The sequence below is a fragment of the Nicotiana tomentosiformis genome, chromosome 9 (assembly GCF_000390325.3).
Source record: "Nicotiana tomentosiformis chromosome 9, ASM39032v3, whole genome shotgun sequence".
NCBI classification, from domain to species: Eukaryota; Viridiplantae; Streptophyta; class Magnoliopsida; order Solanales; family Solanaceae; genus Nicotiana; species Nicotiana tomentosiformis.
Genome location: NC_090820.1, coordinates 90,032,183 through 90,099,352, shown reverse-complemented (window position 1 = coordinate 90,099,352; position 67,170 = coordinate 90,032,183). Strand labels below are relative to the sequence as shown.

Genomic DNA, 67,170 nt, shown 5'->3' with positions numbered 1-67,170 from the left:
CATTAGTGTGGTGGGTGAAATGGATGTGCAGACTTGTTATCTGGTGCGGAAGGTCGTGGGAGCGTATCCTATGGGAAGATTGTATGAGTTACATGTAGTCACTTCATTGATTAAAGATTGAAACCAAGTACGGAGATTGTGGTACTATCGCTAATATGAGAGCTTAGGCCAGGGAGGCGCTCTATTCATCTAGTTATGAACTGTTGAAGTTTGTTCCGGATTGGACAACTGTTCTTATGTGTCATGAATAAGGTTGTTGTGGATCCTTGGAAGGTTATTAGCCCAGTGCAGTACGATCAGGATTGGCTTGAGTTTTGTGGATGGATCTAGATGTGAATGTGCGCTCTATATCAGGTCGGATGTGTTCATTTCTGCTTAGCGTTGTTTACAGAGGAATCTTCTAGCCTTGGATGTTATTTCTGTCGTTAGCTATTTCATGTAATACTCTATTGTGCTGTGTGGGTTGTGAGACAACTTGATTATTTGTACAATGTGTTGAGGCCCCGCATAGAGGTGGTGTTATGTAAGCAGGATGGCTCTCGAGAGGCAGATCATATATCGCACCTTAGCTGTGCTTGAGTTTTATAGCGTATGACACTACCCGTCTCCCCAGGATTTGTATTATGTAGTTGGCTTGCTTATGGTTGATATTTGGGCATTTCGTGAGTATAAGCGTTACGGCTCAATGTGTGTTTTCTTTAGATTGTTATGTGTGGATCGGGTGGCACGCCGCCACGGGTATCATTGTTAGATTGGGTTGCACGCCACAATGGTATTATGTGTGGGTCGGGTTGCACACCGCAACAATGTGATGTTGAGTACAGTTTCCCATAGCTATGCTTGTGTGCTTTGCGTCTCATTTCTATGGTAGGTTTATAACATCTTTTCAGTTATTAGATTAGTTACTTGGGTGAGTGGTTCATTTTAGAGTTCGTTTTCCTTATGTATCACAGTCGAGTTTGTAGCTTGTTAGCACAATATGGCATCATATGAGGCTTTTGCAGTATCTGAGGTGGCTTATTTCCTGAGCAGCTTGTACTGGGTGAAACAAGATTATTGGACCTGGGATCAGTGCAATCACATTTATGTAAGGCATATTAAAGAGAAACTATTGTCATTCAGTCCAGAATGAGGTAATAGTTCTTGTCGGGAAAAAGGACTTCATAAATTGTGATTCAGTAGGTGGCTATGAGTTCTACACATCTTCTCTATCGTGGTTGTATTGAGAAAGTTAAAGCACGGCTTAATTGGTCATGAGGTACACTACGGGCTTCGGGTTAGTGGAAAATTTTAGTTGTGCTTTGGAAAGATTGCCTTGGGCAAATGAGTTACGCGATGCATGGTAAGAATTCAGTAAGGCTATATAATCGTGTTTGGTGCAGTGTGTAGTGATTGATACGGTGTTCGTATGTTGGAAACAGGCCTGGTGGAGAATTTCAGATGTTAGAATTTAACCCTAAGGCTTACTTGACTAAATAAAGGGGAAACATATCAGATTAGCTCGAGCTAATGTGCTCAACTGAGTTGTGGTAGCACGGGTAGGTGCATGATATGTTTAACAATGATTTCGGACAACTCCAGAGCAGTTTTTAGTACGTTCGAGGACGAATGTATGTTTAAGTGGGAGAGAATATAACGGCCCGATCGGTCGTTTTGAGCTATAGCACGTACTTCGATGGTTTGAGGCCATGAGTAGATTCACTTAAGGTATTATGACTTGTACGTGTGGTCGGAATTGAGTTTCGGGAAAGTTCAGAGTTAATTTGGAAAAAATATTCTAATTGCAGAAGCTTTAAGTTGGAGGAATTGACTAAGGTGTGATTTTTGAGTAAACAACCTCGGAATCAGGATTTGAAGGTTCTAACAGGTTCGTATAATGATTTTGGACTCGGGCGTATGTTCGTGTCAGGTTTTGTATGACTCGGGAGCATTTCGGCGCCTATTATGGAAAGCTGCCATTTTTGGAAGAATTTCATAAATTTGGGTTGAAGTGCATTTCAATATTTTCGATGTCCGTTTGGGATTCCGAGTCTAGGAATAGCTCCGTAAGTTTATTCTGGTATTGGGAGCGCGTCCGGATGTGTATTTGGAGGTCCGTAGGTCATTTTGGGGTCAATTGGCGAAAGTTAGAAATTTGAAGCTTTTTGACAAGTTTGACCGGGAGTGGACCTTTTGATGTCGGGGTCAGATTCTGATTTCGGAAGTTGGAGTAGGTCCATAATGTCAATTATGACTTGTATTCAAAATTTGAGGTTGGTTTTATAGGTTTCGGCATCGATTGTTGATGTTGAAGTTTCGGAGTTCATTAAGTTTCAATTGGAGGGTGATTTGTGTTTTTAGCATTGTTTGATGTGATTTAAAGGCTCGACTAAATTCGTATGACATTTTAGGACTTGTTGGTATGTTTGGTTGGTGTCCCGGGTGAGTTTTGGATGCTTAACGGATCGATTTTTGAACTAAGGGAATGTTAGAATTTTCTGGTTGCTGGTAGAAGCGGGCACAAACGCGCAGGTGCGCGAGCGCAGATGCGCATGAGGATCGCAGAAGCGCAGATGCGGGGACTGTAGGGCCTAGATTGAACCTCACCTGCGATGGAATTTTTGCAGGAGCGGCTATTGGACCGTAGAAGCGGAAATCGGGGCTGGGCAGTAAGGGTTCTTTAAGAACAGGGTTTTGGCCCATTTGCTTCCATTCTCTCTTGGTTGGGCGATTTTTGGAGAGCTTCAAGTGTGGGTTTTTCATCAACTATGCCAAGGTAAGTTATTCCCATCCATTACAAGATAAATAAATGGTTTTTATATAGATTCAAGCATGAATATTTGTAGAAATTTGGGCTTTTGAAGGAACTAAGGGAAATTTGGGGTTTTGAAGAAATTTGGGGTTTTGTAAGAGGTAATTAACCCCATATGCGAATTGAATTAAAATGTGCTTCTATTTGTGGGGGCTACGTACGCACGAGGTGACGAGAGTCCGTACGTAGCTACTAATTATGCTATTGTCCGGGCAGTCTAGGACCCATACCATGTTATACTTACAATGTTGTACCCTACTTGTTAATTTAATTGCTTAAATCATATTGGAACTTGATAAAGGAATTGTAAAAGATTAAACTTCATTTTGTTTTTTTGATCGTTAATGAGAATTGGTATTTCCTTGAATAATTTCCCCTTAATAAATCTTGAATTGGTTGTTGTAAATGTATTTTCTCTTTTGTGGAGCGGGCTGAACGCCTTGGTAGCAAATAGATGCATCTATGGTTCGTGTTGTTCGACCCTCGGCATTGCACAATTTAAATATTATGTTGGATCGGGCCGTAAGACCTCCGTATAATTTGAGCATGATAAATCTTTGGAACCAATTATAATTGATATTGCTTCTTTGGCTTGATATATAAATTGTTGAATGACGAGAATAAGTTTGGAAAACTTTCCTATTAATAAAAGAATTGTCCACTCACTTGTTGTTATTAAGTTTACAGATGTTTCATACAATCCATGCTTAAGTATAATATCGGTATTTATTGTTACCACATAGTAAGTGTCGGAGTTGACCCCTCGTCACTACTTCTTCGAGGTTAGAGGGGATACTTACTGGGTACGCGTTGATTTACGTTCTCATACTACACTTAATGCACATTTTTGTGCATGTACATATATGTCTAGTGACTTTGTGGGCGTAGAGGCGCGGTTATTGCGGAGATTTAGGTGAGCTGCATTCTATACAGATATCTGCAACCAGCAGAGTCTCCTTCAGAGTTATTTATATCTTTCCTGCCTAATTTGTATTCCGGATAGATGTTGTATTTTATTTTACTCCCTAGTTAATGCTCATGCACTTGTGACATCGAGTTTTGGGAGTGGTTATGGGTTGTTTAGTATTTTAGTTGTTGAAATATTATCATTTACTCTGTAAGTCCTATCTTTTACTATTTAATTGAAGGAAATTACGATTTGAAAATACGAAAATGAGTAATCAAGTTAATTAATTATCGTTGGATTGCCTGACAGCGGTGTTAGGCTCCATCACGACCTTTAAAGGATTTTGGGTCGTGACACTTGGAGTCTCAAATAGGTGTGGATACTTTCTTCTCATCTCCTACTTAATCTCCCAAGTGGCTTCTCCGTTTGGCTGGCCTCTCCACTATACCTTCACTGATGCTATGTTCTTTGACCTCAGCTTTCGAACCTGTCGGCCTAAAATAGCCACCGGCTCCACATCAAAAGTCAAAGTACCGTCCAACTGCACTGTACTAAAATCCAAAATATGAGACGGATCCCCAACATACTTTCGGAGCATGGATACATCGAACACTGGATGAACACTTGATAGACTAGGGGGCAAAGCAAGTTCATAAGCCACCACTTCAATCTTCTTAAGCACCTCAAAAGGCCCAATATACCGAGGGCTCAACTTGCCCTTCTTCCCGAACCTTAACACATGTTTCATGGGGGAAATCTTGAGCATAACCTTCTCCCCAACCATGTAAGCAACATCACAGACTTTCCTGTCGGCATAACTCTTTTGTCTAGACTACGCCGTGCGAAGCCGCTCCTGAATAAATTTAACCTTCTCCAAAGCATCCTGAACTAAGTTAGTACCCAATAGCCTAGCCTCACCCGGCTCAAACTAACCCACCGGAGACCGACACCGTCTCCTATATAAAGCCTCATACGGAGCCATCTGGATGCTTGATTGGTAGCTGTTATTGTAAGCAAACTCTGCCAGTGGCAGAAACTGATCCCAAGAACCCCCAAAATCAATGACATAAGCGCGTAACATATCCTCCAATATTTGAATAGTGCGCTCGGACTGTCCGTCCGTCTGAGGGTGAAATGATGTACTCAACAGAACCTGTGTGCCCAATTCTCGTTGCACTGCTCTCCAAAACTGTGATGTAAACTGCGTGCCCTGATCTGCAATGATGGACACAGGCACACCGTGTAGGCGAAAAATCTCGCGGATATAAATCTCAGCCAACCGCTCCAAAGAATAAGTAGCACAAATTGGAATAAAATACGCGTACTTGGTCAACCGATCTACAATCACCCAAACAGCATCAAACTTCCTCAAAGTTCGTGGAAGCCCAACTACGAAATCCACGGTAATACGCTCCCATTTCCACTCCAGAATTTCAAATCTCTGAAGCAATTCTCCTGGTCCCTGATGCTCGTATTTCATATGTTGACAATTTAAACACCGAGCTACAAACCCAACTATATCTTTCTTCATTCGCCTCCACCAATCGTGCTACCTCAAATCATGATACATCTTCGCGACACCTGGATGAATGGAGTACCGCAAACCATGAGCTTCCAGGAGAATCAACTCACGGAAACCATTTACATTAGGCACACATAACCTGCCCTGTATCCGTAATACACCGTCATCTCCAATAGTAACTTCTTTTGCACCATTGTGATGAACCATGTACTTAAGGACAAACAGATGGTGATCATAATACTGGCGCTCTCTGATGTGATTATATAAAGAAGGTTGAGAAACCACACAAGCCAAAACTTTACTCGGCTCGGAAATATCCAATCTAACAAACTGGTTGGCCAAGGCCTGAACATCCAAGGCTAAAGGCTTTTCTGCTACCGGTAAGTATGCTAAGCTGCCCAAACTCTCCGCCTTACGACTCAAGGCATCGGCTACCACATTGGCCTTTCCGGGATGATAAAGAATAGTGATATCATAATCCTTAAGCAATTCTAACCACCTCCGTTGCCGCAAATTAAGATCCTTTTGTTTAAACAAATGTTGTAGACTACAGTGATCGGTATAAACCTCCCAATGGACACCGTACAAATAATGTCGCCAAATCTTCAAGGCATGAACAATAGCTGCTAACTCAAGGTCGTGGACCGGTTAACTCTTCTCATGTACCTTTAACTGTCTGGATGCATAGGCAATCATCCTACCGTCTTACATCAGCACTACGCCGAGACCAATACGCTATGCTTCATAATACACAGTATAAGACCCTGAACCTGTAGGCAACACCAATACTGGAGTTGTAGTCAAAGCTGTTTTGAGCTTCTAAAAGCTCTATTCATATTCATCCAACCACCTGAACAGAGCATCTTTCTAGGTCAGTTTAGTCATAGGCAATGCAATAGACAAGAAACCTTCCATGAAGCGACGATAATAACCGGCCAAGCCGAGAAAACTCCGAATCTCAGTAATTGAAAATGGTATGTGCCAACTCTGAACTGCCTCTATTTTCTTCGGATCGACCTTAATCCCTTCACTGGACACTATGTTTCCCAAGAATGCCACCGAACTAAGCCAGAATTCATATTTAGAAAATTTGGCATATAGTTTCTCCTCTCTCAGCCTCTGCAATACAATACCAAGTGTTGTGCATGCTACTCCTGGCTACGTGAGTACACCAGGATATCATCAATAAATACCACGACAAATGAGTCAAGATACGGATGGAATATGCTATTCATCAGGTGCATAAATGTTGTTGGGGCATTGGTTAGCCCATATGACATCATAAGAAATTCATACTGACCATCACGAGTCTTGAATGTCATTTTTAGAATATCTGAATCATGAAATTTCAACTAGTGATACCCCGATCTCAAATCAATTTTGGAGAATACCCTCGCTCCATGAAGTTGGTCAAATAAATCATCGATACACAACAAAGGATATTTGTTCTTGATTGTACTTTATTCAGCTGTCTGTAATCAATGCACATCCGTATAGTACCATCTTTATTTTTCACAAACAAAACTGGTGTACCCCAAGGTGACACACTAGGCCTAATAAACCCCTTATCAAGAAGTTACTGAAGTTGCTATTTCAATTCTTTTAACTCAATTGGTGCCATACGATATGGAGGAATATAAATGGGCTGAGTGCTCGACATCAAGTCAATACCAAAATCAATATCCCTGTCGGGCGGCATACCCGACATATCTGTAGGCAATACATCCGGAAAGTATCTCACTACCGGTGCTATAATGACCCGACCGGTCATTTTACTTTCTAGAATCCCATTCCCATAAATATGACTTCCCATACTTTCTTTTAATGCTTTATGACTTGCAGGGATGTTTAGTTCGGGATTTGGAAGGGTTCGGGTTGAAATCGGAACACTTAGTTCCTTATGTTGGCCTAAAAGATTAAGTTTGACTTCAGTCAACATTTTTTAGTAAACGACCTCAGAATTGAGATTTGATGGTTCCAATAGGTTCATATAATACTTTTGGACTTGGGCTTATGATCGGATCGGGCTTTGGATGACCCGGAAGCATTTTGGCGCCTAATAGTGAAAGTTGGTTCTTGAAGGTTTTAGAAGTTCTTTAAATTTGGTTGGGAGTGGGTTTGATGATATCAAAGCCCAAATGGAATTACGAGATCAGAAATAGTTTCGTAATGTCATTTAAGACATGCACGCAAAATTTTGGGTCATTCCGAGTAGTTTAAGTACGTTTCAGCGCATTCGAAGTAAATTGCAGAACTTGAGGTTCTTAAGTTTGATTCAATTAGTTTTAGGGTGTGATTCTTAGTTTTAATGTTGTTTCGAGCATTCTGAGAGTTTGAGCGAGTCTGTTTTATAATTCTAAACTTGTTGGTATGTTCAGGTGGAGCCCCGGGGGCCCCGAGTATCGATCGGACGAGGCTCGGACCAAGTTGGGAGCATGGAACCATAGTTGAAGCTCCCAGATCTGTCATAATCGCACATGCGCTTGGCCAGCCACAGGTGGGCACTCGCAAGTGCGAGCCACGAGCCGCAGAAGTGAGAGATCAAGGGCAGCCCAAGAATCGCAGATGCAAAAGATTGGGTGCACCTGCGCGAACGCAGGTGCGAGAGCTTTGGTCGCAGGTGCGACTAGGCCCGTAGAAGCGGCCCCTTCTGTCCGCAGATGCGGAGACTAGCCAGGTGAGGAAAAGGCGCACCTGGGAGGCATTTGCCGCAGGTGCGAGACCGCAGAAGCGGCCAAGGCACCACAGGAGAAAGTCGCTGGGCAGTGAGGGTTCATTTAATACGGACTCAGGCCATTTTTATCACATTTTCTCTCACTCTTGGGCGATTTGAGAGCTTTGAAGGAGGGAATTTCTACCTAGATTTGTGAGGTAAGTAATTTCTACTTAATGTGAGATAATACATAGATTATGGGTAGATCTTAACATGAAAATTTGTAGAAATCATAGGTTAGATGAAAAACCTAGGTTAGGATTAAAATGGAATTTTACCACGAAAATGATTATGGAACTTAGTAAAAATCATAGATTATGGGTAACAACTTTCTTCGAAACTTTCCATAATCCGGGCACATGGGCCCGGGGTGAATCTTAGGAATCCTGCATTTAGGGTTGGGAAATTTCTTTAATAGCAAGGGGTATGAACTATTAAGCGTAAATTGATTGATTTATATAATGTTTGACTAGTTTCGATTCATTTGGCATCAAATTTGGAGGTTTGAGCACGTTCTTGAATCGGGAAGTGGGCTTTGAGACGAGGTAAGTCTCATTTCTAACCTTGTAAGAGTGAATAGACTTTACCCTCCGGTCTTTGGGGGTGAGCGGAATGAGGATCCTCGGGATTTTATTGATAGGTGCAGGGACAGACTGCACAACGTGAGGATATTGGAGTCTCACGGGGTGGATTTCACTACCTTCCAGTTGGAGGGTAGAGCACGTAGGTGGTGATAGTCTTATCCTCTTGGTAGACCAGCAGATTCTCCTCCCATGACTTGGGGCCAGTTCATACGCCTATTCCAGGGAGTTCAGAGGTTCCCCAGCTAGGGGCAGAGGACAGTTCAGGAGGAGTCAGCCTAGTAGGCCCCCATATCCAGCACCTCCGCCTCCACGGGGTGATCCAGTGCGACCCTATTTCAGTTCCATGCCAGAGAGTTCATAACGCCCACCAGCTATACAAGGTCCTTCCAGTGGGTACTCCGGTCATCAGGGTTCTTCTAGTGCTTACTTCAGTGCCATGCCAGAGAGTTCATATCGCCCACCAGCTACTTAGGGTTCTTCTGGTGGGTATTCAGGCCATCAGGGTTAGACTTTAGGGCAGCAGATCACCGCGCTAAGAGGTTGTTTTGAGTGCAGGGATCTTAGTCATGTGCGGAGATTTTGCCCCAGGCTTCGGGGCAAGGCAGTGCAGCAGGGCCAGCAGCCCATGATTTCAGCTCCAGTAGTCATACCAGCCATACAGCTGCCCAGAGATGGAGGGCGGGTGGGTAGAGATTGTCTCATAGGTAAAGGTCAGGCAAGCGGAGGCCATGCGGGGGGCGCTCCAGCCAGATTTTATGCTTTTTCGGCCAGACCAGATACAATGGCCTCAGATGTCGTGATCATAGGTATTATCTCTATCTTCGGTAGGGATGCTTCAGTATTATTTGATCCAGGATCTACCTATTCGTATGTTTCATCCCTGTTTGCTCATTTTCTGGAGATTCCTCGCGAGTCCTTGGGTACTCCTGTTTATGTGTCCACTTTTATGGGCAATTCTGTTGTTGTGGATAGGATCTATTAGTCCTATGTGGTCACATTCTGTGGTTATGAGACCAGAGCGGACCTTCTGTTACTTGATATGACCGACTTTGAGGTCATCCTGGGCATGGACTGGTTATCCCCATATCACGCCATCCTTGATTTCCATGCCAAGACTGTTACCTTAGCAATGCTAGAGTTGCCTAAATTTGAGTGGAAGTGTTCGTCTGTCAGTACGTCTAGTCGGGTTATCTCTTTTCTGAAGGCTCGACATATGGTCGAGAAGGGTTGTTTGGCTTATCGAGCCTATGTTTGGGATATCACCGCAGAGTATCCGGCGATTGATTCAGTGCCAGTAGTTTGGGAGTTCGCCGATGTGTTTCCTTATGACCTTCCAGGCATGCCACCAGATCACGATATTGATTTCTGTATTGACATAGCTTTGGGTACTCAACCTATACCCATCCCACCATACCGTATGGCTCTGAAAGAGTTGAAGGAACAGTTTGAGGAGTTACTAGCAAAGGGTTCGTCAGGCCGAGTGTATTACCTTAGGGTGCACCAGTGTTATTTGTGATGTGCATTGATTATCGCCAGTTGAACAAAGTTACCATTAAGAACAAGTACTCGTTGCCGCGTATTGATGATTTGTTTGACCAGTTGCAGGGTGCTAGGGTGTTTTCTAAGATCGACTTAAGATCGGGATACCATCAGTTGAATATTCGGGTTTCAGATATTCCGAAGACTGCCTTCCATAATAGATATGGCCATTATGAGTTTCTAGTGTTGTCCTTCGGCTTGAACAATGCCCCAGAGGCATTTATGGATTTGATGAATAGGGTGTTTAAGCCTCATATTTATTCCTTTGTTATTGTCTTCATTGATGACATCTTGATTTAATCACGTAGCATGGAGGAGCGCAAGCAGCATTTGAGGGTGGTGCTTCAGACCTTGCGGGAGTAGAAGCTATATGCTAAGTTCTCCAAATGTGAGTTTTGGTTAGATTCCATGGCATTCTTGGGGCATGTGGTATCAGGCGAGGGCATTAAGGTGGATCCCAAAAAGATCGAGGCAGTTCAGAGTTGGCCTCGTCCTACTTCGGTGACTGAGATTAGGAGTTTCTTGGGGTTATCAGGGTATTACCGCCGGTTCGTGGAGGGCTTCTCATCTGTTGCAGCACCTTTGACTAGATTGACCCAGAAGGGTGTTCTATTTCGTTGGTCCGATGATTGTGAGGCGAGCTGTCAGAAGCTCAAGACAGGTTTGATTACAGCATCAGTTCTAGTGTTTCCTTCTGGTTCGGGGATGTATACGGTGTATTGCGACACTTCACGCGTTGGCTTGGTTTGTGTATTGATGCAGGAGACATTAAGGTCTCTTTTAATTTCCCCATACTTTTTTCCCATGAGCATGGTATTGCATATGCTTCACGTTAGCTGAAGCCCCATGAGAAGAATTATCCTGTGCACGATTTGGAGTTGGCCGCGATTGTTCATACTCTTAAGATCTGGAGGCATTACCTTTATGGGGTGTCCTGTGAGGTTTACACCGATCATCGCAGCTTGCAGCATTTGTTCAAGAAAAGGCATCTTAATTTGAGGCAGCGCAGATGGCTTAAGTTACTGAAGGATTATGACATCACTATTGTTTATCATCCGGGCAAGGCGAATGTGATCGCGGATGCCTTGAGCAGAAAGGCGGAGAGTATGGGTAGCTTGGCATTTATTTCAGCAGAGGAGAGACCACTAGCCTTGGACATTCAGTCCTTGGCTAACAGGCTTGTGAGGTTGGATATTTTAGAGCCCAGTCGAGTTCTTGCATGTGTTGTTGCCCAGTCTTCACTATTGGAGCAGATCAAGGCTCGACAGTTTGATGATCCACACTTGGAAGTTCTCAGAGGGACGGTACTACAGGGTGGTGCCAAGGAGGTTTCTATTAGCGAAGATGGTGTTCAGCGACTCCAGGGTCGTCTTTATGTTCCTAATGTCGATGATGTGAGGGAGAGGATTCTAGAGGAGGTGCACAGTTCTTGATATTCCATTCACCAATGTGCTACAAAGATGTATCGCGATCTGAAGCAGCATTTTTGGTGGCGGTGGATGAAGAAAGACATAGTTGAGTATGTAGCTAGATGCCTAAATTGCCAGCAGGTTAAGTATGAGCACCAGAGGCCAGGAGGACTACTCTAGTAGATGACTATACCCGAGTAAAAGTGGGAGCGCATCACTATGGACTTTGTAGTTGGGTTGCCGCTGACCTTGCGGAAGTTTGATACAGTTTGGGTCATTGTAGAAAGATTGACCAAGTCAGCACACTTCATTCCTGTGATGACTACATATCCTTCAGAGAGATTGGCCCGGATTTATATCCAGGAGATAGTTCGGCTACACGGTGTGCCTGTTTCTATCATTTCAGACAGAGGTCCTCAGTTTACTTCACATTTCTGGAGAGCTGTACAGAGTGAGTTGGGAACCCGCGTAGAGCTCATCACAGTATTTTACCCACAGACCGAGGTCAGTCAGAGCGGACAGTTCAGATATTGGAGGACATGCTTAGGGCATGTGTGATTGACTTTGGAGAGTAGTGGGATCGATTCTTTCCTTTGGCTGAGTTTGCTTACAACAACAGCTATCAGTCCAGTATCGAGATGGCTCAATTAGAGGCTTTATATGGTCGGCGATGTCGTTCTCCTATCGGGTGGTTTGAGCCCAGCGAGGCTAAGTTATATGGTACTGATTTGTTGAAGGATGCCTTGGACATGGTAAAGTTGATTCAGGAGTGACTCTGCATAGCACAGTCTAGACAGAAGAGTTACATGGATCAGAAGGTGCGGGATGTGTCATTTATGGTAGGCGAGAAGGTTTTCTTGAAAGTCTCGCCGATGAAGGGGATCATGAGATTTGGGAAGAAGAGCAAGTTGAGCCCAAGGTTTATAGGCCCATTTGAGGTGTTGAGGCAGGTTGGGGAGGTTTCTTATGATCTTGCTTTACCTCTTATCCTATCGGGAGTTCATCCGGTCTTCCATGTGTCTATGCTCCGGAGGTATCACGCCGACTTGTCATATGTGTTAGACTTCAGCACGATTCAGTTAGATGAGAGCCTGGGTTTTGAGGAGGAGCCAGTTGCCATTGTTTCTAGGCAGGATCGCCAGTTAATATCCAAGAGGATTTCTACGGTAAAGGTTCAGCGGAGGGGCCAACCAGTCGAGGAGGCGACCTGGAAGTCTGAGGAGGACATGCGGAGCCGATATCCTCACTTATTCAGCACTCCACGTATAATTCTAAACCCGTTCGAGGACGAACGCTTGTTTAAGAGGTGGGGAATGTAGCGACCCAACTAGTCATTTTGCTTTCTAGAACCCCGTTCCCCTAAATAAGACTTCCCATACGTGCTTTTACTACTTTATGACTTGCGGGGATGGTTAGTTCGGGATTGGGAAGGGTTCGGATTGAAATCAGAACACTTGGTTCCTTATGTTGGCCTAAAAGACTAAGTTTGACTTCGGTCAGCATTTTTTAGTAAACAACCTCAGAATCTAGATTTGACGGTTCCAATAGGTTCATATGATGATTTCAGACTTAGGCGTATGTTCGGATTGGGGTTTGGATGGCCCGGGAGCGTTTTGGCGCCTAATAGTGAAAGTTGGTTCTTGAAGGTTTTAGAAGTTCTTTAAATTTGGTTGGGAGAGGGTTTTGATGATATCGAGGGACAAACGGAATTCCTACATCGGGAATAGTTCTGTAATGTCATTTCATACTTGAACGCAAAATTTAGGGTCATTCCGAGTTGTTTAAGTACGTTTCGGCGCAATGGAAGTAAATTGAAGAACTTGAAGTTCTTAAGTTTGATTCAATTAGGCGTTCTGAGAGTTCGAGCGAGTCCGTTTTATGATTCTAAACTTGTTGGTATGTTCGAACGGTGCCACAACTGATTATCGATCGGACGAGGCTCGGACCAAGTTAGGAGCATGGAGCCACAATTGAAGCTCCCAGATCTTTCATAATCACACCTGTGCTTGGCCAACCGCAGGTGCGGGCTGGCAGGTACGAGCTACGATATGCATAAGCGAGAGATCAAGGGTAGCCCAGGAACCGCAGATGCAGAAGATTGGGCGCACCTGCGCGACCGTAGGTGCGAGAGCATTGGTCGCATGTGCGACTAGGCCCGCAGAAGCAGCCCCTTTTGTCCGCAGATGCGGAGACTGGCCAGGTGAGGGAAAAGCGCACCTGTGAGGCATTTTTCATAGGTGCGAGACCGCAGATGCAACCAAGGCACCGCAGAGGCGAAAGTCACTTGCCAGTGAGGGTTCATTTAATACAGACTTAGGTCATTGTTATCACATTTTCTCTCTCTTGAGCGATTTGAGAGCTTTGAAGGAGGGGATTTTGACCTAGAATTGTGAGGTAAGTAATTTCTACTTAATGTTAGTTTAATACATAGATTATGGGTAGATCTTAACATGAAAATTTGTAAAAATCATGGGTTAGATAAAAAACCTAGATTTTGATTAAAATTGAATTTTACCACAAAAATGATTATGGAACTTAGTAAAAATCATATATTTATGTTCCTGAGGTTATGGGTAACAACTTTCTTCGAAAATTTCTGGAATCCGGGCACGTGGGCCCGGAGGTGAATTTTAGGAATCCTGCATTTAGGGTTGGAAAATTGCTTTAATAGCGGGGGGTATGAACTTTTGAGCGTAAATTGATTTATTTATATAATGTTTGACTAGTTTCGAGTCGTTTGGCACCAAATTTGGAGGTTTGAGCACGTTTTTGAATCGGAAAGTGGGCTTTGAGACGAGGTAAGTTTCCTTTCTAACCTTGTAAGAGGAAAATTTCCCCATAGGCTAATTAACTAATATATGTGACTATTTGTGGGGGGCTACGTACGTAGGAAGTGATGAGAGTCTGTGCGTAGCTACTACTTATGCTAAAGTCCGGGTAGTCTAGGACCCCATTATACCATACTTGAAATAATTGCGCCTTTACTTATCAATTGAATTGCTTAAATCATAATTTCCATAATTGCAAGAGGATCCCAAAGGGATAAGTTTCACTTAATTGAGGGTATGGATAGAACATTTGATTGCCATTGAAAAACTTGTGTTTCTTTAAGTGTTTTCTATTAGTGGAGAGGGCCGAGCGCCTCGTCAGATTAAATAGATGCATCTATGGTTCGCGTCATTCGACTCTCGGCAGTACACAGTTTAAAAATCATTATGTTGGTTCGGGTCGTACGTCCTCGGCATTGTTTGCGCATGAATATTTTGGGATTCAATACTCATAACTAATATTGCTCCAATGTTTAAATGGAAGATAAATTTGGGATTTGTAATTGTGAAAAGGGGTATTTGCAATCACTTACTGTTGTGTTTTAGTATATTTATTATAATATATGCTTAGTTGTGATTTTAAATTCATTATCATTAGCCTTAGTAAATGTCAAGTCGACCCCTCGTCACTACTTATTCGAGGTTAGGTGGGACACATACTGGGTACATATTATTTTATGTACTCACGCTACTCTTCTGCACTTAACTGTGCAGGATCTGAGGCAGGTGCATCTGGATATCCATCTGGCACGCATTCTTGATCTAGGTTCGAGATTCCACGGTGAGCTGCCCGCCTGAGCCGTTCAACAGCATGCCAGAGTCCCCTTTTTATCTTGTTCCTGTCTATTCCTTTTCAGGCAGTAGGATAGATACCTTTTGTATATTTTACTAAGTTGCTCATATACTTGTGACACTAGATCTGGCACGTAATAGTAGACTTGTGATTTTGGGTTTTGTTCTTACGGTTATTAATGTTTCTCGTTGTTTTCATTTAATAATTTAAATCGGTTTTCATTGAATCTTTTAAGTAAAATAAAAAGATCACTACGTGGGAAAAATCGTTAAAATGGTAAATCATTAGGTTATTCATTGTTGGCTTGTCTAGCAACGGTGCTGGACGCCATCGCGGCCTGATATGGAATTGGGTCGTGACAGGTACTAAAACAATAGTAGGAGTATTTGCATCAACATGTCTCACAAAATCCAAATATGACAAACACCCCTTCCCAACCATACGTTGGGCTTTCAAATAAGAAATTACCCTACAAGGAACATCATCTAGAGAACCTCTCCATTCGAACTTCGGCAACCCCAGCATTGCCAACGTCATGATTTTTGCGTGACAGTCCAGAATAGCATGACATGGAGACAACCAATCCATACCCAGAATTACATCAATATCAACTATACTGAGCAGTAAGAGATCAACTCTAGTCTCCAGTCCCCCAATGGTTACCACAGAAAAGCGATATACACGGTCCACAATAATAGTATCGCCCACCAGCGTAGATACACGAACATGTGAAACTAAGGACTCACGGGGCATATCCAGATAATGAGTAAAGTACGATGATACATAAGAATATATAGAACTAGGGTCAAATAATATAGAAGCTTCCATGTAGTACACTGAGACAATACTTGTGATCACTGTATATGAGGCAACGACATCTGGCCTAGAAGGAAAAGCATAGAATCGGGCATGACCGCCACCTGCTCGGCCTCCCCCTCTTGGGCTACCCCTAGCTTCCTGACCCCCACCTCGAGCTGGCTGGGCGGGTGGTGAAGTAACTGGTGCTGAAGTCGTAGTCTGACTCCTCTGCTGCACTGGACCTCCCGAGCGACGAGGACACTGCCTCCATATATACCCAAATTCTCAGCACTCAAAGCAGCTCCCCGGTACTAGTGGTGGTGCTGACTAAATCGGGCCCCGAGAACAAAAATAACTACTAGAAGCACCCGGTGCAAATAAACCCCAAACGGAAGAGGCACGGGACGAATTTTGGGCTAGAAGGGTACTGAGAGATGACTGACCCTGATGAGAGCTGTATGAACCATGGCCGGATGACGCACCATGGTGAACTGGACGACCCGTTTGAGCGTGTCTATAAGACCGACCCCTACCGCAGTAAAATTGAGCCCCTGAAGGAACACCGCTGAAATCACCTGGACCACGAGGCCTCTTGGCCTCCCTCTCTCCACGTACCTGACTACGGACCATCTCTATCTGCTGAGCAATGTCAACTACATCATCAAAAGTAGCACCAGATACTCTCTCTCCCGAGTCATAAGTAACCCCAGCTGATATGTGAGGCCATCAATGAACCTCCTAATCCTCTCCCTTTCAGTGGGAACCAACCAAACTGCGTGAAGAGCTAACTTAGAAAATCTCATCTCGTACTGCGTCGAAGACATGCCATCCTGACGTAATTGCTCAAACTGTCTGTGAAGCTCCTCTCTGCGAGACTGCGGCACGAACTTCTCCAAAAGAAGAACAGAGAACCCTTTCCATGTAAGTGGCACTGCACCAACCGGCATGCGCCTCTCATAAGCCTCCCAACATCTGAAGGCAGCTCCAAAAAACTGAAAAGTAGTGAACGAGACCCTACTAGCCTCCAAAATACCCGTTGTCTGAAGCATTCGCTGACACTTATCCAGAAATCCCTGAGCATCCTCTGACTCAGCACCGCTAAATGATGGAGGTCGAAGCCTCCCAAATCTCTCAAGTCTTTTCTGCTTATCATCTGCCATAGCAGGGACTACCTGGGCCTAAGCAGCTGCAACTGGCTGGGTTGGTATTGCCCCCGGTATTTGAAGTCCCTGAACTACCTGATCTGGAGTAAAGGCAATAGGGGTATGAGTACCTCCCGCGGCCTGAGAAGTGGCAGGTGCGGCCTGAGCCAAAACCACCTTATCAAGACCAGTGCAAACTGTCAATATCTAGGCCAAAGTCTCCTGAAGGCCTGGAATCTCAATGGGCATAGCTCGTTCCTGAGTTGGTCCTGTCGGCTCAGCTATATCTGGAATAGGCTCCTGAGCTGGAGCAATTGGTGGTGCTACAGGTGTTGCTCCAAACGATGTACGAGCGACACCTCGACCTTTACCTCAGCCTCGGCCTCTACCACAACCCCGACCTCTCGCGGCCCTAACTGGTGGCACTGGTGGCTGACCGTCGGATCTGGTAGTATGTGTTCACACCATTTGTGAGAGAATAGAATAACAAAATTTTAGTTTTCTGAATCAACAAGTTCGCACGATAGAATACAAGAAAGTGAAATTTTCCTAAGGGTTCGGCAGCCTCTCGAAGATAAGTACATACGTCTCCGTATCGATCCGCAAGACTCTACTAAACCCGCTCATGACTTGTGAGACCTATGTAACCTAGGTTCTGATACCAACTTGTCACGATCCCAAAATCACATATGTCGTGATGACGCCTATCTCGATACTAGGCAAGCCAACAACCTCAATAAACCACAATTTCTTTTAAGATTTAAAACATAATATCTAAATTTAATAGAAAACCCCATACACACTGATATAAATACACTCCCAAAACTTGGTGTCACTGAGTACATGAGCATCTATAGATTACAAGTCTCGAAAATCTGGTCTATAATAATTCGAGGTCAAATACAATAAATAAAAGGATAGGGAATGTGAGACAAGGCCTTCAAAATATAGCAGCTACCTTTGAATCTCCGGAAAATCTATTGTGTGAAAGAATCAACACCCACTATGTCTGGGATCACCTGGATCTGCACACGAAATGCATGGTGTAGTATGAGTACAACCAACTCACTAAGTAACAATAATAAATAAGGAACGAAAAGTAGTGACGAGCTTCTCAGCTAAGTCCAAACAGTACTTTTCAACATAAAAGGGTAGGCATGTTCTCAAGTTCAACATTTAAAATTTCACACAAATTTACTAATCAAATTTGAGTGAAACGGAAAATAATGTTTTTCCAAAATTTTCAAAATAGTGATATATGACAGCTGAAATGCAGCAAATAATGAAATCAATGCATCCTCTCAGACTAACAGGCACTCAGTCCTCCCATTGACTCCAACCTCACAGTCACTCATTTCTCACAGTCACTCATTCCTCACAATCACTCAGCAATCGACACTCGGCACTCGCACTCAGTATGTACATGTGCTCACTTGGGGTGTGTCCTAACTCCGGAGGGGTTCCTTCAGCCCAAGCGCTATATCAAACCAAACATGGCATATAACAATGAAACATATTGCGGCGCGCATCTCGATCACATAAATATCTTCACAATTAGGCCTTCGTCCACACTTAGTCATCAACCTCTCCGGTCTCCAAGCTCAAGATGTCATGAAAATTAGCCCAAAAATGATAATATGATGTATCAATAAATAGCAACAGGGACTGAGATAGGATATGAAATGAATGAACATGGCTAAGTGTGAAATTATAATTTGAGAATATAATTCAACCACGGAAATGACCCCAGTAGGTACCAACAATAAGAACATATGTCCAAGCATGATTTTTAATACGAGTCTCAGCTAAATTTTCTCTAACACGTAAGGAATGTACGGATATCAACACATTATTCAACTATACAACTCCATAAAATTTGACCAAGTCACAAATCCTACGGTGCATGCCCACACGCGCGTCACCTAGGATTTGTGTCACCTCAAAACCAATTACATAACACATAATCTGGGGTTTCACACCCTTAGGACCAAATTTAGAACTGTTACATACCTCAACCCGTGTAATTCTTTACTCTGCTATGCCTTTGCCTCGTGAATTGGCCTCCAAACGCCTCGAATCTACCCAAAAATAATTCAATTCAACCAATAAAATTTATTGGAATTAATTCCATAAGAAAATATTAATTTTCCATCAAAATCCGAAATTTACTCAAAAATCGCTAGCGGAGCCCACGTCTCGGAACCTGACAAAAGTTAGAAAATCCGAAATCCCATTCAACCACGAGTCTAACCATACCAATTTTATCAAAATATGACCTCAACTCGACCCTCAAATTCTTAAATTAAACCAAGAGGGTTTTCTAAATATTTTGACTTAATTCACCCATTAAATATTAAAAACAACCATGGATTCGGGTAATTTGATAAATAATGAGTTAAGAACACTTACCCCGTTGTTTTTCTTGAAAATCTCCTAAAACTCTCCTCTTCCCAAGCTACAATCCGTCAAAAATGGAAATTTCAGAACTTAAACCTTATGTCCAAACCTCTCTTCTTCGCGAACGCGACAGGTCCCTCGCGTTCGCGAAGCACAAAATCGTGCTGCCCAACATTGCTCTTCGCAAACGCGAGACACTACTCGCGAACGTGATTCTTTACCGAGCTCTTCTTCGCAAGGGCAAAAACCCATGCCCACTATTTTTTCCTTCGCGAACGCGATGAACAACCTCGCCTGACCTCAACTCCTCTTCGCGAACGTGATACCCCCTCGCGAACGCGAAGGGAAAATCTTGCCTGCCTCAAATTCCCCTTCGCAAACACGAGGACCCACTTCCGAACGCAAAGAAGGAAACCAGAAAAATACACCAACAGTATTCAGCCACCAAGCCAAGTCCAAAAATGATCTGTCACCCATTCGAAACTCACCCGAGGCCCCCAAGATCTCAACCAAACATACCATCAAGTCCCCTAAGATCATACAAACTTAGTCAAACCCTCAAATCACCTCAAACAATGTTAAAACTATCAATCATACCCCAATTCAAGCCTAATGAACTTTGAAATTTCAAGTTTCCATAAACGACGCCGGAACCTATCAAATCAAATCCGATTGACCTCAAATTCTTTTTGCACACAGGACATAAATGACATAAAGGGACCTATTAAAATTTTTAGAATCGTATTTCAACCCCGATATCAAAAAGTCAACTCCCCGGTCAAACTTCCCAAAAATTCGACTTTCGCCATTTCAAGCCTAATTCTACTACGGACCTCCAAATAATTTACCGGACACGCTCCTAAGTCCAAAATCGCCATACAGAGCTATTGGAATCATCAGAGTTAAATTCTGAGATCGTTTACACATAAGTCAATATCCGATTAACTTTTCCAACTTAAGTTTTCAATTATGAGACTAAGTGTCTCATTTCACTCCGAAATCCTTCTGGACTCGAACCAACTAATCTGGTAAGTCATAAAATAACTGTAAAGCATAAATTGAGCAGTAAATGGAGAAACGGGGTTGTAATACTCAAAACGACTCGCCGGGTCATTACACAAACCCTTCCAGTTGTTTGGAACGGGAATAAAGAAGATTTTATTAGTGAAAGTTTACTATATTCTACCATTTGGGATCAACTTGAAAAATTGCAACTGTCTGAAAATATGAGGGAAAAAACAGATCCTGCCTTTTGTGATTACTTGATGAAAATTGGAAATGGGCAAGAGAGGGTAAACTTTAATAATAAAATTGAACTTCCAGATTCTATGATTACTCCTTTTATAACTGAAGAAGAATCTCTAAACCATTCGCTATGACATTCTCAAATGTACACACATCCTCCTCTAATTCTTTTCTTGCAGATTCTCGCGTTGTTCTAACGACGAAGAATGATTTTGTAAATGAAATCAACGATATTCTTATAGCAAAATTTCCATAAAAAGCTACTCAATTTATTGGTGTTGACGAAACCGTTGAACCTAATGATCAAAGTCAATTTGAAGACCTATTACACACTTTGAATCATGTTGGTTTGCCTCCTTACAAATTAACTTTGAAAGAGAACTACCCATTATATTGATGCACAATTTGAATCCGTATGAAAGTTTACGCAATGGTACATGATTGATATGCTGTGATATTAAGACACATGTTATCAGTGCTAAGATTGCGACAGGCGATTTTAAAAATAAGCACGTATATATCCCAAGAATACCATTATTATCGTCACAAGACTAAAGATTACCAGCTCAATTTAAAAGAACAAAATTCTCAATAAGATTATGCTACGCTATGAATATAAATAAGGTGCAAGGTCAGACTCTGAATTTCGTCGGAATATATTTGCGAGAACCTAATTTACACACGATCAACTTTATGTTGCCTTATCAAGAACAAAGAGTTCAAATTGCGTCAAAGTGCTGATACGGCCGTCCGCACTAGCAAACCGTGATGACCATTCTACATATAATATTGTTTATGACGAAATTATCCAAAGAGCGTCTTTGTAAGTCTTCTGCTACCCCAAAATACAATAATTTTTCTGTTTTATTTTGTCCTTTTACTCACGTACATTTTGTTTCATTTTTTATACGCTTACCAGTACTCACATCTATTTTTTGTTTCTTTTTGGTCAAATAGGCGATGAGGTTAAGACTCGACTTCTACTTATCTCGAGCTCCGAAACAAGGTCAGTAATGAAAGTTCACCATCATAGATTTGTATTACTGCTTATAAGATCTTATTTGATCAGATAAGATTGATCCACTTGTTTTACCACCTGCTAATGCCTCACTATTTCAACGTTTCCCTAAAGTTACTTGGAATCTTGTGTTAGACTATGTCATTTACCTATGCAGTTCATGCTTACTTTTTGAAAATCAAAAGAAATTACTGTCATGTCTGAAATCACCCCAACATATATACTAATCAGCTACTGAGTTATTTAAGGCTGCGTCAATGTTTTCCATTTTGGTTACTTGCGACGAACATAATTACAATAACAGAAAAGAGCCAACTAATTATATGAAGTGTTCCAATAAGAACCTCCCAGCTGATTGAATGATGTGTCAAGACCCAAAATTCAACTAGTTGTGATGACACATAACCTCACTCGTTAGGTAAGTCAAATAACAACAATCTGATTTAATTAATTTAACTAACTCTAATACACTTCCCAAGGACTGGTAGTACAAATCACGAGTTTCTAAGATTTAGAATTTGCAAAGCTGATATGAAATAAAATATTTTATCTGTTTGAAATATACATGAACAGATTAATGATTCTAAAGCTACAAACAACAAGAGGCAGCTATGACCGCATTGCGGAAACATCTTCAATGCTAGCTTCCATTATACACCGTAACATCAGCATCCAAAATCTGCACACAAGGTGCAGAAGTGTAGTATGGGTACAACCGACCCCATGTACTCAGTAAGTATTTTGTCTAAACGCGCCGAAGTAGTGACGAGGATTTCTAGTAAAAATATATTCACTGTTATAACTTGTGCAATATACTAACAATAGAAACTATTATAGAACATAACAGATAAGGGTACAATGAAACAACTATGCGAGGCAGAAAAAGATTACTAGAGAAATCAAATAGCAAATTCATAACTTTCCTGGTGTGAGAAATATATTGAAGATATCACATCAAATGGACGATAACACATTTGTGCACTTGTCTCATTTTTACCCTATATATATATATATATATATATATATATATATATATATATATATATATATATATATATATATATGTAGATCAAATACATGTAACATCCTTCGTGGATTTATCTCTTTCTTATCGCGCATACATGTAACAGCACCAACTAGGTGGGAGAAATACCAATAACAATAAAAGAGATAAGGTGGTAGGCACACAAAAAGCATCAACGAACAAAGCAGTATGTATAGACCACGAAAACAGGTTGGGGAAAAGGGGAATAGAAATTACGACAGCAAATAGAAAGGAAAAATATAATTTCACTAATTAGCATGGTAGAGGGCTTAGATGCAAATATAACAAACAAGAAGAAAATTATACTATTTAAAAGTTAAACAAATAGAAGACATGGATAACACAATAATACTTTGGGTAGAGGACACAGAAGGAACAACGACTACAAGTCACATAGAAAACATAAGTACACAATAACAACTCAAAATAAATCCATGATTGTATACACAACGAAAATATATCTCAATATAATGTATGTCACTTGTCCTCACCTGCACGGAAACACCCTTCGCGCCATGAACATATGATAATATAAAATAATGGTACGGCATCACCCTTCATGTTTTTCACTCCTCCTCACATGATAATGTAAATGAAATGGCACGGTATTATCCTTCGTGCATAATATTGTATATGAATGGTATGGTATCACCCTTCGTGCTTTATACTTTTTGAAATGGCACGGCATCACCCTTCATGCTTTACATTCTCACATGATACAATAATAACAACAATAACAACGACCTAGTAAAATCCAACAAAGTGAGGTTTGGGGAGGGTAGTGTGTATGCAGACCTTACCCCTACCCCGATGGGATAGAGATACTATTTTCGATAGACCCTCGACTCAGGAAGACAGGAATAAAATAAGAAGAGACAATTCATTAGTAACATCAGCATAAACCATAGAAATAGTAACAGAAGCATAAAAATCAAAAAATAGATGACATGCAATAATAATAACTAGTAATTAAGGCCCGAGGCTAAGAAAAACAGAAACTCCCTCACATGATAATGTATATGAAATGGCACGGCATAACCCTTCGTGCTTTACACTCTCCATCACATGATAATGTATATAAAATTATACGGCATCATCCTTTGTGCTTTACACTCTTCCTTACCAAGCACATGTATATCATTAACAAGCATGGTAGGAAGCATAAATAACATCAAGGAGAGTGTTTAAACGAATGTTCCAAATTGAACATTAATCACAACTTTCAAGCGAATAACAATTCAATAAACTTCAAGTACTTTATTATTCCAGTATTTCAACAAGCCTCAAAAACGATCTTCAACTAATGTATAGAATTCAAAATCTCAAGAATAACGATTGTAGAGTCGTATCTCTAATTAAGTATAATAACAGCCGGATTTAGCACATCAGTAATTTTTACAAAAGTCCGTCAGATTTTTAATCAAATTATAATAAGCCAAATAAGGGTTTCTAGCATTTAATGTCATATTCATAGAAATATAGAAGTCAAGAAGATATGAAACAAGAGTGCCACATAATTCTACAAAGCACAATAAATCGTATAATTTACCCCCGTGCATGATTAACCCTGGCACATGCATATATGCTCGTCACATCATATATATATATATATATATATATATATATATATATATATATATATATCACCCCCGCATGTAACAAACATTGGAAATTAGTAGGAAAATTTCCTCAACAAAGTTAGGCAAAACACTTACTTCAAACAAGCCAATTCCAATGACGAGCAAGCTAAATTGCTCCAAAAATTCTATTATGCTCGTATCAACTTCCGAACGGCTTGAATCTAGTCACAATTAATTCAATTCAGTCAACACAAATTATAGAAATTAATTTCATATTAAAATACTAATTTTTTCACAAAATCCAAAATTATACTAAACAATCACCAGTGAGGCCCACGCCCGGAGCCCGACAAAAGTTATAAAATATTAACGCCTATTCAAGCACGAGTCCAACCATACCAAATTTACCAAATTCCGACCACATGTAACGACCCGGCCGGTCGTTTTGAGTATTACAGCCTTGTTTCTCCATTTACTGCTCAATTTATGCCTTATAGTTGATTTATGACTTATCGAGTTAGTTGGTTCGGGTCCGGAAAGATTTTGAATGAATTGAGACACTTAGTCTCATAATGAAAAGTTTAAGTAGGAAAAGTTAACCGGATGTTAAATTATGAGTAAACAACCTCAAAATTTAATTCTGATTATTCATATAGCTCTGTATGGTGATTTTGGACTTAGGAGCGTATCCGAAAAATTATTTGGAGGTCCGTAGTGGAATTACGCTTGAAATGGCGAAAGTTAAATTTTGGGAAGTTTGATCGAGGGGTTGACTTTTGTATATCGGGGTCGGAATCCAATTTTAGAAATTGGAATAAGTCTATAATGTGAAATGTGAAATGTGACTTGTGGAAGTTAAAGTTTCAAAGTTCATTATGCTTGAATCCGTGTGTAATTCGTGTTTTTGATGTTGTTTGAGATGGTTTGAGGATTCGACTAAGTTCGTATTGGGATATAAGACTTGTTGGTATGTTTTGTCGAGGTCCCGGGGGCCTCGGGTTGATTTAGGGGGGTTAACGGACCAAAGTTTGAAGTTGAAGAATTTCTGAAGATTTGCTGGTTCTGGTATGATCGCACTTGCGGAAAAGGGCTCATAGGTGCGATGGTCGTAGAAGCGATTGTACACACGCAGAAGCGAGGGTCTTCACAGGTGCGGTGCTTGTTATGCAAAAGCGCGACCGCAGGTGCAGTCCTAGGCATCGCAGAAGCGATCATGGATGGCCAAGCTGTTCTCGCAGAAGCGAGATTTTTCCACAGAAGCGAGGGTCGCAGGTGCGAACTCTTGACCGCATCTGCAAAAGTGCTGGACAGAACCCTTTAAGTTTGGAGTTTCGCTATATTTCACCATTTTTGGATTTTGGAGCTCGGCTTGGGCTATTATGGAGAGAAAGTTTTCCACACAACTTTGGGGTAAGTGTTCTTGACTCCCTTGGGATTATATTTCATGAATTAATCTTCATATTTAGTGTAAGATTATCGAATCTACAAGAGAAATTGAAGAAAAATTCTATAATCTCATAAACCGAATTCTCAAGTTTTGAACATCGATTTGGAGTCGGAATTGAGTTAAATTAGTATGGTTAAACTTATAATTGGATGGGCTGTCGGATTTTGTGAGTTTCGTCGGATTCTGAGACGTGGTCCCCACATGCGATTTTTGAGCTAAATTTCGGATGTTTATGGAAAACTTGCATTTTCTTATGGAATTAATTACAATAAATTTTATTAACTAAATCAAATTATTTGTGACTAGATTCTAGGCGTTTGGAGGCCAATTCACGAGGCAAAGGCTTAGCGGAATAAGAATTTCACGGTTTGAGGTAAGTAATAGTTACAAATCTGGTTCTGAGGGTATGAAACCCCAGACTTTGTATCATGTGCGTATTTTTGAGGTGACGCACATTCTTGGTGACGTATGGGCGTGCACCGAGGGGATTGTGACTTGGTTCGTCCCGTGAAAACTGTAAAGTTGAATAACTTGTTGTTAGCTATGTGCTCTCTATGTGTTGTGGAAATTTGACAGTAAGTCATGTTAGAAATCATGTTTAGGCTATATGTTGGTACTGTTGGGACCCACGGAGGTCGTGTACATGTTGAACTGTCTGCTTAATTGTTGTTTTGTACTCAATCACAGTTTACTTTACTATTTTATCTCGGTCTCTATTGTTCAATATTGATGCATCATATCATTGATGTTTGGGCTGATTTAATGATTGTGACTTGAGAGCCCGAGACACTGGAGAGATTTATGACTGATCGAGGCCGATGGCCTGATTGTGAGATATTATACTATTGCAAGTGAGTTGTCCGTGCGGATTATAGCGCTTGGGTTGTAGGAGACCCTCCGGAGTCTGTACACCCCCAGTGAGCGCGGGTACCCATTGAGTGTGAGTGCTGAGGGGTGGGAGTCTAGTGAGTGATTGTTGTCCTGAGAGGTTGTACTTGTTTTTTATTTGTTGTTGCATTTAGTTGCTATCTGTCATTGTTGTGAAATTTTCTGAAAGATTTTATATCTGGAATACATGAACTTGAACTGTATAGAATTGATTTGACTTAAAATGCTGGATTTGAAAGCATGTCTATTCTTTGCTGGAATTACTGAAAATGAACTATAACTGTGTAGCTCGTCACTATCTTCATTTTCTTATTTATTATTGTTACTTACTGAGTTGGTTATACTCATACTACACCCAGCACTTCGTGTGCAGATCCAGGTGTCCTCGGCATAGCAGGTGTTGATTCTTTCGCGCAGTTGATTTTCTGGAGATTTTGAGGTAGTTGTCATATTTCGTAGACCTTGTCTCTTATTTCCTATCTCCTTGTTTACTGTATTTGGTCTTAGACTATTATAGACCGTATTTCTAGACTTATATTTATATTAGATACTCATGTACTCAGTGACACCAGGTTTTGGGAGTGTTTGTATCGGAAATTGTGAGGCCTTTTATTAAACTCAAATTATTATGTTTTTCAAACTTTAAAAAATTATCGTTTATTGAAATTGTCGGCTAGCCTAGTATTGAGATAGACACCATCACGACAGGTTAGGATTTTGGGTCGTGACAAGTTGGTATCAGAGCCTTAGGTAACATAGGTCTCGCGAGTCATGAGTAGGTTTAGTAGAGTCTTGCGGATCGGTACGGAGACATCTGTACTTATCTTTGAGAGGCTACCGAACCCTTAGGAAAAATTTACTTTCTTGTATTCTATCATGCGGAATTGATTCAGCTTGAAACATAACTCTTTGAATTCCTTCCACGCATTTCGTATACGCGTGTGAGCGCTCGGTATCAGTTGTGCATCGCCGGCTTGGGATTTTATGAACGAGGTTCAAGATATGTATTCTGTGTTTTGGTGATGGACCAGTCTGGAAGACTTGAGGCCAGGTTTAGGCCGCAGCTTAGGCTCGGTAGCTTCAGTTGTAACCTGTATATTTGGACTCGTATGTCCGGTAATGTTCAAGATATGTTTAGACGTTATCACGACTTTTAATGAGATTTCTGATTATAATATTGGCTTAGTTAGAAGTCACAAGATTAAAAATAACATATATGGGAGTTAATGGATGGTTTTAGAGTTAATTAGAAGAAAAGGACAATTTACAAGCACCTAGCTGTTACCATTTAGAACTTAATAGAGAATGGCAAACAAGGCTCTGCATCTGCGGAGCCGCACCAGCGACGTCCTATCTGTTTCTGCGTAGACTGCTGCCACACGCCTTCATCGCACTTGCGCCACTCTTCCGCATCTGCGATCTCGCGATGGGTAGTTCTAATTTTTGAAGATGTTATTCCTTTTTTGTTGAGCTATAGACAGATATATTGGTTCACTCTAATTACGAAAAAAATTAATTTTAATGTAAGGTACCAAATAAGTCAAACAATAGTTTACTTTTATTTGTAGAGAGTTGGTTATAAAATGGTAAAATTAAGAGAAATTTTTAGAAACCACTATTGTTTAGTGGCTATTAACTTTCTATAGCTACCGTATACATAATTATTTCCTATAGCTACTATTCAGTTATTACGGTAGTGTATTTATTGTATTCGCTGTGTTGTATATTCATGAATACGACAACAAAAAATACCTATAATCAGGGCAGTCCAGTTGTATTCACATGTATTCACGTTGTTGTATTCATGAATACAACAGTAACAAAAAGTGCCTAAAATCAAGGCAGTCCTGCATGCGGAATACAATAGTAAAAAAGTGCCTAAAATCAAGACAGTCCTGCACGCGCATCTATTCACATGTATTCGCGTTATTGTATTCATGAATACATCAGTAAAAAGCACCTAAAATCAGGGTAATCTAGCTGTACGCACATGTATTCACATGTATTCTGAATACAATAACGTCAATCACCTTAAAAATTGGTATTTTCATCTGTCTAAGAGGGGAAAAACATAAATAGCGTATTTCATGCCTTAATGGTAGTATATATTATAAATACTTATTTTGCTGTAAAATATAAAAGATAACTATAAAAAATAATATTTTAAAATAATTTTGATTTATAATAAATTGAATGTATGCAAGTAAAACTTTCTAAAATTAATTCCATGACATGATTCATCCAAAGGCTGCTACTGGAGCCCACTTTTGAGTACATCCATTGACAAATACGTGTGAAATGATGTTCAGGTGGGGCCCATAAAGAAAAAGATACTCACATTACTGCACTTGGCACATCATATTGAAGCATGAAAATATATTGAAATACCAGAAATAACCCTGATGGGCAAGCTAGCATGTTGACGGAGAGCTGATTAAACTCACTCTTAATCTCACTTACTCCCTTAGTTTCAATTTATTTGAACCCACTTGATTGGACACAAAATTTAAGAAAATTAAAAAAAAATTTAAATTTATAGTATAAAATGAAGCACATATAATTTGTGTGGCTATAAATTATTATATAAAATTAAATTATTTTCAAATAAAAAAAAAATTCATTCTTTTTTATACGGACTTAAAAGAAATAAGTTTGCATAAATTGAAACAAGATAATAGAAATCTCTCCCGTCACACCTACAAAGAGGATAATAAACATATTACGATCTGTTTAATTTTGCTAATCATTGTAAAATTCTCGATGTAGCTAGTGTATAGTGTATACTCCCTCTGTTTCATTATGTAATTGTAACTGACCGGCACGCGTTTAAAAAGAAAGAATTATTTTTAGAAATTGTCGTTCTAAACATTATTATCACATTTTTATGTTTATACAGGCTTATAATTAAGGACAAAATAAAAAGTTTAAAATTAAATTATTTTTAAATATAAAAATATGTCATTCTTTTTAGAACATATTAAAAAGAAAAACGTATATATTGCTTGCTTAAACGGACACTGACATGACCGCAAGTGTCCAATCCATGAGAATATTTACTTCTTCTTTAGCATAATTATTAAGTTCGTACATAAACTACAAGCTGTAATTGTGTACGGTTAAAACGGATTCTCGGTTTTAAACAGTGACCAAGACAATGACGTCTCGATCAAAGGGTATCCACATATCGAGCTCGGACGAATTTCGGAGTAAGGGCGTCAAGTTTCGAGCTATAAGATCGATCGACGGCAAAACTCGGTACTATTATCGAGTCCGTATCCGAATCGAATTACGAGGCAACTCCGACCGACACAGGTCCCGAATATCGATGTCCAAGGCAGAACGGGCTCGGACCAAGACCGGGGGTTCGACCTAACACCAAGCTCGAGCCAGTGTCGAGCCCGCCGACAAAAGCCATCATAACTGCACCAAGGGAGAGAATCTTGGCAGGAATCAAGGAAGAGACAAACCATTATGGGTCCTCCACTATATGTATTATTTTATTATGTTGTTATAGATAAAGTAGTGACCCTCTATTATAAAAAGGGGGCATAGACTGCAATAGAGGGATCCTCTCCAAAATACATTAAGAGTTAATGTTGCTCATTGAGCCTTCCTATTGATTATTCCCATTTTATAGCAAAATACTAGTATTGCCATTTTTGTATCATAAGGAATTTACGTATCCTTAGAACCACACCTAAATTCAACGTTTTCCAATTTTTCAGCTAAACAGTTTGGCACCCACCACGGGGCTAAGGATAACAGTGATTGTTTGATATAAATCTACAGTACACTCCAGCTTACAACCTCAAATCAGCAATGGCTCTACCTATCGACCTCGAAGCCGGCCTTCAAGATGAAACCAACAACTTGGCGCCCGGAGCCGGAAGGCTACCTGACAACGGCAACGAGGCTCCGATTGAAGAACCCGAAATTCGAGCCGAAGTACCATTGGATATCAATTCACAAATAGCTCTAGAAGCGAATCAACGTTCTTAACCGAAAAGAAGCGTTCAGGGCGGTGCTCGACCCATTGCCCGAGACACCCACAGCATGGGGAAAATCGGGGTCAGCTTGCGTATGATTTTCGAAATGCTACAAGCCCAACAAGCAGTGATAGCTCAGTTACAGAGCCAAACTCATATGCAAAGCAGGCCGAACTTCAATCCACTTCTTCGAGAAGTCACCCCCATAACGGAGCCCGCCATAGTAAAATCAAACGAGCAAGAATCAGGGACCACTCTTGAAATTACTAAATTACTCGAGGAACTCACAAAATAAGTCGAAGCCAACGACAAAAAAGTGAAAACATATAATGCTAGGGTCGATCAAATCCCGGGGGCTCCGCCAATGATAAAAGGGCTTGATTCAAAAAAATTCATACAAAAACCTTTTCCCTCGAGCGCGGCCCCAAAACCAATCCCCAAAATATTCTGTATGCCCGAAATTCTCAAATATAACGGTACAACTGATCCTAACGAACATGTCACCTCCTACACATATGCCATCAAAGGCAACGATTTGGAGGACGATGAAATCGAATCCGTGTTGTTGAAAATTTTTTCGGAGAAACCCTCGCAAAGGGAGCAATGATCTGGTACCACAATTTGCCGCCAAATTCCATTGATTCTTTTGCCATATTAGCAGATTCATTCGTAAAAGCACATGCTGGTACCACAAAGGTCGCAACAAGGAAATCAGACCTCTTCAAAGTAAAACAAAGGGGTAACGAAATGCTGAGGGAATTCGTATCCCGATTCCAAATGGAACGTATGGATTTGCCGCCGGTCATAGACGATTGGGCCGTACAAGCTTTCATTCAAGGGTTGAACGGGTTAAGTTCGACAACATCACGTCGGCTGAAACAAAATTTGATCGAGTACCCGGCAATAACTTGGGCAGATGTACACAACCGGTACCAATCAAAAATCAGGGTCGAAAATGATCAATTGGGAGCCTCGTACGGACCCGCGCATCAAAATCGCACTGCCACTAAAAATCAGAGGGAAATCAACAGAGAACAAAGATCGAACAGAGACCGATACCAACCATACGTCACAGATCGGATGGATAACGGTTCAGCACGTGATACGGTTCGGAACAACCGAAGGACTGATCGGGGGAAAAATTCTCGGGGACTTATGAGTAAGAGCGGCTTTGATAAATATGCTGATCCTATAGAAGTTCCTCGATTATCGGAATATAACTTCAGAATTGATACATCCGCCATCGTATCGGCCATCAGACGCATCAAAGGCACCAGGTGGCCTCGACCCATACAGACCGATCCTGCCCAAAGGAATCCTAATCAAATGTGCGAATATCATGGCACCCATGGCCACTGAATGGAAGATTGTAGGCAATTAAGAGAGGAAGTACCCCGCTTATTTAACAAATGGGACCTTTGGGAATTTCTGAGTGATAGAGCGAAGAATCAGTTCAAGAACAAGGACGTCGGCAAGCAAAACGAGATAGAAGAACCGCAACATGTCATTCACATGATCGTCGACGGCGTCGATACCCCTTAGGGACCAGTGCTTAAATACACCAAAACATCGATTGTGAGGGAAAAGCGATCTCGAACTCAAGATTACACACCCATAGGGACTTTGTCTTTCAATGATGAAGATGCAGAGGGAATCATCCAACCCTATAATGATGCACTGGTAATATCCGTACTCATGAATAAAACTAAAATTAAGCGTGTGTTAATTGATCCAGGTAGCTCGGTCAATATCATCAGATCGAGGGTCATAGAACAGCTCGGCCTGCAGAACCAGGTCGTACCCGCAACTCTGGTTCTAAACGGATTCAATATGGCATATGAAACCACCAAAGACGAGATAACCCTACCGATAAACGTGGCAGGAACCATCCAGGAAACAAAGTTTCACGTGATCGAAGGCGATATGAGATATAACGCCCTTTTCGGAAGGCCATGGATCCACAACATGAGAGTTGTACCTTCGACCCTACAGCAGGTCCTCAAATTCCCTACATCGGGAGGTGTCAAAATAGTGTATGGAGAACAACCGGCCGCAAAGGAAATGTTCGCCGTCGAGGAAGCAAAATCAATATCTTCATCTTCACCGATAAAAGGAACGGGTTTAGAAGGAGATACAATCAAAGAACAGAACGCCAAATAGCAATCACAGACATCGGCTTCGACCCAGTCAGGTAAGCGGAACATTGAAGAAGATGATGATCGATGGATCCCTCGATCCTTCGTAATCCCCGATGATTCCGATGCCACCAAATCAACGATTGAGGAACTAGAGCATATCATACTGATCGAACGCTGGCCCGAGCGAAAGGTATACCTGGGGACGGGTTTGAGCCCCGAACTCAGGAAGAAACTCATTCGATTTCTTATTGATAATATCGATTGTTTTGCCTGGTCCCATCTAGATATAACAGGGATCCCGCCGGACATAACGACGCACCAGCTAAGCTTAGACCCTAGGTTCAGACCAGTGAAGCAAAAAAGAAGACCCTAGTCTGAGGGAAAACACGCATTCATAAAGGATGAGGTAACCAAACTTCTCAAAATAGGGTCCATTCGGGAAGTAAAATACCCCGAATAGTTAGCCAATGTGGTTGTAGTGCCTAAAAAGGGGGACAAACTTAGAATGTGTGTGGACTATAAAGATTTGAACAAGGCATGCCCCAAAGATTCCTTTCCACTTCCCAACATCGATCGCATGATCGATGCCACGGCTGGCCACGAGATCCTCACTTTTCTCGACGCCTATTCAGGGTATAATCAAATTCAGATGAACCCGGACGACCGGGAAAAGACTCCATTTGTGACCCAATATGGAACATATTGCTACAACGTAATGCCCTTCGGACTAAAAAATACAGGAGCTACTTATCAACGCCTAGTAAATAAAATGTTCGAAGAACAAATAGGTAAATTAATGGAAGTCTATATTGATGACATGCTAGTTAAATCCCCACGCGCAGAGGACCATTTGACCCTTTTGCAGGAAATGTTCGAGATTCTGAGGAAATACAACATAAAGCTCAACCCCGAGAAATGTGCTTTCGCGGTCAGTTCGGGCAAGTTCCTCGGCCTCATGGTGTCAAATCGGGGAATCGAGATTAACCTTGACAAAATCAAGGCCATCGAAGACATTACCATCGTGGACAGCATGAAAGCTGTACAAAGGTTAACGGGAAGAATTGCAGCTTTAGGCTGGTTCATTTCAAAATCATCAGATCGAAGTCACAAATTTTTCTCCCTACTTAAAAAGAAGAACGACTTCGCCTGGACACCAGAATGCCAGCAAGCGTTGCAGGAATTAAAACGATATCTATCGAGCCCACCACTGCTTCACACTCCAAAAATAGGCGAAAAACTATACTTATACTTGGCGGTATCGGAAGTCGCCGTTAGCAGTGTCTTAGTTCGCAAGGAGCAAGGTAAGCAATTTTCTGTTTATTACATAAGTCGGACCTTAGGAGAAGCTGAAACTAGGTATCCGCACTTAGAGAAATTGGCACTTGCGCTAGTAAGCACCTCCAAAAAGTTAAGGTCGTACTTTCAATGTCACCTCATAAGCGTAATAACCACCTACCCACTCCGTAATATTTTACATAGGCCCGAACTGTCAGGCCGATTGGCCAAATGGGCCATCGAACTCAGCGGGTACAATATCGAATATCAACCCCGTACGGCCATCAAGTCTCAAATTTTAGCAGACTTCGTGGCCGACTTCGCGCCAGCCCTCATACCCGAAATCGAAATAGAACTCCTTCTGAAATCAGGTATATCGTCAGGGGTATGGAGACTTTTTACAGACTGGGCTTCGAACGTAAAGGGGTCCGGGCTAGGCATGGTTTTGAAACCCCCCACGGGCAACATTATTAGGCAAGCTATTAAAACTGTCAGGTTAACTAACAACGAGGCCGAGTATGAAGCCATGATTGCAGGTCTCGAACTAGCTAGAAACTTGGGAGCAAAAGTCATCGAGGTGCATTGTGACTCTTTGCTGGTAGTGAGTCAAGTAAACAAAACCTTCGAAGTCCGAGAAGGTAGAATGCAAAGGTATTTGGACAGACTGCTTATTACTTTGCACCATTTCAAACAATGGACTCTACGGCATATTCCGCGAGAATAGAATAATGAGGCCGATGCTCTTGCGAATTTGGGATCGTCGGTCGAGGTAGATGATTTGAGCGCTGGGACTATCGTTCAACTTTAAAAATCGGTAATCGAATATGGGCACGCCGAAGTAAATTTTACTATCTTAACCTGGGATTGGAGAAACAAGTATATTGAATACTTAAAAAATGAAAAGCTCCCGTCAGACCGTAAAGATTCCAGGACCCTACGAACAAAAGCTGCTCGATTTACGTTGGCCACTGACGGAACATTATATCGAAGGACCTACGATGGACCAATGGCAGTATGCTTAGGTCCGGGAGATATCAATTACATCCTCCGGGAAATACACGAGGGCACTTGTGGGAATCACTCTGGCGCCGACACGTTAGTTCAAAAAGTGATCAGAGCAGGATACTATTGGATTAATATGAGCAAAGATGCGAAAGAATTTGTTCATAAATGTGATAAATGTCAAAGGTTTGCGCCAATGATCCATCAACCCGGAGAGCAGCTTCACTCGGTCCTATCCCCATGGCCGTTCATGAAATGGGAAATGGACATCGTCGGCCCTCTGCCATCGACCCTAGGTAAAACCAAATTCATTTTATTTATGACTGACTATTTTTCTAAATGGGTTGAAGCGCATGCGTTCGAGAAAATAAGAGAGAAGGAAGTTATAGACTTTATTTGGGATCATATCATATGCCGATTCGGGATACCCGCCGAAATAGTATGTGATAATGGGAAGCAATTCATTGGCAGCAAAGTCACAAAATTCTTCGAAGATCACAAAATAAAAAGGATACTATCAACGCCATACCACCCCAGTGGGAACGGACAGGTCGAATCAACAAACAAGACTATTCTTCAAAACCTGAAGAAGAGGTTGAACGACGCCAAGGGAAAATGGAGAGAAATCCTGCCCGAAGTCCTTTGGGCATACCGGACAACGTCAACATCCAGCATGGGGGCAACCCCATTCTCCTTAGTGTATGGTTCCGAAGCATTGATACCGGTTGAAGTCGGTGAACCTAGTCCCAAATTTTGATTCATGATGGAAAAATCAAATAACGAGGCCATGAACACCAGCCTTGAATTATCGGACGAAGGACGGGAAGCTGCCCTCATCCGATTGGTCGCCCAAAAGTAACGAATCGAAAGGTATTATAATCGAAGAACTAAGCTTCGCCATTTCAAACCTGGGGACTGAGTGTTAAGGAAAGTCACCATCAATACCTGGAATCCAAACGAAGGAAAATTAAGACCGAATTGGGAGGGACCATATCAGGTGCTCGAGGACGTCGGAAAAGGATCATACAGGCTCGGCATCATAAACGGCAAACAGCTATCAAGCAGTTGGAATGTATCATATCTAAAATGGTACTATTGCTAAAGGTACGAACTTCCCACATTCATTTAACTAACACCTGCAGAAAGTCCGGACAAAAGCTAAATGTTGCTATGTGGAGTCGATCGCTAAACCATCCAGAGCCTTTGAACCCACACCACAAAGCTGAGATGGATCTTTCGCTTAAAAGCACATGTTGCACTCTTTTTCCCTTAGACCGGTTTCATCCCAAATGGGTTTTTCGGCAAGGTTTTTAATGAGGCAACCATCGATCGCGGTGCACTTTTAAACAGTATCCGAGGCCTCTATCAAATCGACCTCGAATATCGGGGGGGAAGGGGCATCAGGGGCCTCAAATACATCAAATTCAGATACAGGAAAAGTCATTTCACAACAATACGGTTCCAAGAGGAAATATTGTAAGAGCCAAATGGTCAAAACGAACCATGCCCATGTAGATTGGCCCGAACATAGGCACAAAACATGAACACATATACAATGACTTGAGATTTATTGTTCAGCCAGAATTAAGATTCACTCAATTATTTAGCCTACGGGCTACATTGTCTCGAGTTCGATACATTCCCTCGACTATTAAGCCTATGGGCTACATTATCTCGAGTTCGATACATTCACTCGACCATTAAGCCTACGGGCTACCTTTATTTCGAGCTCGAAATATTCACTCGACCATTAAGCCTACGGGATACCTTTATTTCGAGTTCGAAACACTCACTCGACTATTAAGCCCACGGGCTACGTTATCTCGAGTTCGATACATTCACTCGACCATTAAGCCTACAGGCTACCTTTATCTCGAGTTCGAAACACTCACTCGACTATTATGCCTACGGGCTACCTTTATCTCGAGTTCGAAGCACTTACTCGACTATAAAGCCCACGAGATACATTATCTCGAGTTCGATACATTCACTCGACCATTAAGCCTACGGGCTACCTTTATCTCGAGTTCGAAAGACTCACTCGACTATTAAAGTCCACGGGCTACATTATCTCGAGTTCGATACATTCACTCGACCATTAAGCCTATGGGCTACCTTTATCGCGAGTTCGAAACACTCACTTGACCATTAAGCCTACGGTCTACCTTTATCTTGAGTTCGAAACACTCACTCGACCATTAAGCCTACGGGCTACCTTTATTTCGAGTTAGAAATACTCACTCGACTATTAAGCCCACGGGCTACGTTATCTAGAGTTTGATACATTCACTCGACCATTAAGCCTACGGGCTACCTTTATCTCGAGTTCGAAACACTCACTTGACCATTAAGCCTAGTGCTACCTTTATCTCGAGTTCGAAACATTCACTCGACCATTAAGCCTACGGGCTACCTTTATTTCGAGTTCAAAACACTCACTCGACTATTAAGCCCACGGGCTACACTATCTCAAGTTTGACACATTCACTCGACCATTAAGCCTACGGGCTACCTTTATTTCGAGTTTGGAAACATTCACTCGACGGCTGATAAGCTACTTTTATTCTGAGTTTACATTAACTCAACCATTACGCTACACCTGTGGAGTTTGAATCATCGACTCAACAAGCAAACCCAGGGGCTGCAAATTTGATCGATCATAGACTACGAGTCAAAATTGCCTTATTATATATATATATATATATATATATATATATATATATATATATATATATATATATGTGTGTGTGTGTGTGTGTGTGTGTGTGTGTGTACAAAATTGCCTACGCAATTAATTTACAAACATGAAGAGCTAGAAACTAAGCTTCATGGTCGAGCTCTTCCCCATCCTCGGATCCGCTTTTGCTACCATCGTCATCATCATCATCAAAAGCTAAGGCTTCAGCTTCCGCTTCGAGTTCTTTTGCCGTTTTTATCTCATCGGTAAGGTCAAAACCTCGAGCGTGTATCTCCTCGAGGGTCTCCCTCCGAGACCTACACTTGGCAAGTTCGGCAACCCAAAGAGCTCGAGCGTCGGCGGTCTTCGCCACTTCCCGGGCCTCCATCTAAGCAGCCTCGGCGTCAGCCCGATATATGGCAATGGACTTATCCGCCAAGGTTCTCGACGACTCAACCTCTGCCTTAGCCTCAACAAGTCGTGTTTCAAGCTCATCGATCTTCTTAGCTTGAACCAACCCATTTTGCTTGACACTTTGAAGTTGAACGTCGGCCGATAATAATTGTGTTGAGATGGTTTCTTTTTTCGCTGCGAGGCGGTCGATGGTCTCCTTCCAGCGATTACATTTAGCACGGATTTGATTGACTTCTTCTCGAAGCAACCCGATCTTTTCGATCTTTTGCTGCAACTGAGAAAATGAAGGATTAACTTCAACAGTTGAAGCAGACCCATACTTTAACAAAAGGAGGCTCACCTGTTTATCGAGCTCGACCCCTTCTTCACGGACCTTAGCCAAATCCGCTTTGAGATCCTTTATAGCCTCGTCCTTTTGGCCGAAAAGAACCTGCAGGGCATCTCTCTCACCTAAGACCTTCCGGAGCTCGGTCTCACACTGGCTAAGATCGACTCGAAACCTATTAATAGCCTGCACAGTAAGAAACAGGAGTCAAGTATGGAAAAGAACAAAGAAATCAAGTGTGGAGGAATCATTACCCGAGTAATGAAATGCTGAGCCTCCTCTAATAAAAGAGAAGCATCACCGATATCGAAACCATCGTCGACCCCAGTAAAACAATCCCTAAAAGGATCCCCTGCACTAGAGCCAGCGCCGATATCAGGAGTCTTCAACTCTCGAGCTTCCTTTAACGCCTCCTCGAAAAAAGATGGAAGAGAAGGCGAATGACCCATTGTCATAGCCCCGAGCAAATCACTCGGAGCACTCCGGTCGAGACTCAGGTCTTCGGAACCAACTCCGACAGGCATAGCCACCATCGGCTCGGGAGCTCTAGCAACCTCGATGGCCTCCGTATATCGAATTACCAAAGCCAAAGAGCTATCTTCTTCTCTCAATCGTTGGACCGAGTCCATCGAAAGGGCGATTGCTTTTCTCCTCACCTTTCGGGTTTTGGGTTTCGGGTCCTCTGACCGAGAGGAAGCTCTTCGCTTCTTATCTTTCCCTTGTTTGAGAACTAGGGACTTGTTTCCTTCTTCACCGCTCGAAGGCCTCAGAGCGGCATCACTGGTTACACCTGTACGAAGAAAACCGGTAACAAAAAGAACGCGCAGAAAACTTCGAAGAAAACAGGAAGCAAACCTCACAATGACTTTTGGCCTCCCATCTGCCTTTTGCCAAATCACGCCAAGCACGTTCGGCATAAGAGGAGCTCGAGGCTAACTTCCGAACCCAGTCCTCGAGGTCAGGTACGACTTGTGGCAACCAAGGGGCAGCTGAACATCAGGGAAGGACATCAGAAAAAATCTAAAAAAAGACATGAAAGGTAAAACAAGAATCACTTACGATCAAAATTTCATTCTTCAGGGAACGACATCTTCTCCTCCGGAATAATATCACGGGTCCTCACTCGAATATATCGACCCATCCAACCTCGATCCTTGTCTTCATCGATGCTCGACATCAAAGCCTTCGATGCCCGACGATGAAGTCTAATTAGTCCTCGGAAAATTTGAGGCCGATACAGTCGTATGAGGTGATTCAGAGAAAAATCCACCCCCGGCTTCGATAGAAAAAAAAGCGCAACAAGATCACTATACGCCATAAAGAGGGATGAATTTGGCCAAGAGTAACCTGGTATCTTTTGCAGAAATCGATAATCACCGGGTCGACGGGCCCCAATGTAAAGGGATACGTATAAACACTTAAAAAAACCTCCACATAAGTAGTGACGCTCTCATCGGAGGATGGAATTTGCAACACAACCTCGGGACCCCAGTTGCAATCTTTTCTGACGGCCTCGAGATGATCCTCCGTTATAAAGCACATATACATCGATACGTGCTCACATCTACCCGGAACGGATGAAGGATTCTCCACCCTAAAATCGGTCTTCAAAATACACGGGCCAGGAACATAGTCATAAACGGACGGCTCCGCCGGCGCCTTATCATCAAATAAAAAGGGGGCATAGACAGCAATAGAGGGATCCTCCCCAAGATACATTAAGAGTTCATGTTGCTCATTGAGCCTTTCTATTGATTATTCCCATTTTATCGCAAAATACTGGTATTGTCATTTTTGTATCATAAGAAATTTACGTATCCTTAGAACCACACCTAAATTCAACGTTTTCGATTTTTCGGTTAAACAGTAATATTAATGTCTCAAAAGATTTCAGGCAAAAACGTATAAGTGAGATGCAAAAGAAAAAAACTATATGGATCATATATATAAACAATGATTAGGAATTTTACAAAATATAACTATAGTCAATAAACACAGAGATAATGACAGTTAATAAAAAGAGCAAAAAACATAAGTAGACAGTATTTAAGAAAATTTAACAGAATCCTGACATTAGTAAGTAATTAACAAAATAACACCTAATTAATGTCACTCCTTAAGAGAAACGTAACGTTTTTTACTTATTTGAAGGAACTAAGTTATTATTAAGCTGTAAATCCTCCAAATCCATTCCTTTTGTTTTTGCTTATTTGTACGGATTCACTTCTAACATTTATATTTCTTTTCTTCTATTTAAACTCTCTTATTTTCCTTCCCTTCGTCACTTAAAAGAAATTATGCATATTCATTCAAGATTCTAGGAGTCAAGTCACTAACACACTAACTCTCCTATTTTCTGACCTTTTGTCTTTCTTTTAATTTTCTTTTAAGGTGAACTAAATTAATAGAATATTTACATAATATTCACAATATAATTTACATTATATTTTTTTATACAAATATATATCAATGGAACCTGAAGAGTAATAGGTGAAATATTTTGATAAAATATTTACATTATATCCATAGTATAATTTCAGTTAATAATGGTTTATTTTAATGAAGGAATATTATAATTATATAAAACTTTTACAATATAATATATTATAAATATACTAAATGTATATTTTCCTGAAAAAATAAAACTGTCCAAATAAAAATAAAATATTGAAGAAAAAAATACCAGAAATCCCCTTTGTATAAATATACTTTTGAGGTATAATTTCATTATAAACATACTCAATTGTGTGTATTTAACATCGTATAAATAAGGTATGTTTTGAATTCAAAGGTTGTTATGCAATATTTTTGGTATATTATATGTATGAAGTATATATTTAATATGTCATATTTTAATTAGACATGTTGTATCAAATATTAGGAAAAATCTGCCATACCGATGAGCAATGACAACATATCATAAAGAAATTTTATACTTGAACACTTGATCGTGTGGTAGGTGATGATACTCTGTTGTGTATGGTCAAAACCGATTAAGTCAGTCGTACGGACTGGTCGAGATGGTAATACTTCAATCAAAGGGTATCTGCGTGACGACAGGTCGAGGTCCGAAGTAAAGGCGTCAAACTTCGAGTTCTAAGACCGATCAATGACAAGCTTGGTATCATTATCGAGCTCATATCCAAATCGAACTACGAGGCAAAGCGAAGATTATCGAAGATGCATAGACAGACCAACACTCACCCCGAATATCGAGACTCTAAGTCAGAATCGAGCTCGAACCGAGGCCGAGGGCTCTATCCAATACCGAGCTCAAGCCAATATCGAGCTCACAGACAAGAGCAGTTGCAACCGCACTAGGGGAGAGAATCTTGGTGGGAATCGAGGAAAAGATAATTTATCATGGGTTCTTCACTATATATATTTTATTATAGATAAAGTAGGATCCCTCTACTATAAAGAGGAGAATCCTTGTAAGCATAGGGCGAACACACATTGTAACAAAGACAACTTTAGAGAGATTAACACCTTTGGGCTCATTTACTTTGCCTTGTTCATCAACATTTCTTTTTTCTCTGCCTTATATTTCATTCCATTTATTAAGAATATATATATATATATATATATATATATATATAATATATATTTCTATTTCTATTTCACTCTATAATTTGTACCAAGTTATATCACGTATCCTTAGAACCATACACAAATTTAACTCTATCCAATTTTTCGGGTAAATAGTTTGGCGCCCACCGTGGAGCTAGGGATAACAGTGTTTGTTTGATACAAATTTGCAACACACACCAGTTTACGCTCGTCTTTTAAGAGTGTCTCTGACTCGAACTAGCAATGGCAAACCATCGATTAATGGCTTTACCCACCGACAATGAAGTCGGCCTTCAAGACGAAACCAATAACTTGATGCCCAGGGCCGGATGGCCTCTTATTGATGTCATTGAAGCTCGAGTCGAAGTACCTGAAGCTTGAGCCGAAGTACTGCTAGATGACAACTCACATGTGGCCTTTGAGGCAAACCAACGTTCCGATCCAGAAAATAGCATTCATGGCGGTACTCGATCTACAGCTCAAGACTCCCATAACATGGAAGAAAATGGAGTCAACTTGCGTATGAATTTTGAAATGTTGCAAGCCCAGCATGTAGCGATAGCTCAGTTGCAGAGCCAAACCTAGCTACCAAGCAGACCGGAGCCCAGTCCACCTCGAGAAATTGCCCACCGAACGGAGCTAGCCATAGTGAGGTCAAACAAACCAGATTCAGGGACTACCCCCGGAATTACTAAAATACTTGAGGAGCTCACAAAGAGAATTGAGGCCAACGATAAGAAAGTAGAAACATATAATTCCAGGGTCGATCAAATCCCAGGAGCTCCGCCCACTATAAAAAGGTTGGATTCCAAGAAATTCGTACCAAAGCCTTTCCCTCGAGTGCAGCCCCAAAACCAATCCCGTAAAAATTCTGTATGCCAGATATCCCCAAATATAACGGTACGACCGATCCTAACGAACACGTCACCTCTTATATGTGTGCCATCAAGGGTAGCAATTTGGAAGACGATGAAATCGAGTCCGTGTTGTTGAAAAAATTCGGAGAGACCCTCTCGAAGGGGGCGATGATTTTGTATCATAATCTGCCACTAAATTCCATCGATTCATTTGCCATGTTAGCGGATTCCTTTGTAAGGACATATGCCGGTGCCATAAAGGTTACAACGAGGAAATCAGACCTTTACAAAGTAAAACAAAGGGATAATGAAATGCTGAGGGAGTTCGTGTCCCGATTTCAAATGGAACATATGGAATTTCCACCGGTCACAGATGACTGGGCCGTCCAAGCTTTCATCCAAGGGTTAAATGAGAAAAGTTCAATAGCGTCACGTCGGCTGAATAAAATTTTGATCGAGTATCCGGCAATAACTTGGGCAGATGTACACATTCGATACCAGTCAAAAATTAGGGTCGAAGACGACCAATTAGGAGCTCCTTCCGGATCCATGCATCAGAACAGATCGGCTATTAAAAACTAGAGGGACATCGATAGAGAACAGAGGTTGAACAGAGACCGATATCAACCATACGTTGCAGATCGAACGAACAATGGTTCGACACGCAAATATCGCATAGAACAATTGAAGGAGTGATCGATGACAAAATTCTCAAGGGCTTATGAGCAAGAGTGGCTTTGACAAAAATGCCGATCCTGTAGAGGCACCTCGACTATCAGAGTACAATTTTAGCGTCGATGCATCGGACATTGTATCGGCGATCGGAAGAATCAAAGATACTAGGTGACCCTTCCCAAAGGAACCCAAATTCGATGTGCAAGTATCATGGTACGCATGGCCACAGGATCGAGGATTGCAAACAATTAAGAGAGGAGGTAGCCCGTCTATTCAATGAGGGCCACCTTAGACAATTCCTCAGTAACCGATGCAAAGATCACTTCAGAGAAAGGGACGCCAATAGAAACGATAAGTAAGTAGAACCTCAGCATATCATTCATATGATCATCGGCGGGGTCGACACTCCACAAGGACCCATACTCAAATGCGGCAAGGTATCGGCCACAGGGGGAAAACGAACTCGAGGTTATGTACCCGAGGGCACTTTATCATTCAAAATTGAAGAAGCGGAAAGCATTTCTCAGCCTCACAACGACGCTCTCATAATTTCTATCCTATTCAAGTTAAGCGTATTTTAGTGGATCCAGGTAGCTCTGCGAATATCATCCGATCTTGGGTGGTGGAGCAGCTTGGTTTGCAGAATCAAGTTGTTCCCGTAGCTTGGGTCTTAAGCGGCTTCAATATGGCCAGTGAAATGACTAAAGGGGAAATTATTCTACCCGTGAATGTGGCCGGAACTATCCAAAATACCAAGTTCCACATAATTGAAGGCGACATGAGGTACAACGCCCTACTCGAAAGGTCTTGGATCCACAATATGAGGTAGTGCCTTCGACTTTCCACCAAGTAATAAAATTCCCTACATCGGACGGCGTGAAAATAGTATAGGATGAGCAACATGCTGCGAAGTAAATGTTTGCGATCAATGAGGTAACACTGATACCAACATTATCGGCCTCGGAAAGGTCGAGCATAAAATATAGACGAGAGGATGAATAGCTATCACATCCACCGGTCTCGGCCGAATCGGTGAAGCAGAAAATAAAAGATGACTAGGAAGATTTTCTGACCCCTCAAACTTTTATCGTCCTCGACGACTCTGACGCCACCAAATCGACGATCAAAGAACTGGAGCAGGTTATATTAATCGAATATCTACTCGAGTGGAAGGTATACCTGGGAACGGGATTGACCCCCGAACTCAGGAAAAAACTTATTCAATTCCTTATTAATAACATAGATTGTTTTTCTTGGTCCCATTTAGACATGGAATGGATCCCATCGTCGATAACAACGCATCAGCTGAGCTTGGACCCTAGGTTCAAACCGGTGAAGCAAAAAAGAAGACTTGAGTCCGAGGTAAAGCACGTATTTGTAAAGGATGAGGTAACTAAACTTCTCAAAATAGGGTCAATTCGGGAATTAAAATATCCCGAATGGTTAGCCAATGTAGTTATAGTCCCTAAAAGGGGGAACGAACTTAGAATGTGTGTAGATTATAAAGATTTAAACAAAGAATGACCCAAAGATTCTTTTCCACTGCCTAGTATCGATCGCATGATCGATGCCACAGCCGTCCACGAAATCCTTACTTTTCTCGACGCCTATTCCGGGTACAATCAAATTCGAATGAACCTGGAGGACCAAGAAAAAACTTCATTTATCACTAAGTATGGAAGGTATTGTTATAATGTAATGCCATTCAGGCTAAAAAACGCTGAAGCTACTTACCAACGCCCAGTGAATAAAATGTTCGAAGAACAGATAGGTATGTCGATGGAAGTTTACATTGATGACATGCTAGTTAAATCCCTGTGCGCAGAGGACCATTTGACTCATTTGCAGGAAACATTCAAAATTTTAAGGAAATACAACATGAAGCTCAACCCCGAGAGATGTGCTTTCGGAGTTGGGTCGGGCAAGTTCCTTGGCTTCATGGTATCGAATCGGGGGATCGAGATCAACCCCGGCAAAATCAAGGCCATCGAAGACATCTCCGTCGTGGACAGTGTGAAAGCAGTGCAAAGGCTAACTGTATGGATAGCTGCCTTAGGCCGATTCATTTCAAGGTCATCAGATCGAAGCCACAAGTTCTTCTCTCTACTGAAGAAGAAGAAGAACTATTTCGCTTGGACCTTGGAATGCCAACAGGCACTAAAACAATTGAAGTAGTACCTATCGAGCCCACTACTGCTTCACACTCCAAAGAAAGATGAGAAGATTTACTTATAGTTGGCGGTGTCGGAAATCGCTGTAAAAGGAGTCCTAGTTCGAGAAGAGCAAGGTACACAATTTCCTGTTTATTATGTAAGTCGGACCTTAGGAGAAGCAGAGACTAGATACCCACACTTAGAGAAATTGGCACTCGCACTAATAAGAGCCTCTAGAAAGTTAAGACCATACTTCCAAAGTCACCCCATATGCGTTTTAACCACTTACCCACTTCGTAATATTTTGCACAAACCCGAACTATCAGGCTAATTGGCCAAATGGGCCCTTCGAACTCAGTGGGTACGATATAGAATATCAACCCCGTATGGCCATCAAGTCCTAAATTTTATCGAAATTCATGGCCGATTTCATGCCAACCCTCGTACCCGAAGTTGAAAAAGAACTTTAGTTAAAATCGGGTACGTCGTCGGGGGTTTGGACCATCTACACAGATGGTACTTCAAATGTGAAGGGGTCCGGGCTTAGCATCGTATTGAAACCTCCCACATGTGGAATTATTAAGCAATCCATCAAAACCACTAGATTGACTAACAATGAGGCCGAGTACGAGGCCATGATTGCAGGTCTCGAGCTAGCTAAAAGCTTTGGGAGCAGAAGTCATTGAAGTCAAATGTGACTCTTTACTAGTGGTAAACCAAGTAACAAAACTTTCGAGGTTCGTGAAGATAGGATGCAAAGGTATTTGGACAAATTACAGGTAACTCTGCACCGTTTCAAAGAATGGACCCTACAACATATGCCTCGAGAGAAGAATAGTGAGGTCGACACACTCGCAAATCTAGGATCATCGGTGGAGGAAGATAAGATCGACTCGGGGACTATCGTTCAACTCTCGAGATCTATAATCGAGGAGGGACATGCCGAGATGAATTCCATGAGCTTAACATGGGATTGGAGGAATAAGTATATTGAATACTTAAAGAACGGAAAACTCCCATCGAACCCTAAAGAGTCGAGGGTTCTACGAACCAAGGCTGCTCGATTCACGTTGGTTGAAGATGGAATATTATATAGAAGGACGTTCGATGGACCATTGGCAATATTCTTAGGGCCAGGTGACATCGATTATGTTTTAAGAGAGGTCCACGAGGGAACTTGTGGAAACCACTCCGGAGCCGAACTACTAATTCGCAAAATCGTCAGAGTAAGATACTACTAGGATAGCATGGAAAAGGAAACTAAGGAGTTTGTTCGAAAATATGATAAATGTCAAAGGTTTGAACCAATGATCCATCAAACCGGAGAGCAGCTTCATTCAGTCATTTCCCCATGGCTATTCATGAAATAAGGAATGGATATCGTCGGCCCTCTACCATCGGCCCCAGGTAAAGCTAAATTTATTTTATTTATGACTGATTATTTCTCTAAATAGGTTGAAGCACATGCGTTCGAGAGTGTGAGAGAGAAAGAGGTTATAGATTTCATCTAGGATCACATCGTGTGTCGATTTGGGATACCAGCAGAAATAACATACGGCAATGGTAAGCAATTTATCGGTGGTAAAGTGACAAAATTCCTTGAAGACCATAAAATAAAAAGGATACTGTAAACACCATATCATCCTAGTGGGAACGGACAGGCCGAATCAACGAACAAGACTATCATCCAAAACATGAAGAAAAGATTGAACGAAGCTAAAGGAATGTGGAGAAAAATTTTGCCCGAAGTCCTTTGGGAATATCGGACAACATCTAAATCTAGTACGGGAACGACTCCATTTTCCTTAGTGTATGGCTCCGAAGCTTTAATTCCAGTCGAAGTCAGAGAACCCATCGCAAGGTTCCGACATACATCAAAAGAGTCGAACTACGAGGTTATGAATACTAGCCTCAAATTATTAGATGAAAAATGAGAAGCAGCACTGGTTATAATGGTTGCACAAAAACAACGAATTGAAAGGTACTACAATAGAAGAACCAACCTCCGCCATTTCAAGGCTGGGGACTTGGTCCTAAGGAAGGTCACCATCAACACTCGAGATCCTAATGAAGGGAAGCTCGGCCCAAATTGGGAAGGACCCTATCAAGTCCTCGATATAGTCAGGAAAGGGTTTTATAAACTTGGAACAATGGGTGGAAAACCATTACCAAACAATTTGAACATATCGCTTCTCAAACGATATTATTGTTAAGCTATGATTTTATCCTCTCTATCATCTCTCTCTCTCTCTCTCTCTCTATATATATATATATATATATATATATATATATATATATATATATATATATATATATTTGACACTAACTCATTACAGGAATTCGACAAAATACATCAAGACTTCTGGTTTTAGAGCACGCGTTGTACTCTTTTTTTCCTTAATTCGTCTTTTATCCAAAATAGATTTTCCAGCAAGGTTTTAACGAGGCAACAACTATATGCTACCTGAGGGAAATTCAATAGTATCCGAGGCTCCTTCATAATCAACCTCAAATACTGGGGGGGATACCATCGAATAAATCAAGTTCGGCACAAGAAAGTTGTTTAATATCAAATTCATGTCGGACAAGGTCTCGATAGAGAAAAGTGTAAGGGCCAAATGGTCAAAATGAACCATGCCCACGTAGTTTTTCTCTAACCCTGGCACAAGATACAAACACATGTATAATGACTTATAAAGGAAAACTTTTTCTTTTCAGATATCTCACAATTTGAAAAGATCTTCCTACTTCATGATTCAAACATGCTTAAAGGCCAACCACCATCAAACGAATTTTGATACGAGCGATCAAAAAAGCCTACGGGCTACAAATACCTTGAGTTTGAGATCGAAGCAATCGCTCACTCAATTCTTAAGCCTAAGGGCTATCTTACTTCGAGTTCGAGCAACTCACTCGGTCACAAAAGGCCTACGGGCTACGATACTTTGAGTTCTAGTTCGAAGTAATCACTCGCTCAATTATTAAGCCTAAGGGCTATCTTACTTCGAGTACAAGCAATCACTCACTCGATCATAAAAAACCTACGGGATACGATACTTTGATTTCGAGTTCGAAGTAATCACTCACTCTATTATTAAGCCTAAAGGCTATCTTACTTCGAGTTCGAGAAATCACTCACTCGATCATAAAAATCCTACGGGCTACGATACTTTGAGTTTGAGTTCGAAGAAATCACTCACTCAATTATTAAGCCTAAGGGCTATATTATTTCGAGTTCTAGCAATCACTCACTCGATCATAAAAAGCCTACGGGCAATGATACTTTGAGTTCGAGTTCGAACCAATCACTCACTCAATTATTAAGCCTAAGGGCTATCTTACTTCGAGTTCGAGCAATCACTCACTCGATCATAAAAAGCCTACGGGCTACGATTCTTTGAGTTCGAGTTCGAAGCAATCAGTCACTCAATTATTAAGACTAAGGGCTATCTTACTTCGATTTCGAACAAATCACTCGACCATAAAAAGCCTACGGGCTACGATACTTTGAGTTCGAGTTTGAAACAGTCACTCACTCAATTATTAAGCCTAAGGGCTATCTTACTTCGAGTTTGAACAAATCAGTCGACCATAAAAGCCTACAGGCTACAAATACTTTGAGTTCGAACAATCACTCACTCGACTATTAAGACTAAAGGCTATGCTACTTTGAGTTCAAGCAAATTGCATGAAGCCTAAGGGATAAACATTTTCTTAAAACACAAGTAAACAAAATCCTCACTAAGTAGAAGAATGGGAACAGAGACAAGCTGGAAAAAAGAAAATACTTTATATACATAATGATATTTACAAAACGACTGATCAGGGCCTTACAAAGGAACCAAATCATCTACGGGAGCAGTCTTTTCTACATCGGGATCCTCCCTCACTCTGAGACCCGCTTTGGCTCCCGTCATCTTCATCGTCATTATCATTGTCATCATCATCAGAGTCCAAGGCCCCAGCTTCAGCTTCAAGCTCTCTTGCCTTTGTTATCTCTTCAGAAAGATTGAAGCCCCAAGCATGGATCTCCTCGAGGGTTTCCCTCCGAGTTTGGCATTTGGAAAATTCGCCGATCTAATGTGCTTGAGTTCGAGCTGTATCAAAAACCTCTCTTGCATGGAACTGAGCAGCTTCGGCATCAGCCCAGTAAATAGCCACCATTGCATCTGCATCGGCCTTTGTTTTTCAGCCTTGGCAAGTTTAGAGGCCAACCGAGCCTCGAGCTCCTTCGTTTCCCTTGCTTAAGACAAGCTTTTCTCCTTCAGGCTCTGAAGTTGACTTTTGGTCGCTGACAACTAGGCCCGAGCAGTCTCTCTCTCTCTAGCAAGGTGGTCCATATTTTCTTTCCATTTTAAGGACTTTGCCTATCTCATCAACCTCCTCGCGGAGTTTCCCGATCAACTCAAGCTTCTGCTGCAGCTGTGAGACTGAAAGATTAGCCATCGTTCCATTATCGAGCCCATAAGCTTTTAATAGTATCATTACCTGCTCATACAGATCAGTCTGATCTTGGTGAGCCTCAGTCAACGCAGCTCGTAGATCCTTGATTTCCTCCCCTTTTTGCCCTAAGAGGAGTTTAAGGACATTCCTCTCCTCCGTAACCCGTTGGAGATTGACCTCATATCGATGCAGCTCAGCTCAGGATCAAGAACATGCTTCTCGACAAGCTTTCGCAGCCTACGAGGGTAGAAGAAACGAAGTGAAAAAAGAAAAATATACATGAGAGATAAAACCAACAAAATAAATTAAGGTTTACCTGATTCAAAGCTTGCTGCACTCCATGGAAAAATCTGATGCCTCACTGCTACCGGCAACATCCTCAACGCCAGTAAAAAAACCACAGAAGGGATCGTCCCCCTCATGAGGCATGTCTAGTTCAAGGGCCCCCAAAGCTTGGGTTTCCCGAATCGCCCCTTCAAAAAAAGTAGGAAAGGTGGGCGAGTCTTCGATTGCTGCTGCCTCAGGTAAGTCACTTGGGGCATTCCCTTTGGTTCAAAGAGATTCAAAAATAGTTCCTTAAGATATATTCCCAATCTATTGGCTTCGATTGGAAACATCCTCAATTTACAATGACAACTTTTCCCGAATCCTTCTCCGATATACCCTCTATTTGAGCTAGAGTTTTATAACCCACCATCGATCTACTTGCCCGTGGAGCATCGGTGGTCTTCTTTGTTTGGGCCATCAGCACAAACTCCTCACCTACTTCTTCCTCATCATCATCTCTTAGGCATTGAACCGACTCTGAGGTCAAAGGGATGGTATTCTTCTTCGACTTACAAGTCGACCTTGCCTTCAATTTTGGATTCTCGGAAGTAGAGGCCCATTTCCTCTTATTTTCCTTTGGTGGTTTAGAAGATGGGATCGAGTTCTCTTCCTCGCCGGGCAGGGGCCTCAAAACTGCGTCTCTACGCAGGCCTACACACGAGAAAATTGGTTAAGTATAAGGAGAATGTTTCATTCGAACTCCCAAAACATAAAAGATAGGCTTACCATGATGTTTCGCCTCCTATCAGCCCTTTGCCATATCACGCCATGAACGTTCGATGTAAGAGGAGTTTGAAGCTAGAGCCAGTACCCAGCTCTTAAGGTTGGGAACGACACCAAGCATCCAAGGAACCGCTGCATCACAAAAGGGATATCAGCAAGAAAACAAACAAAGAAACAAGGCAATAGGGAATAAAACAGTAAAGTACACTCACGATTCATATTCCATTCTTTGGGGAACGACATCTTTTCGGCAGGGATCGGGTCTGAAGTCTTCACTCGAACAAACCTGCCCATCCAACCTCGATCAGTATCCTCGTCTATACTCGAGAACAATACCTTGGTATCCCGGCATTGTAGTTTTATCAATCCTCCTCGAAAGAGGAGGGGACTATACAGTCTAATAAGATGATCGAGGGTGAAAGGCATCCCCTCGATCATGTTTGCAAAGAAATGGATCAGAATAACGATCCACCAAAAGGAATGATGAATATGGCCTAGAGCTATTTGGTATTGCCGACAAAAGTCGACGACAATAGGGTAGAAAGGTACTAATATAAATGGGTAGGTATACACACTTAAGAACCCTTCCACATGGGTGGTAATTTCGTCGTCGGAAGTCGGAATCGCCATTTCCTTATTGTCCAGTTACAATCTGCCTTCAACTGTTCAAGTTGATTTTTGGTTATCGAGCATAAATATCTCGATACTGGTTTGCATCGACGGGTAACCAGCGTGCCTTTGTCGAGCTTAAAATCAGAGATAAGAAGGCATGTTTTGGGAACACACTCCTATGGCCGTGGCTCCGCCAGTGTTTTATAGGCGGCGGGATGCGAAGAAGAGGTCTCTCCTTTTTGAGGAACGGTCTTTGATGTTTTCACCATTTTCCTTGAACTTAGAATAAAGGAATAAAATGGGGTATGATGTTTCAAAGGAAGATTTTGTAGTGAAAAACACAGAAGGAAAATTGCACACAAACAAATTCATAAAATATGGGAAGATGCTTAGAAAAGTTTGATCAGAGAATGTAAAGGTGATTAATGATAGAAACATGGGATATTTATAGGTTAAGCGGTGGCGGTTCAATCTCGGTAATGGCCGACCATCGCCTGACACACATTAAATGCCTCGGTAAATGGAACCGATGGGACAACTATCACATACGTCACCATCGAACTCGATGCAGACGTCAGTGTACGTCTAACTGTACTGGTGGAAAATCATATCGTTTCTCGTTTCATCCTTTCCGAGAAACGAGAGGACTATCTGTGTACGGTCAAAACCGATTAAGTCAATCGTACGGACTGGTCAAGATGGTAATACTTCAATCAAAGGGTATCTGCGTGATGACAGGTCGAGGTCCGAAGTAAGGGCGTCAAGCTTCGAGTTCTAAGACCGATCAATGACAAGCTCGGTATCATTATCGAGCTCATATCCAAATCAAACTACGAGGCAAAGCGAAGATTATCGAAGATGCATAGACCGACCAACACTCACCCCGAATATCGAGACTCCAAGTCAGAATCGAGCTCGAACTGAGGCCGAGGGATCTATCCAATACCGAGCTCGAGCCAGTATCGAGCTCACAAACAAGAGTCATTGCAACCACACTAGGGGAAAGAATCTTGGCGGGAATCGAGAAAAAGGCAATTCATCATGGGTTATTCACTATATATGTTTTATTGTAGATAAAGTAGGATCCCTCTACTATAAAGAGGGGAATCCATGTAAGCATAGGGCGGACACACATTGTAACAAAGACAACTTTAGAGAGATTAACACTTTTGGGCTCATTTACTTTGCCTTGTTCATCAACATTTTTTTTTTCTCTGCCTTATATTTCATTCCATTTGTCAAGAATATATATATTTCTATTTCACTCTATAATTTGTACCAAGTTATATCACGTATCCTTAGAACCATACACAAATTTAACTCTATCCAATTTTTTGGGTAAACATCTGTATATTACACCAAATTGTATATCATTGAAGAATAAAAAGCATGAGGAGAAAGAAATATTTGATTTAACTCTTGCTTTGGTAATTTCTTAGAAGAGTGAGATTTGCCGAAGATTGTGAGAAAGCAACAATAGTATTTGAGCATCATTTTCGAAAAAGTAAAGTTAAATTGATAAGTGATGGGAAGAACTTCTACTAAAATAAGAGAAGACGTGAAACTTCTCCCAAGGAAGGAGAGAAGTGGTTATTTATTACGAGAGAGAAAGAGAAATAAGATATCAAGAGTTTAAACATTATCTCTTGTTTTTAGGAAGAGTTAGAAAATAAATAAGTTGTTAAATACTGCATTTATAATAAAATGTGCTATTATTGGAATAATCCATATATGATAACAGTAATATAAATACTATTTTGTAAGAGTCCTACAATGTAAAAATCTCCAATAAAAAAACTTAAAAGAGCATATAAATGCCATAACCAATTGAAACTCAAAATGATAGGTGTGGGTGGACTTCGATCGCTAAGATCTTTAAGTGCTACTTCTATTTCTTCTCCTTGCTAGGCAATAAACAAAAATAAAGTAATAAATATAGAGTTAAAGAAGTTGCAGTGTGACAACACAAGCCATGATTGAGAGTAATCGGTATAATGAATAGACTTAATGAAAGAATACCATCTAGATATAATATGTGATTTTGAAGATGAGGATGAATTCATTGGTATGCATATAATGATTGAAGACGAATGTCGAATGGAGTGGCATGTTAATTTGTAATATTAATTGCAACTCCTCAAAATATTAACGAAGAGACACTTGGTGCGTGAATGTACCGATTGGAAGGTAAAGCAATTCAAAGCCGCTGAATTGGCTGCCCCAAGTGATGTACCTTTTTGGAAAAGTTAGTTAGCTATTTGGTACCAAAAGAAATTGTAGAAAAAATATGTTTAAATTAAGGGTAAATTAGTCATTTAATTATCAAAAGGATAATTTGGTAATCCAACTTTTTGTTTAGGAGCTTCTCACTTTTAATATAGTATAGATAGATAGATGGGTACGTTAAAGTACTTGCCATATTCAAACTTGTTGCAATCAAAAATTCTCTTTTAAAAGTACAAGAGGGGAGTGAATTGTCGATTTTATTTCTTTTGTATCCTAGGTAGTTGACTAGTTTGCTTATTGTAGCTCTAAAATGCACACGCAAGTATACGTGGTCGACAAGTAATATATGATTGTAAGTCCAGATATCGTACCCACAGAGACTTGTGATTAACCATTTACTATTAAACCAAGACAATTAATCTAATCAAGCACTTTTCTAAAGATTATTAACTACAACTAAACTAGAGTCAAAAACTAAGAAATTATAGAAAATACGTCGACAAGCTTAGATATGGATTCAATGGGAGAAATTATTCCGAAGCTATCGGTTAGCTAACAATCCCGTTGAGTCTTCCACTTAAATTGTCTAATTAATTTATCTGGTTTATTGGTTGAAAGGGTTAATATTACTCGTAGTATTCTCCCGAAGTAATACTCGCCTATTCAAACTAACCTAACGCCTATATTCATATGGAATTAGGATTAACGAACGCATTAATAATTCACGTATAGCAACCAAGCAAGGTGATTATGTATATCCCTATCCTAACCACAAATATGTTTCCGATACTCGGGTTCAATATCTCGCTCTACTGAATCTTATATGCAATCTAGAATTCCCTTTCCCGAGTTCAATCCTAGATTCATAGATAATATTCAATTGGTGATCAAGCAATCAAATAATTAAACGAAAAATTGAATAAATAAACTAATACGATAAAATAATAAGAACACTTCAAGTTTCAAACTACAACGTTCATGTAGCACACAAAACTCTAGAACTAATAACTATGAGAGTAAAGGAAGAGAAAAGAAGAAAAACTAGTTGAAAGCCTCCTCCAAGTGTGGTTTATGTTCTCCCCTCCAAAGTAGCGTGTTCTTCCCCCAAAAACATGTTAGCTCCCCTTCAAATTAGGTTTAGAACACCTTTTATACAAGTTGGGACCATGTAGAATCGAAATAATATTATCCCGAATAAAATAAGAAAATCCCACAACCGCACCATCCAGACCAGCACAGAGCGCTGCCCCTGGCGTAGAAACCAGAAAAGTTTTCAACATCTTCTTTGCTTGCTAATTCTATTTTCTTATTTGTTTGTCTTCCACTAGGGGGGATAAACACCAAAGGGTGTCCCTCCTTTTCATTCTTTGATTTTCTTCTTTGTTCTTACGTGTTTTATTTAATTATGCTCCAAATCTTTTTATTTTTACATCATTTTATTCCTAAATAATTAAAATATAATATTAAGCACAAAGTAATATAATTAATACTCAAAAGACGATTAAAAGTACTACAATGTGAGGCAGCAATGGGTACATATATTTTTGGCCGAACATCACAACCCCACACTTAAACTCTTGCTCGTCCTCGAGTAAGTATTAAAATCACTCTCAATAAATCAAGCCTAGAAACACCATCACTTCGATTGATACTAACAATTAGGCCATATAACAACTCAAACCATCAGATATACACTTCCTGATCATTGTGCAAGATATGCAAGTCACACACAAACAACAAACTTCTAATCTCCTAGCCTCGGAGACTGACTCTAACTTATGAAATTTAAGCTTACTCACCTACTCTGCCAAAGAAGCTAATAACATCACTTATCTATCATGAAACAAGTATCCTCACAAGAATAAATAGTCCATACACTCAAATCTAAGAATAAATATAATTTAAGGACTTAGCATCAAAGAAAAACTCTCACACTTACAAACAAATTAAATTCACATGTATGCACAAAGAACCATAGGCTTGCCCATTATGTGCATCTCTACTAATTAAGTGTTCTCGAATAGAACAAAATAGGACTTTAACAGGTTGTAATGTTGGCTAGGGGAAGGGTAGGAAAATTATACAATAGTGACTTACACTTCCCTAAGCACTTTGCTTTTAGATTTCATCCCCCATTATTTTCATCTCTTAATTTTATTTTTCAGCCTTCTCTTCATCAATTATTTCACAAGTATTTCCCTCATATCAAGAATGTTTCATTTTTTCAAAGCATTTTTTTTATGTCAAATTCTTTTCAAGATGGCCTTTTCATTACTTTTCAGCTATCGTTGGTCACCATTTTCCACTTATTCATTCCTTTCCTCAAATTTATCAATTAATTTCGCAGTCTAAGCAATAGTGCTCAAACGAGCAGGGTAAAAAAACTAGGGATTCAACAAAAGAGTTAAGGCAAAAATACTGTTTATAAATAAAAGGCTACAGGCTCAAAGGGCAAACGTGACGACCCGGTCGGTCGTTTTGAAAGTTATATCCCTGATCCCCTATTAACTATTTTTCCCGTATCCTTTTCTGTTATTGTGACTTGCCGGGAGGTTTCGTTTTGGTTTTTGGAGTGTTTTGGGACACTTAGTCCCTAAATGGAGGTTTAAGCCTTAGGATTTGGATGATGGTCGGAACTGTGTGAAGACGACTCCGGAATGGAGTTATATCAGTTCTGTTAGCTCCATTAGGTGATTTTGGACATAGGGACGTGTCCAGATAGTGTTTTGGAGGTCCATAGCTCATTTAGGCTTGAAATGGCGAAAGTCAAAGTTTTGGAGATTTGGACTGGTAGTGGAATTTTGATACCGAGGTCGGATTTCGATTCCGAAAGTTGGAATAGGTCCGTAGGTTGAATATGACTTGTGTACAAAATTTGGAGTCAATCGGACGTGGTTTGATAGGTTTCGGGATCGGTTGTCGAATATGACCTGTCTGCAAAATTCAAGTTCTTTAAGTTTAAATCGGAAGATGATTCATGATTTTAGCATTGTTTGAGGTGGTTTGAGGATTCGATTAAGTTTGTGTGATATTTTGGGACTTGTTGGTAGGTTTGTTTGAGGTCCCGAGGGGCTCGGGTGAGTTTCGGGTGGTTAATGGATCATTTTTGGCCTTTTGGAGATAACATATTCTGGTGTTCTTCAATTGCTGGTTTCTTACTACGTGTTCGCGAGGGGTGTTCCGCGATCGCGAAGAGATTTTGGGGCAGGTAGGAATTTTACACTTCGCGTTCGCGATGTCAGTCCCGCATTTGCGAAGCTCTGAGATCATAAGCCTACGTGTTCACGAAGAATATCCCGTGTTTGTGTAGAAGGGATTGGTTGCTGGGTCCCCAGGCCTTTATACCTACGCGTTCGCGATATTGGTCCCGCGTTCGCGTCGGGTTGAGTTGTGAGGCCTTCACGTTCGTGACTAGGACAACGCATTCGCGATGTAGAATTTCTCGGCAAGAATAATTTGCTCTTCGCGAACGCGAGGGATATTCTGCGTTCGCAAAGAAGGGAGCACATGGGCAGATTTAAAGGTTCAAATCGAGGGTTTATGTCATTTTTCACTATTTGGACGTGAGAGCTCGGAATTGGCAATTTTTGGAGGGATTTTCACGTGGGTGTTTAGGGTAAGTGATTCTTACATAGTTTTTGGTTAATTCCCATGATTATGTCTTTAATTGCATCATTAAATTAGTGATTTTGGTTGGAAATTTGGGAAAATTTTGAGAAACGTTCTTAGGCCGAATTTTGGGATTTTAATCGAGATTTTGGTATCGGATTTGAGTAATTTTTGTACGAGTGAACTCATGAGCAAATGTGTGTTAATATTTTATGACTTTTACCCGATTCCGAGACGTGAGGCCGGGGAGACCTTTTGAGGCGATTTTCTAAATTTCTTGTCTTAGCTTTGATTTCATTAATTAGAGTAATTCATATAGTTCTATTTATGGTATGTAATTTATTTTGGCTAGATTTGGGCCTTCGGAGCCGGATATTTGTTGAAAAAGAATTTTTACGGATTAATTGAGCTTGGTTTGAGGTAAGTGGCTTTCCTAACCTTGTGTGGGAGAAATCCCCTTAGGATTTGGTGTTGTTATGATATGTGAGTGTCGTGTACACGAGGTGACGAGTGCGTACATGGGCTATTTGTAGAAAAACCTGATTTTTACCAAATAATAGCCTATTTTCATCTTATCTGAGTATACTAGCATGTGTAGTTATCCTGTTAGCCAATAATAGCATGTCTACGTGTCCTACTTGCCTATTTGAACTCCTTGTAGCATGTTTAGAAGAATACTGCTTCTTTCTTGACTTGTACTTAGTCTAAATTATAGGTTTCATGCTGTATTTGTTATATTCATTCGTTTGAGCTGCGTATTTACTTTGGGACTAAGGGACGGTATCGCGGGAGATCCCCCTACATATTTACTTTTGAGACTACGAGGCAGCTCCTCGGGAGTTCTCCCTGCACATTTACTTTTGGGACTACGGGATGGTATCCCAGGAGATCCCCCTGCATATTTACTTTTGAGGCTACGAGGCGGTACCTCGGGAGATCTCCTTGCACCTTTATTTTTGGACTACGAGATGGTATCTCGAGAGATCCCCTACTTTTTATCCATGTGATCTGCATGCTACTTTGCTATGTTCTCTTTGTTTAAATTCCAGTCTATTATTATATTGTTATACTCTCCTTCTTATTTATTATATACCAGTAGGTCCTTGACATGATCTCGTCACTACTCGATCGAGGTTAGGCTCGGCACTTACTGGGTACCACTGTGGTGTACTCACGCCCTTTCCTGTACATGTTTTTAATGTGCAGATTCAGGTTCTTTTTACCAACCTCGTTCTTAGTTGCAGTCGCTGCCATTTTCGGAGAACTTCAAGGTACATCTGCCCGTGCCTGCAGATCCTAGGAGTCCCCCTATATCCTCCTATGTTGATTGTTCTCTTATTTTTATAGACATTGATGTATAGAACAGTTAGAACTTCGTAGAAGCTTGTGACTTACGGTGTTCCGGGTCTTGGGAGTGTCATGTATATTTTGAGAGTTGATTATTGTATATGCCGAGCGGCATCTCAATTGCTTATTAAAATATTTGTTACTGTTAGTTGTTAATTTTTATTTTTTAGGCTTACCTAGTCGTTGAGACTAGGTGTCGTCACGACGATTCACTGAGGGAGAATTTGGATCGTGACAAGTTGGTATCAGAGTTCTAGATTCATAAGTGTCATGAGTCACAAGCCGATTTATTAGAGTCTCGCGGATCAGTACGGAGACGTCTGTACTTATCTTCGGGAGGCTATGGTATTTGTAGGAAAAATTATGCTTCTTCGATTCATTGTCGTGCGAAATTTGTTGGTACCAAAAATTCTAAACTTCTGTAATCCATTCTTTCTCACAGATGGTGAGGACCCGTACCAGAGAATTTGATGACCAGCAACCCGCGCCCCCTGCTAGAGCCGCCAGAGGCCAGGGCCGAGCTAGAGGACTAATATGCGGTGCAGCCAGAGCACCTGCGCGAGCTGCGATAGAGGAGTCCCCAGCAGTTCTAGCTGGAGGTCAGGCATCGGAGATTCCTATTGCTGCACCAACCCTCCAGGAGACTCTAGCCCAGTTCATGAGCATGTTCAGCACTTCAGCTCAGGCTGGATTGATCCCACAAGCTCCCGCCATATCTCAGGCTGGGGGAGGGGCACAAACTCCCGCAACCCGTACTCCCGAGCAGAGGGTCCAAGTTGATCAGGCTCCAGAGTTCATTCCTATGCCGCCGGTAGCTCCAGTTCAACATGAGACTAGGACATCCACTTCTAAGGTGGAGCAGTTCAGACTTGAGAGGTACAAGAAGTGCCACCCACCTACCTTCAGCGGATTGGCTACAGATGATGCTTAGAGTTTTCTGGAGAAGTGTCATCGTTTTATTCGTACTGTGGGAGTAGCGGAGATGGGTGTGGTTTCTTTTACCACTTTCCAGCTTAGAGGAGCAGCCTATCAGTGGTGGCATTCTTATGAGTTGAGTAGTCCGGATGAGGCAGCTTCACTTACATGTACTTAGTTCTCGGACTTGTTTTTGAGAGAGTATGTCCCTCAGAGCCTCAGGGACTCATGGCGCGCGGAGTATGACAGCTGCACCAGGGTGCTACGAATGTGTCAGAGTATGCAGTCCGCTTCAGTGATTTGACCTGACATGCACCGGCCTTGGTTTCTACAGTTCGAGAGAGGGTTCATCGGTTTATTGTGGAACTTCACCCCAATATCAGGATTAGTATGGTCAGGGAGCTGGAGATGGATATCCCTTACCAGCAGGTTGTGAGTATTACTAGGAGATTGGAGGGCATGCTTTCCCGGGACCGAGAGGAGAGAGAGGCCAAGAGGTCTCGAAAGACTAGTTCTTATTCTGGAGCTCGTACCCTAGCAGCTCGCCATCCTAGGGGTTATGTGGGTCTCCCCGTTCAATTAGCTCTTCCAGCCACCAATGGTGTTCCAGCCCCTTTTACGCCCCAGAAGCATTATTATGCACCGCCAGTATCTAGTGTGTCTCCTGCTCAGGGTGCTTTTAGCGTCCAGTCCAACAGACTTGGCCCGAGTCAGTCGTAGCAGCCACGCCCTCTAAGGGGTTTCTTTGAGTGTGGTGACACCCGCCATATGGTGAGGGATTGCCCCAGACTTAGGAGGGTTGTACCTCCACAGACTTCTCAACCATCATGTTCTCCACCGTGTCCTCAGGCAATAATTCCAGCACCACTACCGTCGCACCTGCTCAGCCAGCTCGAAGTGGAAGTCGAGGTCTCCCTAGAGGGGGAGGCCATGCCAGGTATTATGCTCTTCAGCTCGTACAGAGGCAGTTACATCCGACTCTATCATTACAGGTATTGTTCCAGTCTGTCATTGAGATGCGTCGGTAGTATTGACCCAGGCTCTACGTATTCATATGTGTCCTCTTATTTTTCCCTATACTTGGGTGTATCTCGGGATTCTTTGAGTTCCCATGTTTATGTGTCTACTCTTGTGGGAGATTCTCTTATTGTGGAATGTGTGTATCGGTTATGTTTGATTGCTCTTAGTGGTTCTGAGACCAGAGCCGATTTATTATTACTCAGCATGTTAGATTTTGATGTTATCTTGGGCATGGACTGGTTGTCGCCCCATTATGATATTCTTGATTGTCACGCTAAGATTGTGACGCTTGCGATGCCAGGCTTACTGCGATTAGAGTGGAGAGGTACCTTAAAGTATACTCCGAGTAGAGTTATTTCATTTATTAAAGCTCAATGAATGGTTAAGAAGGGGCATGACGTATATCTAGCTTATGCGAGATATGTCAGTATTGATACTCCTACAGTTGAATCAGTTCCAGTAGTGAGGGACTTTCCGGATGTGTTTACAGCTGATCTTCCGGGCATGCTGCCCGACAGAGATATTGATTTTAGCATTGATTTGTTGTCGGGCACTAAGCCCATCTCTATTCTTCCATATCGTATGACTCCTTCTGAATTGAAGGAGCTGAAGGAGCAGTTACAGGAGTTGCTTGATAAGGGCTTCGTTCAGCCCAGTGTGTCACCTCGGGGTGCTCCGGTCTCGTTTGTGAAAAAAAGATGTTTCTATGTGTATCTGTATTGATTATCACCAACCAAACAAGGTTACAGTGAAGAACAAGTACACATTACCTTGCATTGATGACTTATTTAATCAGCTACAGGGTCCCAGGGTGTTTTCCAAGATTGACTTGCGTTCAGGCTATCACCAGTTGAAGATTCGGGAGCTGAATATTCGAAGACTGCTTTCAGGACTAGATATGGTCACTAGAAGTTTCTTGTCATGTCTTTTGGGCTGACCAATGCCCCAGCGGCCTTTATGCATTTGATACACAGCGTGTTCTGGCCTTATCTTGACTCCTTCGTCATTGTGTTTATTGACGACATCGTAGTATATTCCTGGACACGGGAAGACCATGAGCAGAACCTAAGGATTGTGCTTCAGACCCTGAGAGAAAAGAAGTTATATGCAAAATTTTCTAAGTGTGAGTTTTGGCTAGACTCGGTGGAATTCTTGGGCCATGTAGTATCGAGTGATGGGATCAAGGTGGATCTGAAGAAGGTGGAAGCAGCGTAGAGTTGGCCTAGACCGTCATCGGCTACGGAGATCCGCAGTTTTCTTGGTTTGGTGGGTTATTACCGTCGTTTTGTAGAGGGATTCTCATCTATTACAACACCTATGACTAGGCTGACCCAGAAGGGTGCTCCTTTCAGGTGGATAGAGAAGTGTGAGGAGAGATTTCATAAGCTCAAGACAGCTATGACTACATCCCCAGTTTTGGTATTGCCTACATGTTCGGGGTCTTACACTTTATATTATAATGCATCCCGGATTGGTCTTGGCACGGTGTTAATGCAGGATGGTAGGGTGATTGCCTATGCATCCAGATAGCTTAAAGTGCATGAGAAGAACTATCCTGTACACGACCTTGAGTTAGCAGCTATTGTTCATGCCCTGAAGATTTGGCGCCACTATTTGTACGGTGTTCCTTGTGAGATTTACACTGATCATCAAAGTTTGCAGCATCTGTTTAAGCCAAAGGATCTTAATTTGCGTCAGTGGAGGTGGTTGGGGCTCCTTAAGGATTATGATATCACCATTTTGTACCACCCGGGGAAGGCCAATGTGGTGGCTGATGCTTTGAGTCGTCGGGAGGAGAGTTTGGGGAGTTTAGCATATCTTCCAGCAGCAGAGAGACCATTAGCATTGGATGCTCAAGCCTTAGCCAGCAAGTTTGTGAGATTGGATATTTCTGAGCCGAGTCGAGTGTTGGCTTGTGTCGATCTTCTCTTTATGATCGTATCAGGGAGCGTTGGTATGATGACCCCCACCTGCTTATCCTTAAGGACACGGTTCAGCACGGTGATACTAAGGAGGTCACTATTAGGGATGATGGCACATTAAGGATGCATGGCAGGCTATGTGCCTAATGTAGATGGTTTGCGTGAGTTGATTCTTTAGGTGGCTCATAGCTTGCTGTACTCCATTTATCCGGGTGCCTCGAAGATGTATCAGGACTTGAGGTAACATTACTGGTGGAGGAGAATGAAGAAGGACATAGTGGAGTATGTGGCTTGGCGCCTAAATTTTCAGTAGGTAAAGTATGAGCATCAGCGTCCGGGTGGGTTGTTTCAGAAGATAGAGATTCTGGAGTGGAAATGGGAGCAGATCCCTATAGATTTCATTATTGGGCTCCCACGGACTCAGCGGAGGTTTGATGCAGTTTGGGTGATTGTATATAGGCTGACCAAGTTAGCTCATTTCATTCCTATGATGACTACATATTCTTCCGAGCAGCTGGCTTGAATCTACATCCGTGATATCGTCAGCCTTCTTGGAGTACCGGTACCTATCATCTCTGACTGGGGTACACAGTTTACATCACGGTTCTGTAGGGCCGTACAACATGAGTTGGGTACTCGAGTGGAGTTGAGCACAATATTTCACACTTAGACGGATGGACAATCCGAGCACACTATTCAGATATTATAGGATATGCTCTGTGCTTGTGTAATGGAGTTTGGATGGTCATGGGATCAGTTCTTACCACTTGCGGAGTTTGCCTAAAATAACAGTTATCAGTCGAGCATTCAGATGGCACGGTATGAGGCTCTGTATGGCAGGCGGTGTCGGTCCCCAGTGGGTTGGTTAGAGCCGGGTGAGGCCAGATATTTGGGTACAGACTTGGTCCAGGATGCCCTGGATAAGGTGAAGTAATTCAGGATCAACTCCGCATAACCCAGTCCAGACAGAAGAGTTATGAGTATCGGAAGGTTTGCGATGTAGCATTCATGGTTGGAGAGAGGGTCTTGCTTCGGGTATCGCCTATGAAGGGTGTTATGAGGTTCGGGAAGAAGAGCAAGCTGAGCCCAATGTACATTGGTCCTTTTGAGGTGTTGAAGGAAGGTTACTTATGAGATTGCCTTACCTCCCAGCCTAGCAGGAGTTTATCCGGTATTCTACGTTTCTATGCTTCGGAAGAATCACAGTGATCCGTCTCATATATTGGATTTCAGCTCAATCCAATTGGAAAAGAATCTATCTTTTGTTGAGGAGCCAATGGCTATTTTGGACAGGCAGGTCAGAAAGCTAAGGTCAAAGAATATTACTTTCGTAAAGGTGCAATGGAGGGGTCAGCCGGTCGAGGAGGCGACTTGGGAGACTGAGCATGTTATGCGCAACCGTTATCCTCCTCTTTTCACCACTTCAGGTATGTCTTTATGCTCGTTCAAGGACGAACGATTTTTTAAGAGGTGGAGGATATGACGACCTAGCCGATCGTCTTGAGAGTTATAGCCCCGATCCCCTATTAACTAATTTTCCCATATCCTTTTCTGCTATTGTGACTTGCCGAGAGGTTTCGTTTTGGTTTTTGGAGTGTTTTGGGACATTTAGTTCCTAAATGGAGGTTTAAACCTTAGGATTTGGAACATAGTCAGAACTATGTGGAGACGACTCCATAATGGAGTTCTGTCGGTTCCGTTAGCTCTGTTAGGTTATTTTGAACTTAGGGGCATGTCTGGATAGTGTTTTGGAGGTCTATAGTTCATTTAGGCTTGAAATGGCGAAAGTCAAAGTTTTGAAGATTTGGACCAGTAGTGGAATTTTGATATCGGGGTTGGATTCTGATTCTGGAAGTTGGAATAGGTCCGTAGGGTTGAATATGACGTGTTTGCAAAATTTGGTGTCAATCGGACGTGGTTTGATAGGTTTCAGCATTGGTTGTCGAATTTGGAAGTTTCAAGTTCATTAAGTTTGAATCGGAGGATGATTCGTGATTTTAGCATTGTTTAAGGTGGTTTGAGGATTCGATTAAATTCGTGTGATATTTTGGAACTTGTTGGTAGGTTTGGTTGAGGTCCAGAGGGCCTCGGGTGAGTTTCGAGTGGTTAACGGATCATTTTTGGCCTTTGGGAGATTGCAGATTCTGGTGTTCTTTAGTTACTGGTTTCCTTCTTCGCATTCGCGAGGGGTGTTCCGCGATCGTGAAGAGGATCTGGGGCAGGTAGGAATTTTATGCTTTGAGTTCGCGAAGCTCTGAGATCATAAGCCTACGCGTTCACGAAGAATATCTCGTGTTCGCGTAGAAGGGACTGGTTGTTGGGTCCCCAGGACATTATGCCTATGCGTTCTCGATGTTAGTCCCGCGTTCGTGTAGGGTTTAGTTGTGAGGCCTTCGCGTTCGCGACTAGGACACCGCGTTTGCGATGTAGAATTTCTGGGCAAGAATAATTTGCTCTTCACGGAAGCGAGGGATATTCCGCCTTCGCGAAGAAGGGAGCACCTGGGCAGATTTAAAGGTTCAAATCAAGGGTTTATGTCATTTTTCACCATTTGGACTTGAAAGCTCGGAATTTGGTGATTTTTGGAGGGATTTTCATGTGGGTGTTTGGGGTAAGTGATTCTTACCTAGTTTTGGTTAATTCACATGATTATGTCTTTAATTTCATCATTAAATTAGTGATTTGGGTTGGAAAATTAGGGAAAATTTGAGAAAAGTTCTTAGGCCGAATTTTGGGATTTTGATCGAGATTTTGGTATAGAATTTGAGTAATGTTGGTACGAGTGAACTCATATGTGAATGGGTGTTCATATTTTGTGACTTTTTCTGATTCTGAGACGTGGGCCCGGGGAGACCTTTTAAGGCGATTTTTAAAATTTCTTGCCTTAGCATTGATTTCATTAATTAGAGTAATTCTTATAGTTGTATTTATGGTATGTAATTGATTTTGGCTAGATTTGGGCCATTCGGAGCCGGATATTCGTGGAAAGAGTATTGTTACGGATTAATTGAGCTTGGTTTGAGGTAAGTGGCTTGCCTAACCTTGTGTGGGAGAAATCCCCTTAGGATTTGGTGTTGTTATGATATGTGAGTGTCGTGTACGCGAGGTGACGAGTGCGTACACGGGCTATTTGTGGAAAACCCTAATTTTTACCAAGTAGTAGCATGTTTTTATCTTATCTGTGTATACTAGCATGTGTAGTTATCATATTAGCCTAAAATAGCATATCTACGTATCATAATTGCCTATTTGAACTCCTTGCAACATGTTTAGAAGAATCCTACTTCTATCTTGACTTGTACTTAGTCTAAATTATAGGTTTCGTGCTATAACTGTTATATTCATTCATTTGAGCTGCGTATTTACTTTGGGACTACGGGACAGTATCCCGGGAGATCCCCCTGCATATTTACTTTTGAGACTACGAGGTGGCTCCTCGGGAGTTCTTCACGCACATTTACTTTTGGGACGACGGGACGGTATCCCTGGAGATCCCCCTGCATATTTACTTTTGAGGCTACGAGGCGGTACCTCGGGCGATCTCCTTACACCTTTATTTTGGGACTACGAGATGGTATCTCGGGAGATCACCTACTGTTTATCCTTGTGATTTGCGTGCTACTTTGCTATGTTCTCTTTGTTTTAATTCCAGTCTCTTATTATATTGTTATACTCTCCTCCTTATTTATTATATACCAATAGGGCCTTCACCTGACCTTGTCACTACTCAACCGAGGTTAGGCTCGGCATTTACTGGGTACAGCTAAGGTGTACTCACTCCCTTTCCTGTACATAGTTTTCGTGTGCAGATCCAGGTTCCTTTTACCCGCCTCGTCGTTAGTTGCAGTCGTTGCTGTTTTCGGAGAACTTCAAGGTACATCTGCCCGCGCCCGCAGATCCTTGTAGTCCCCCTCTATCCCCTTATGTTGATTCTTCTCTTATTTCTATAGACACTGATGTATAGAACAGTTAGAACTTCATAGAATCTTGTGACATACTGTGTTCTAGGTCTTAGGAGTGTCATGTATATTTCGAGAGTTGATTATTGTATATGCCGAGCGGCATCTAAATTGCTTATTAAAATATCTTTTATTATTAGTTATTAATTTTAATGTTTTTCATTTTATTTTTGCAAGTGTTAGGCTTACCTTGTCGTAAAGACTAGGTGCCGTCACAACGATTCACGGAGGGAGAATTTGGGTCGTGATAGCTAACTAGTGGTACAATATCTGAAAAGGCTAGAATTCACAAAACATATCAAAAAAGCCTATTATTTTCTTCTTAACAGAGCAACACTTTTATTTCTTT

The 67,170-nt window shown here is 41.5% G+C and overlaps 2 protein-coding genes across 2 annotated transcripts; one reads left to right on the top strand and one right to left on the bottom strand.

Moving 5' to 3' along the window:
- Nucleotides 1–12,271: 12,271 nt before the first annotated feature.
- LOC138899176 (uncharacterized) lies at nt 12,272–12,784 on the top strand. The gene has a single exon (XM_070185305.1). The coding sequence runs from the start codon at nt 12,272–12,274 to the stop codon at nt 12,782–12,784; it is 513 nt and encodes a 170-aa protein (XP_070041406.1).
- A 25,328-nt stretch (nt 12,785–38,112) lies between these two features.
- Nucleotides 38,113–50,164, bottom strand: LOC138899175 (COP1-interactive protein 1-like). Its single transcript, XM_070185304.1, has 4 exons — nt 50,081–50,164; nt 49,609–49,795; nt 38,718–39,253; nt 38,113–38,649 (listed from the first exon to the last, which is right to left on the bottom strand). Exons 1-4 carry the CDS (start codon nt 50,162–50,164, stop codon nt 38,113–38,115), a joined length of 1,344 nt encoding a protein of 447 aa, XP_070041405.1.
- Between the last annotated feature and the right edge of the window lie 17,006 nt (nt 50,165–67,170).

Bases quoted from the DNA above. Each gene is read 5' to 3' on its own strand.
- LOC138899175 (XM_070185304.1), bottom strand. From the start codon at position 50,164: ATGGCTAATCTTTCAGTCTCACAGCTGCAGCAGAAGCTTGAGTTGATC. The intron at 39,254-49,608 runs GTGAGGGAGGAT...TTCTTCGTACAG, and splicing joins GAGCCAAAGCGGGTCTCAGA to GTGTAACCAGTGATGCCGCT. The intron at 38,650-38,717 runs GTAATGATTCCT...CTTACTGTGCAG, and splicing joins CTCAGCATTTCATTACTCGG to GCTATTAATAGGTTTCGAGT.
- LOC138899176 (XM_070185305.1), top strand. From the start codon at position 12,272: ATGGATCAGAAGGTGCGGGATGTGTCATTTATGGTAGGCGAGAAGGTT.